The 69,847-nt window shown below is 49.4% G+C and overlaps 2 protein-coding genes and 1 pseudogene across 5 annotated transcripts; 2 read left to right on the top strand and 1 right to left on the bottom strand.

The window, feature by feature from the left end:
* Positions 1-14,084: 14,084 nt before the first annotated feature.
* On the top strand, positions 14,085-23,406 carry LOC116832118 (suppressor of cytokine signaling 2-like; annotated as a pseudogene).
* Positions 23,407-32,750: 9,344 nt separating this feature from the next.
* On the top strand, positions 32,751-42,885 carry SMIM29 (small integral membrane protein 29). The gene is made up of 5 exons (XM_075064918.1): positions 32,751-32,871; positions 35,458-35,646; positions 37,062-37,087; positions 37,908-38,013; positions 41,789-42,885. Exons 2-5 carry the CDS (start codon positions 35,536-35,538, stop codon positions 41,849-41,851), a joined length of 306 nt encoding a protein of 101 aa, XP_074921019.1. The 5' UTR covers positions 32,751-32,871; positions 35,458-35,535; the 3' UTR covers positions 41,852-42,885.
* A 2,960-nt stretch (positions 42,886-45,845) lies between these two features.
* On the bottom strand, positions 45,846-63,905 carry HMGA1 (high mobility group AT-hook 1). 4 transcript variants are annotated; one of them, XR_012655711.1, is made up of 6 exons: positions 63,646-63,904; positions 56,460-56,568; positions 53,790-53,873; positions 52,063-52,113; positions 49,433-49,573; positions 48,047-48,131 (listed from the first exon to the last, which is right to left on the bottom strand). XR_012655711.1 is itself a non-coding variant. In XM_032792627.2 (5 exons), exons 2-5 carry the CDS (start codon positions 56,559-56,561, stop codon positions 48,075-48,077), a joined length of 294 nt encoding a protein of 97 aa, XP_032648518.1. In that variant the 5' UTR covers positions 56,562-56,568; positions 63,646-63,902; the 3' UTR covers positions 45,846-48,074. The 4 variants fall into 4 exon arrangements, 3 of the variants coding, with proteins under 3 accessions (XP_032648518.1, XP_032648525.1, XP_032648526.1); XM_032792627.2 differs by lacking the exon at positions 49,433-49,573 and having other exon boundaries at positions 45,846-48,131; positions 63,646-63,902; XM_032792634.2 differs by lacking the exon at positions 49,433-49,573 and having other exon boundaries at positions 47,986-48,131; positions 53,790-53,870; positions 63,646-63,905.
* Positions 63,906-69,847: the final 5,942 nt, after the last annotated feature.

Genomic DNA, 69,847 nt, shown 5'->3' with positions numbered 1-69,847 from the left:
ATTTTCATGAGATGGATCTCTTTAGGTTCATTCTCCATACAGGGGATGTGAGCCTCAGTGATTGCTGTCATCAGTAACTTTTTAAAATCCCAAAGCAAATGTTTATATCTAGCACGTACTTTGAAAGAGATGGAAATGCTCATTTCTGCAGAGCTCCTTTATTTGGATTAGAAGAGGAAGTAAATGTTACATTTCAGGAGCTGGAGAACTGTTTTAGAACTAAAGTGCTGAGCAAGTTACAGCCCCTTGCACACAACTTGTGTCAATTAAAGAGAGGAAGTTAGAACAGATGAGTGGCAATAGCATGACCAAGAGAGGACAATCTAGTCCTTTAGTTCATGTGTACTGTCTTCTGTCATCTGATGCCTGCTCTACAAAGAAAACCCCACAGCACAGAGTCTGAGCACCTGTGGGGCTAAAAATAGCAGTGTTGATGTGCTAGGTTGGGGTCGAGCCCGGGCTGTGAGATCCTTCCTGCTCACTGTGTGTCAGAGCCCGAGCTCCAGGCTGAGCTGGAATTTTGCAGTTTTTAGCCCCACAGGTCTGAGATTTGGTGCCACAGTTCTGTTGTTGCAGTGCAGAGACACCTTTAGAAGGACTTTCACACTGCAGTAAACTTTGGGGCAGGCTGTGTTTAAAAAACACTTCTGCATAAAGCTATTCACATTAACAACTTTCTGCAATTCTCTTGCAGATAATGAGTTATTTTCCCCTCACAACTCAGCTGGCCCCTTCTGCTAACTAAACAGCATCATCTAGTGATTACAACAGAGGATTTGGGATTCAGGAGACCTTGCTTATACTCTGTTTGCCAAGGACTCACTTTTACTTGACACAACTCATTTCACCTCCCTGCGTCCCCATTTGCCCTCTGTAAAATGGGTTTAAAAACTCATCCACCTTTGTAGAGAGCTTTCAGATCCTCTGATGGAAGGTGGTATATAAATGTACGCTGATGTGTTAGCTATAGTGTCATAATACATTCCTCTAATCAAGGAAGAGGAGTAGATGGGCTGGGAGGGAACACTTTAACTAGATGAAGTACATTTATTAGCATGTTTTTTCACTTAGGTATATCTCCAATTATTACTTATCTCCTAGAACTGGAAGGGACCTTGAAAGGTCATCAAGTCCAGCCCCCTGCCTTCACTAGCAGGACCAACTACTGATTTTTGCCCCAGATCTGTAAATGGCCCCCTCAAGGATTGAACTCACAAGCCTGGGTTTAGCAGGCCAGTGCTCCCTCCCCCCCCCCCCCGAGCTATGCCTCCCCATGTGAAAAGACCTTCTTTTTGTGACTTTAGCTCAAAAGAGAGCTTTAGAGCTGTACTTTGGACATGATGGTATTTCCTCTGCTACCCAGATTCGAGAGGTATTCACTAAGCTTCCTGTGTGTTATAGTATATACTGTATTAGCGTTTGTAAAAAGCCAAAAATCTGCAGGCACTCCACCTTCCATTCTCTGCCTGGTCTTGTCACAAAAACACATCAGCAAAATCTTAAAATCTGTACCCCAGCATGGAGTACAGAATCCCAGATCTGATCAAAATTCTCTCTGAATGGGTATTAAAAAAAAGCAACGAGGGATCCTTTATAGTAAAACAGCAAAGTTTGACTTCAGTAAGTCTGATGAACACAACTTGCTATCATTCCTTACCTAATCTCGATACCTCAGGACCAAACAGGGTCACTATAACTCTACAAACATTACATTTATTCACTTGTGTTTGTGTGGCCTTGCCTGAGATGGGACATTTGAACTTATCCTTATGACCAAGGACAGGACTTTGTGAGGTCAGTCCAGGTTCTAACACTTTACCTCTTCTGCTGAGTACTTCTGCAATTGGCAAAACAAACTGAAACTGCCAGGAGAAGCTGTCTTTCTGGGAGCTGCAAGTAGTAGACACAGGAAGTCACTAGAAATGTGCTGGGAGGACAGCAAACAAGAACAGTAATGGTTTGTGTGATTGGTAATGCCTGCCATGTTGTAAACCCCCAAGTTTTCCTGCTAATGCTAGAAATGGATGTTCTTGACTGGAAAAATCAATGCTGGCTGTTCTGTTACTGCTGATGAGTAATTCAGTTTTCAAAGGAAGCTGTCAGATTAGTTTAATCAGTTTTCCCTCCTCCAAGCAAGCCAGTTTGTCAGAAGTGAAACTAAGGCTGGGTATTTTTCAAAGGAACTGAAAGGAGTTAAGTACCCAGTTCAGTGAATTTTCAATGGGATTTGGGCATCTAACTCCCTGAAGCTCTCCACCCCCATGTGCTGCTAACCCATTACTTTGTTTCTTTGATCTTTGAGTAAACTTGACACTTCTGTCTGTAATCGTCTCTGAAATCAAAATGGTTCTTAAAAATAAGAGGATTTTGGGGACACTTCCGAAATCTAGTATTTCAGCAGAGGTCCTGTTTTATTCATCGCTTGGCTTGCATTCTCTCATTTGTGACTTCTCTTGTTTTGTTCAAGGTATAATTTGTTGAATGGACAACCATGTTTTTCTTCAAGGGCCAGATCTTAGTTTAAGCCAGTGAATAATTCAGACACACACCTTTTTGTTCTTGTTCGCTCCAGGCTGGGCAGGTTCAGTAGATAGCTGGATAATTTTGGACTTTCATCCTTCACTGTTTCCAGAGACAAGGCACGGAGGAGTTTGCTCTACGTTCGTCAGTGGTACCATTACTAAATTCACTTTTTAAATAAATCCATGTATGGGTTGAGCCAGATCCTGAGCTGTTGTAAAGCAGCACCGCTTCACTGAAGTCCAGGGATGTAGATTGGCTTAAATCAGTTGATGATCTGGTCCCTGGCATCTAAGTGCTGTTCCTTTCCCTTTTTAAAAGATGTCTCTCAATTTGAGTGGTGTGTGAGGGGGAGGGCACCACTGTCTTTTAAAAAATGGTGAACACAAGTTTTGACGAGAGTGTAGGTTGTAATCTAGTGCCAACCAATAAACGCACCAGTATTTCACACAAACTGTGCTTACTGTGTGGTGCTTCTTCTTCCTAATGTTGTTCCCAGACACTGTGAACTTTAAACACATTATGGAAGGATGAAAAAGAAAAACCTGCTTGAAGGAACAAGTTGCCTCTGTGAATTTGCCAGGTAAGTTGGCAGTCAGGAGAAGGATGCTAAATTTAAGGGATACTACTATCTCAAAGGCCTTCATCTTGACTAAGGACTTGTCTATGTGGAGAAGCTATTCCAGAATAAGGTAGGGTGTGAATTTAAAGCGCGATAGCTATTGCAGAATGACTCCGCGTAGACACTTTTTTTCTAGTAGGAGTGTTTTTTTTATGATGTAACTTCATCAAACTTTGGATGTGGATTATGCTAAACTGGAAAAAGGCACTTTTATAATGGAAGAAGTGTGTCTACATGGGAAGCTATTCTGCAAAAGCTGTTTCAGTCAACTTTTCTCCATGTAGACAAGCCCTAAGAAAAGCCCTTTTCTGAATAGTATATCCTGAAATTGAACTGTCCCTCTGCTCCTTTGCTTGTGTGTAGGATCATTTGGATGCACCCAAGAGCAACACCACCACATGCCCAGCTCCACCCTCCTCCCTTTTCTCTCTGTGCAGATACTTGTGCTCTTGCCTCTTTTTGGTTTCAGATTTGCTGGTGGTGGTTTGTGTTTGTACTGTAATAGCACCGGACCAGGACCTCACCACTAAGTGTGCTGCAAAACATCCTTTTGCAAATGTTTTGGTGAGTGGGAAGAGCATGGAAATGAGCTCTTTCTAGAGTGGCACGAAGTGTCCCCAAACAGGAGAATAGTGAAGTAGCTTGCCAATAAATGCACAAAGTAAACACTTGAAAGTTGTTTCGTCTATTTTTTCTGCTGCAGTGATTTTTGTCAAGTAATGAAGTGGCCAGAGGAGAAGTGCGATAATTCAAGTGGATGGTGATCCGTTTTCACTGTGACAAATCACATGCTTGCAAGCTCCATTTTAAAAAACCAGACGTGTCACTGGTACATTGTAACGGCGTAAGACTCTTTACACTTGCACCTTTTCCACTCCCTGGAACTGCACCCTAAGCATCAGCGAACCGGGCTGAGGTAAAGGAGCAATGAAGAGTTCGCCAATCGCAGTTTGACTTCACCTACTGCAGAACTGCAATCTTCTCCTCATTCTGCATTTGGCAATTTTAATAATGAAAAGCAACCCTACAGTGTGGCAGGCAGCAAAGAATACCTTAAGCAGTCCAAACTGCTGGGGAAATTTAGCTGCACAGAATGCATTACTCAAGTTGGAACTGACTTAGGACTGTGAGGCCAAACTCCCCACCCCATGTTATCTTTAAAAAATGCCACAATCTATAATAAAGACAAGGTAGGTGAGGTAATATCTTCTTCGGGACAAACTTCAATCTAGAATAATCTCTAATCAGAAATGGCTTAAAACCTCAATTTGATTTAGGTCTCATCTGAAATATAGGAACTCCACAAGATCAGGCCCTGCCATTGGGTCTTTATTGACCCAGAAGAAAGAGTGCCATCTACTGAATTGTTAGTACAAATCTTTGCACTCCACTGCACTATCGCTGGAGATTCTCTCTGAATACTGACTATACCTGAGCCTGCTTAACTTACAAGATCGCACAGCCTGAGACTACCTGGCTTCGTACCCCACTGTAAAGAAACGAAACACCTTTTCCAGAAAAGAAGTTGCTTGCTGATCCAAATCCTGAGTGCCATCTTTCTCTAAAATAGAAAGCTGGCTCAGATACTCTATATAGAGGTATCAGTGTTACCAGTTGTTTTCCTTCCTTCACACTAATGCAGTGCTTGGGTGTGTGGCTAATCCTCCGCCTTCTCTAACCAGTGCTGTTAAAGCTTCTTATCCACAGACTTTACCAAAGCTGAGAATTAATAGAACTTAAAACTCACACTATAGGTTTAGAGATGATTTCAGAGCAATCTATCAGGAAAAGGGAACCCTGTCTGAATAATGTAAATTTTCTGGTGACAAAACAGCCTTAAGCTGGGGGTTAGACATGTTACAGCAGAGAGATCTATTTCACTGACGTGTGCCAAGCACTGTATGTGGCTGGATAAAAATAACCATTGCAGCACTTGTAGTACTTCATGCCTGGCAAAGTTGGTTACCTTTTATCCTGTGCTGCTGCATTAATTAATGGTTTCAATCTTTGTGCCATTTGATGGTGCTGCAGCCAGCAAAAGGATGGAAAAAGCTTTATGGAAATGGTCATTTAGATCCTGAAGGGAAAGAGCAAACGTGAAAGGCAAGGCTTGAAGGAGAATTGGCTTCGAGACAGGAGCACGAGTGTCAATTGGACTGCATGCCCCATGTGTAACTGTATCCCTCTGTTAGGCATGGGAAGAAGGGAGGGGTATGGCAGCCTCCTCTCAGGTGGCCCTGCTTTCCTAGAGTTCAGGCATTACATTTAATGTCAGGTTCCCTATCTCGGAATTTAGCTGTACCCGGGGAGCTGATAGAAGAAAACCCCCATTGTGCCTGCCTGCTTAATATCACAACCACTAACAGCATGATGGCACATCAGTAACCAGGTTGTAATTTAACATTGTGCTTACATATTGCCTTTTAGCAGAGGATCTCCGCAAGCACTTGTCACAGGTTTCAGGTAAGCGCACCTGTATCCACCCTCAGGTCTTAAGCCATTATATCTCTCTCTGGGCAGGGACCCTCATCCTACTCCCTTCTGCCTGAGGGCTTTAAAGCTGCCAAGCTCCCTGCCTTGTGCTGTGATATCCCCAGCAAACCAGGCTGCCTAAAGTATAATTACCACTTGTTTTTCTAAGCAAGCACATTTATTCTTAAGGTAAAATAATTACAGAGAAAACATCAAAACAATAGATTTTAAACATGCACTCAACATACCAGGAGTCACCACTAGTCTTAATGCCCTGATAGGCTAAAGTCTTTGCAACCCTTCCACAAGGGTTGGGGGTCACCCGTGAACAGAAGGCCCTGTCTGCTGGATCAGAAGCAAAGCCCTGAACCAGTTTAAACACAGCCTTTTTCTATCCAAAGCTCTTTCTTTTGTCTATCTGTTTCTGGAAAAGCTAGTTTGAACCAGTATCTGGAAGCCCCCTCGGGGTGTGGTGCCTCTCTGGAGGGGTTTACAAGCTGACTGAGTCCCCTTAATCACCTTCCACTGGTCTTAGTTCCTGGCCGAGTTGTGCTATCTCTGCCCCTGGTGCTACATGCAGTCTTGGGCCCATGGTGATATGGAAACCATTCGTAGACTGCCACGTGGCCCCCAAAGATATTGTAGGGGGTTGCAGTATCTGTCATGCTTTCCAAATATCAACTACCAGTAAGACGAGGATTATTCACACTCGTGCGTAGCACTGTGTGTGTGTGTGTGTGCGCGTGTGTGTAATGCATAATATGTATAATGAAGCTTGATCATCGCTTTGTTTAAGGATGGACTCTTCTGAGCACTCTAAAATCGGCCTGTTAACTCAGGTGGTCTTGACATTTGCTATGCCTCGATAGGGTGCTAGATAGTGGTCCACAATTTGGGTCATTCAAGTAAGGTCTTCTCAAGATCTAGCCTCCTTATATCTTACAAAATCTAAAATTCTTCTAATATTCTTTGCCCGCACCTAGGGCTCAAACTATGATTCGGATCCTCCCCAAACTCTTGAGTTGCTTGGGATTTGTCTCAGCCAGCGCATGGCACTGATTGTCGCTTGGAGAGGGAGGAATTATACCAGATAAATTATTTAAAGTTAGGTTAGGAAAGTAGCCAGCGTCAAACAGAATGAAACATGCATGTGCAGTGAGATTTGAGCTTTGTTGAAACAAGAGGTCACAGGCAGTCTGTTCTCACAGCAGCTTGTTGGCTCCAGAGGCAGGCTGTGGCTATAGAACTGATCTCTGCAATGTAAGTTCAAACCCTTTCCTTGGCAGGAATTGGAGTATCATCTGTAGGCATGTTGCACTATCCACTTCTGTCAAGGGGGTTTTAGACTTTTTGGAAATGTGCCCCGAGTAGTACAACTATTGTAGAAGGAGCTCTAATGGTTTGTTTGTTTGTTTTTGAAGGGGAGGGCTCTATGCCTCCCGTGTGAACTGGGATCTTGTGTCCTTACTGATGAATTGGTGATTGAATCAATTCACGCTAATTAATGTCTTAGGCTGCTGTGGGCCACAGCACCAAGAATGTTATCAGTATCATTAGAATAAGAGACTCTAGATGCCCATGAGAAACAATGTCAAATCATCACGTCCCTTTATTTAACACACCCACTAAGCACACAAACAATCCCACAAACACAGATACAGTACCAGATAGCGCAAATTACTGAGGGCTCTGACTGGCACCATGCACAACTGCTGGTGGTGGACCCTGGGGTGACTGTCCTTATCTTCCTCTGCCTCATCACTACCACCACCTGTAGTCTCAAAATTCCTGAGTATCTAGGCTCTTGTATGGTCCCACTCCCTGTAATATTTCAGTACCTGAATGGCCTAGAAGCTGGTTATCTGAGGACCCAGCTACAGATGACACTCAGGAAAGTTCAGACAAATCAGTTAAAGGAATGAAGTTAAAGTGCTCTCATTAAGGGATTAAGTGGCCTCAATTTGCTGTAGCTAAGCCCACTAGCTGGTAACTAAGGCCACTTTACTCCTGAACGAGAGTTCAGTTAATGTGCTTTAACTTACACCCTGGCATCTTCCCCGTGCATCTTATCTGGCTTGCCACTATAATTTTACCCTTTATTGCTACAAAGTTATCTTGTGGGCAAATAGTCATGCCAACCTATTTCAGTCTTAAGGGCTTGTGTGGCTAAACTGCATATCTTACAGGGCTGGGGCCTGTATGCCCTGTGTTAGAACAGTAATTAATACTTGTATTTCACCTCTATAGACTTAGTATCTTTTATTCTTGGCTACGGTCTGGAGGCACCAGGCATTAGTGGGTGACCTTGAACTCTGCACTAATGAAGTTTTGGGGGCCATTTAACATCTTTTGCAGGTTGTAGCCAGGAGAGGTGTGGAATGCAATCTCTTGCCCTTTTGAAAAGTTAATATCTGCCCTTGCGTGGTAGTTTTTATCCATTAGAGGACTCCAGATGCACATGCACTATCTCCCTTCTAGCAGAATGCAGAGGTAACATACGCCCAAGGGAAGGCTAAACATCCACCTTTAGCACATTATAGCAAAGCTTTCTCCTCTCCATCTCCCACCCCCGCCCCAGTGAGCTAGTTAGCAGGTATAAGTGGAAGGTACTTGTGACAGTACTTTATATCCATGCATGCCTAATGGCTGCAGAGCCCAACAAAACTGTCACTTTAAGGGCAGTAGACTATGTTCTCTGCTGGTGTTAATCAGTGTAGCTTTATTCATAGAATATCAGGATTGGAAGGGACCTCAGGAGGTCATCTAGTCCAACCCCCTGCCCAAAGCAGGACCAATCCCCAACTAAATCATTGGCTTCAGTAGAGCTATGTCAGTTTACACCTGCTGAAGAGATGGCCCAGAGGCTCATAAAAATGGTGACTTGGCCAGAAGACAGGAGCAAACCAGCTCCTACCACTGCAGAGTTATGCATCCCAACACTGGATCCTGGAGGCTCAAGTGGGAATGCAGCATTCAGGCTTGCCTGGAAGGATGTTTCGGAGACAGTCTGGGAAATATGGAACAGAGGCGACGGCCGTGATCCCTTACCCAAGCTATTCTGTGGGACAGGAAGCAATCTCTGTTCTTGTGGTAATCAAGGCTTTAAATGCCAAAAGTAAAAAATGTAAATTGCATGTGCTGAAAGGCAGTCACATGACCCTCCCACTGCTGCCAAACAGGTACCTGATTCCTTTAGTTAATGATGGTGCTGGATCACCAGTTCTTGTATTCCTTTACCCATCTTTTAAGGGATTATTAGGCAGGGCACATTTAATTTTAAATAGCCTCAAAATTCCTGAATATCTAGGCTTTTGTAAGGCCTCACTTCCCTGTAATATTTCAGCACCTGAATGGCCTGAAAGCTGGTTATCTGAGGACTCAGCTACAGGTGACACTCAGGAAAGTTCAGACAAATCAGTTAAAGGAGTGAAGTTAAGGTGCTCTCAGTCAGGGGTAAAGTGGCCTCAGTTTGCTGTAGCTAAGCCCACTAGCTGGTAACTAAGGCCACTTTACTCCTGAATGAGAGTTCGGTTAACTTACACACAAGAACTTCACATCTTTAGCTGATTTGTCTTATCTTTCCAGAGTGTCCCCCTGTAGACAAGCCCTGAGACAGCCTCTCATAAGATAAGAACGTCCATACTGGGTCAGACCAATTGTGCATATTGCTCAGTATCTTGTCTCTGAGAGTGGCTAATGACAGATGTGTCAGAGGGAATGAACAGAATGGAGCAATTTCAAGTGATTCATCCCCAGTTGTCCAGTCTCAGCTTCTGGCAGTCGGTGGTTTAGGGACACCCAAGTATGAGGTTATATCCCTGAGCACCTTAGCTAATAGCCGTTGATAGACCTGCCCTCCGGAAACTTACCTGATTCTTTTTTTTGGATTCTTCTCCCACTCCCGTTTGTGCAGCTGGCTGGGAGTGAGTGGCCAGAGGCAGGGCTTTCTTGGGTGTGGCCCATCCTCCTGCATTGTGGAAGTTGCACACTGTGATGGGGTGTTCAAACCCCATGCTAACCAGGCGAGGGCCAAAGAACCACTCTAGGCTCAAGTGGCCTTGCTCCCACCACCATCTAAGTCCGGTGAGGAGGGAGGGCATGAAAGAGAGAAGCCCAGCTCAGATGCTGGCAGGCCTGGGGACCTGAGCGGGGAGAGATTTCAGCTCTGGGGGAGGGCTTTGTGGAAGACAAGACATGCTCCAGCAACTACTGCTGGTCTGGGCTCCTTTGGAGGGAAAAGGAGGGCCCGGTGCTGAACCATTACTTTGGGGCTATTGCTAGAGACACAGCTGGGGGAGCTCCAGTCTGCCTGAGGCGCTCTGCCATGTTCTTGGGTCTATTTACACTGGTGGCCCCAGAAAGGGGGTGTGCCCAGAGGCTAAGTTGGAGGGAGGGCTGAGTCTCCTACCACCTCACTTGGGCTGCTGACTTCCTAGACATTGAAAACCAAAGTCTGGGTCAGGCTAGTGCTGTGTCATACCCCTAGGGCTTGCCCTAGGAGACTGATCCTGTAACACTCCCCTCAGTGGGTCATTATGGTCAGGGTCTAGCGTGTTTCAGGGCATATGCAAACCCTGTTTGTTTCCTGGGAGCTGGCTACTCTCTCTGACACTGTGGCAACTATTCACTCCTGCAAGCTGCAGCCATGGGTTTGATGAATGAGGGAGGCGATGAAGGTAAGTGATTCTTGTATGGGAAATGCCAACTCCCAAGAGGGGCTGAGTGCCTGCAGCTCTCACTTGTTAGCTACCTGTGGTGTTTGATCCAGTGTGATTGGCTCCAGAGTGCTAAATGGCCCTTCAGCAGTAGATGAGAGTGACTGCGCGGGGGGTCAGAGATCTGTTTTCGTGCCCAAGCACTGGGGCGGTGGAAGAGCAAACCTTCCTATGCAGAATTGCAAGATGCATTCGATGCAATGGTACAGCAACACTGGGTTGGCAATACCTAGTCCCCCTGTTACCCCAAGTTCAAATCCCAGTAGGGCTGCCTCAGCCTTTCATCATTCTCTGATCGATAAACTAAGCTGCAGGGAGTTGACACCTGTGGGAATGAGCCCTTAAATTATAAGGGCTTGTGCCGATATTAAGGCTTCTGTGAGCACTTTAAGTGGTTTCAGCCCTCAGCACTGACATATTGTACAGGGTTGGGTACTGCCCTCCACCCCAGAGCTGGCCACCATGTGGCATGTGGGGCTTGCAAAGTGACTTGGGATCTTTCTACTTTCATGCCAGGCAAAGGTGAGTTAGTTCTATTATGTTGATGAGAATGTGCTCTAGAGCCTAAGGCAGAGGGTTCTGCAGAGTGAGGTAGTAAAAACAGCAAAGCCCTTTCTTTCTGTGGCGTTGCTTGTACTTGTGGTGAAATACAGATCCTAGTTTTCCTAGGTCCGACAACACCCAGCCTGAAACTTATTTCAGCTACGGTTCCAAACTACCCTGAAGGCTGCTCCTATATAACAACAGATTCCCGGAAAAGCTCAAATGCCTCTTTCATGGGGGGATAATAAGCCAGAATGAGCCAGTTTCTTTTAGGCAGCAGCAAGACCCCTCTTCACCTCCAGGGGGCGCCCACTCTGTATGTATCTCTCTCTCTAAGGAAATTTCCTAGAAATTCTTGGTTTATTTTTAACTGCGCCATGGAAGGGGAGGGGGAACTACCCACCAGCTCCTGATTCTGCCCAGCATTTCTCATGCAGGAAGCAGAGACCAGCGAAGTGCGTGGTCAAAGGTTACACCATGCAAATATTCCATCTCCAGAGCTGTCAGCTAATGCCTTAGACAGGCTGGGGTGGATTTAGCCCGGGATTTTCCAAGCTGCCTGATAGAGTGAAGTGCCAAACTTCCACTGACTTTCAGGGGTGTGTGAGCATCTGGCTCCTTTGCCTTATATCCCATAGGGGGCAGGGTCCTCCCTATGCCAAATAGTCTGCAAGTGGAAAATTGCAACACACCCACCTAAGCCCTTCTTGTGACTGTTCTCCTGATTTGAACAGGTTAGATTGTTAGTGAGGAGCAAATCGCAAAACAAGGAACTTAAACGGGCTGCATTGTGCTACAAAGCCTTTCAACCTCTAATGCACAGTAGCCAAGCCACACAATCCCGTCACCCCCCCAACCCCTCTTTTTTTCTCTAAGAGTGGGTAGGAATGTGGGGGGGACACAAGTTACACCCAAAATTCTCTAGAAGGGCTGGTAATTTTGGGTGTCACCATTTCTGGGTGCAGGATGGTAGAGATGTAGGGTTGGATCTTTTTTGGAGCTGCTGAGTACCCATAAACCCATCTGTCTTCAGTATTAAGCACCTCAGAACAGGGGCCGCGTCTTCCTATGTCTCTCCAGCACAACGTGATCCTGGTCCTGAGTGGAGACCGAGTGCTCTGTGCTACAAGTAATAGTGACCAAGCGGATGAAATCTGTGCTGTATCTCAGTAGGGTGGCTTTGATCTTTCTGAGCAGGGGAGCCAGTGCTCTGGGTAGAGAACTTGCCTGAGGACAAGTGGATCATCCTCTCAGAGGCAGCTGCCTTCAAATCCAGGTCACCTCTGAGGTAACCAATGGATGGGGCAGAGATGGGCCCCGAAATTGTGACTTACAAAAAATGAATGGGGACAGTAGATAGAGCCTGAGGCTGGGAGTCAGGTCTCTGGGACTCTCTTCCTGGTTGTGCCAATGACTTGCCAACTAACTGTAGGCAAGTTGCTTTTATGCCTCTGTGCCTCAGTTTTCCCCAGTCTGGCAAATGGGACTTAGCACTCAGTCTCACCAGGGTGTTGTTTTTAGTTAAATGAATGTGTGTAACGTGCTGTGAGATCCTCCAATGCAAGGGGCTAGAGAAGGCCAAAGCACCTCAGCAAAGGCCATAGCTCCTCTGGCAGGGCTGCTGGGGAAGGCAGACTGTAGGAAGAAGAAAGGCGTCGGTGCAGAACTTGTGTTCAGCTCCAGGCATGGCTAACCTCACAGTGCTACATGATTCACTTTCCCTGGGCTCAAAGCTGATCTCCCCCGCCCTTTCCCCTTTTTTGCTGGATTTTGTGCCGTTGTTAACTCTTCATTCACTGGGATGAAAAAAGGAGATGGGGAGAGAGGGAGGAGGTGTGTGCAGGGTCTCTGCTTTTGAGAATGAACTAAAGATGGCTTTCAGATGCCCTTAAAATAGGCCTTGCTCCAGGGATACACAGCTAGCTGCAGCAGGAGGCTCTGGATGGCTTTTGGCTCTAACTAGCACCAGGAAAATCTAAGTTACCCTGACTTCTCCATCCATCCACCCATCCATCCAGGTTCTTATTCTGGGGTGAAGTTCAACCTTGCTCTGGGCCCAGGCCTGCAGTCACAGCAACTGTGGGTTTGCCCAGATCCCAGGCACAAGCTGTGATTGCCTTAGGGTTTGCTGGACAGGTCTAGCAGCAAACCCACTGCTGGGAAGAGCTAGGTATCAGTGTGTGGGGTGGGCGGGGAAGGAGTGAGATCATCTCTGCTGTAGCTCATTGGCTGGGGAGCCAGGGTCGGGGAGGGGAGATTTTCCTACAAAAAGTCCTGCAACGATACCCAGGTAGCCCGATCCCTGGCGAGGCTGCACTGACCTATTTCTAGCGGGCTCATCAGTGTGATGTTAGCTGGGAACGTGCTCACAACTGGGCCTGGTGGTGGGAGGGGATTGGGGAGACAGAAGTGATATCAAATCCCGGGCTGAGCTAGAGGTGCACGAAAGCAGGATCTGTCTCCTCTGTCTTTTTTACACTATAAGTCTAGGAAACGTGGGGCTTCTTCTGCAATACAGCGTGTGGCTGCGCCACCCAGGCCATGCAGCCCTATTAAAGGCTCTGCCCAGCGGGTGGGTGCCTGGGGCTGCTTGGGGGAAGGCGGGGGGCTTCAGCCCTGTTCATTACTGCGGGCAGGAATCCGCAGCGATCTGGCTGCCTGTCGGTTGATCCTGGTCGCTCCCCCAGGGACCATACACGTGTCTTGTGGTGTGTGTCCCCCGGCTCCCCTAAGACACTGCCTGGATCCCGCTCCGCTCCCGGGCGCCCCCCGCTACAGCCGGCAGGGGTGTGGCTGCACGAAACTCCTCTCCCAGTTCCCCGGGGAGGAGCCCCCTTCCTCTGCCAGGCACTCTCTGGAGCTGGCGGGGCGGGGCCTGGAGTCCCAACCCCAGGGGGGAGGCTGCAGCGAGCCCCCCCGCCCTCCCGTGCGGTGCGACTTGCCCGGATTCCTGCACGGTGCTTGAGGCGCCAGCCAGTGGCCCTTGGTGCATTTGGCACGGGCGGGGGGGCGTTACCTGCAGATTCCTTCCTCCAGCTGAGCAAGCAGGGGAGGGACTCGCCTTGTCTCCCCCAGCAGCTGGTGACCCCCCAGCCCTGCAGCGGAGCTCCCCGGGGCTGCTCGGCCGGGATTGTCACACCTGGGCGCGTTGAGCTCCGGCCAGAGGGTGCCTCCTGCGCTCACTCATCCCCGGCCCGGCGTCCTTGAGACGAGTACCGACCGCTCCTGCAGGCGAGCGCCCCGGGCGGGGAGGCGATGCCCAGGTGTGTGCCCGGGCTGCACCTGGGATGAGGGCGGGGACGGGTGGTGGTTTGGCTAAAGGACACGGGGGTCTTGCAGGGAGGTCCCCCCGCCCCCTCGCAGATTGGTTTGTGCCTCCCTTCGGATGAGTTTTGCGCAAAGGCTGGTGGGGTGGGGGTTGTGTCTGTGATCAGCAAACAAAGAGCAGCAGCTGGGCATTCCGCGATCCGTCCCCCCCGCACCCCCTTTTTGGGAAAGCTTCTTTTGTTCGGTGAGCAGAGCCCCCCGCCCCCAGCTCCGGGGTCTGTAATGCCGCCTGGGCGTTTCTTTCCCAGAGAAGGGGGAGTGAATTAGTGATCACTTATTACCAAACTCTCCTTCCCCTTCGCGCCCCTCCACTTAGTTGCCCCTTCCCCTAAAACAACCGCACAAGAGCGCCGTGTGTGGGGAGGAGGGGCGGGGGGGTTGGCGAGATGGAGGGGTGGGTGTCAGCAGTAGAGAGAGAGATTCTTTCCGAGGCTGCTGACCCTGCCTGGCTGCAGCGCATAGCAAAGTCTGCAGCAATGATTCCTGCTAAGCACAGCCCTGGGAGGGTGGGCAGTGGGTTATGTGGCCAGAGGGGCTGGAAGTAGGGGTGCTGCTACAGCCTCAGGCTTGAAGTAGTTTCCATCATATGCAGGGTTTACAGTCTAGTTCAATGACTCTCACCCCCCCCCCATGGTTGCAGCACCCATGGGTGCAGCACCCCTGTCTGTGGGCGCTCGGCAAACTAAGGGGACTAGGGAGCCTTTGTAAGTCAATCCTCACTACCAAGCTGTTTCTGCGGAGGTGCAGAGGAGTACATGCCCCTCTCTTTGTCTCTGGGCATTTGAGGTGGCAGGAGCCCAAACTTGGCTTAAAGCATTAGCCTATTGGACAACAGGGAGGCGGCCCTGGGAGAGGTGCAGTGGGGAAGGGAGGTGTTGGTTCATTGGCTTTCTGCTGAGTCCTGGCTCGCTGACTGGTCAGTGTAAGTTCTCTTGCTCCAGGAAGAGCCCGGAAGATAGGGTCTGGGTCATGATTCCAGTGTGGGTCGGTTGCCTGCAGGTTCTCCCCTCCCCTTACAAGTTCTTTTCTCCAGCATGACAGAAGAAACCCACCGAGGTGCAGTGTGACCCGAGCTGTTTTTAATAACCTTGGGCCGAGTCTCTAGTGTCACTCACTGATAGAGAGGAAAGCGGGACACATCTGACTGCAGACTTCCCCAGCCTAGCTGCCTAGGGGGGCTGCAGCCTCATGGTTTGATTGATAGGCATCTTGCTCTCACCCTCTCCCATGCTCCTTGGCCAGCTTTTATGCTGCACAGACCATTGGTGCATCATATTTGATGCTCCACATGAAGGCAAATGATGTGCGTAACCCGTTGTCCCAGGCGGTATATTCATAAGTGGAGTTCTTGATCTCCCTCGAGCAATCGGCTTAAGCCCTGTGCCAGGAGTGTCCATCACCTTTATCCTAGTGGGAATAGTCACATGCGTCTTCGTAAAACTGCCTATCAGAAAGGCTTAGGTTTGGGGAGCCATGGAGAGATGGTAACAGAGAACCTGTGAACAGATAGGGGGGCAGCAGGCTTAGAGCTGGGGAGAGCGTTAAACCATAGGATAGAGTGATGGTTCACAGGGAGAAATGACCAGAAGCTCCTTAAAACAGACTATACTAAAGGAGGGAGACAAATATTTGGAGGAAATGTAGCAAGCTTGCTCCCAATGGTTTAATCAAAAGAGCAACCTAGAGGAGTCTCCTTTCTAAAAACCTCCCTTTCCCGGTCATAGGCCATTGCCCATTCTGTGCCCACATGGCTAGGCTGGCCCGTGAGGTAGGGAGCGGAGTCACAAGAACATATTCAGACTTGGTGCCAGCCTGTGAAACTCTGCTGAAGTCAATCATGCTTTCATCTGCTTATGAACTGGGCCCCGCAGCCTCTTCTTGGCTGGGAAACGAGGTGGTGTCAGGACACATGTTGAGTCAAGTGATTGTAAATGTGTGAAGGAGGACATGTTGCCCTGGTTCACCGGGGTCCACTGACTCTGTCAAGCAGGACAGTCCTTTGGCCTGTGCTGAGTGCTAAGCTGTGTGTGACCTCCTGAGGGTTATCCCATGTTATTTCCAGTGTAGACCAAATGCCCGAATGCAGCGACTTCTCTGCCGTGCAGGTGATTGGAAATGGGTGGATGTGATTTCAAATAAATAAATAAAAAAGCCTAGAAGACATTGCAGCTGGAGGCATCTTCCACCTGCAGGAAGTTCATTTTCTTGAGCCGGGCTAACAAAAGAGATCACATCCACTTGAAAATGCAGGGAGAGGGGAGGGATTTGGCTGGGGACATGGCCTTTTAGCTCTCCGTTAATGTTTGATGATGATTGTGAAGTATGTTGCAATGTATGTCCTGGCAGTTTTTCAGCACTCCTTTAGGATGCAGGCATGTCAGTGTCACGAAGCAGCAAGCTCTGTTATTGTTTTAGTGTCCTGGGGAGATTATTTTCCAGCTGGAGAGGAAGGAATCTGACTTTCTAAGGCATCCTTCCTTCCTTCCTTCTATTATTTCTTTCTTTTTCCTCAAGATCAATTCTTTTTTTTTTTTTTTACAGTCTTTGGAGATGATCCAGAGAAGGTGAGTTTTCAGTATTTACATTCCATTCCTCAAGCCCCAGCATGTGGGATGGGCTGCCCTCCTCCAAGCAGATGTTATTTTCCACGTCAGCCAAACAATACAGTGTTTGTTGCTTTGCATCCTGATTGCCTTATGTATTTGAAAAGAGTGTAACTGAGACTCTGGGCCTCCAAGGACTTCACAGCTGTCGCTATGCCCACTGTGACACAAGTTCATGGGAACAGCAAGGACAGAGCTCGGATCCTTGTGCTCAGAGACACAGACCCCTGTTACATGAGCTGCAGGAGAATCTTAACTGGCTGTTAACACTATAGAGTCTATGACATGCAACTGAATAGTTAGAAGGCAGTGATGTACATTCTGCCAATTCTATTTAGCAATTGTCTCATTTTATTTTTAAAGTGCTCATGGGGCTGCATAAACCATTATACTACAGTCAGGGACTGAAAGGCTGGGGTTTTAAGGAGTAGCTTAAGCCAAAAATGGACCCTGCATAAAAGAGACCAAAGACACGGATACGGATCAGAACTCGAGTACGGCAGGACCCATATCATTTTGAAGGTCAGATATCATACTGGGGCTAGAAACCAGCGATGAACTCAAGGCATGGAGTTTAGACCTTGGCTGTCCCAAATTTGGATGGTGTTTTGAATAGGGCCCATTAGAGAGAGGTGCTCAAGCCAATGGATCCAGCACTCACTGGGGAGAGGGTTCTGGATCCAGCACTCAGTGTTCCGGTTATTTTTCCAGCTAAGGTGGGTTTTACAGACAATAAGTGAGGTAAATGGCAAACCATGGAGGGTGAAATGTTTTACCAGCAGGGTCAGAGCCTTAGTGCAGTGGGGGGTTATTTTAGCAGAGTCTGGGGAGAATATACTTGATCGGCACCTGCACCATTGTGTTTTGTACAAAGCTCTGACAATTCCTCCTTGTCAATTACAGGCAACACTGTTCCATCCTTTACCCAGAGCCTGGAACTGAGGTGCTCTAAAATGCCCACCAGAGAGGTAGCATGCTGCTAGATAAAAGCCTTCTAACCTTGTTATCTGATGTTCTGCCGGTGGGGGGTGGGGATAGAAACCTCATAGCCTTGAATCTTCTCTTGCTTCCAGCTTACTGACTACCTCTGTGAGACCTTGGGCAAATCAGTGACCCTCCCTTTGCCTCAGTTTCCCCATTTGAAATCCTTCAGGGACGTTATGTAGATTAAAGAGTGGACGTTAGTACAACTCCTTGAAGATGATGCACGTGTATGTGAGTGGGAGAAATGTTAGAACTGGGCTACATTTTTATTCATGGGATCCATGTAGGTGTTAGCTCTCTGAAGAGACCCTCACATTCAGATGGTGGAAATAATCCTGGTCAGAACAGAGGCTGAAGTTTTTGGTCCTGGGTACTGAAAGAAAAGCTCTTTAACTCATCATTAGGCTCTTTAATAGAAACATTCGCTATTTGGATTCTAGTAGCACCTAAGGGCCATGCTGTGCAGGGTGCTGTACAACACAGTAACACAGTAAGAGACAGTTCCTGCTCCAGAGAGCTTGATATCTGAATAGGCCACGCAGTGTGGGAGAGGGGAAGTGCACTGGGTGGCAGAGGTGCCAGGTCCCTGCAGCTCCTGTTGACTTCAGTGGAATTTTGGGGTGCTCAGCAAATCTGACCGAGTGAGGCTAGGTGAATTTAGGGAGCTAATTTTCGACACCCTAGGTTTGAAAACTTCAGTCAATCTCTCAAATCCACCATGGCAAAGGGGGTTGGAATTGGCCCTTGATCTCGGCATGGGGAAGTCTGGGAGTCTACCTGAGTTGAGCCTCAGCTCTGCACCCCGCTGATTTCTCCCCTTCCCCCCAAGTATCAGATCTCTGGCACATTTGTCTCTTTTACCAAGCGTCAGTTCATTCCTCAGATAGCAAATCCCTCTCTGTATAGCTCAATATAAATACACCCTCGTTAGGATTCCAGAGCAGCCCTCTCCTGGCAGCTGTCTGCCCCTGAAATGCTCTTGCCTGGACAAACAAACTCGCTTGACCCCTACCTGTCCCTGGCTTAGACAGGAATTAATTCACTTGGCCTGTGGGGAGCTCTGGCAGGCAGAGGGGAAGCAAAGGCTTTAATCATAGGGTGACCAGATGTCCCAATTTTATAGGGACAGTCCCGATATTTGGGGCTTTTTCTTATAGATATGTCTATTACTCCCAACTCCCTGTCCTGATTTTTCACCCTTGCTATCCGGTCACCCTACTTTAATCACCTTGGTGACGGTGGCAGCCAGCGTCCCAGAGACCTGCTCTCGTTAGAGGGTTATCCAAGGTGAGAGCTGCTGTCAGATGAGTTGAATGCAGCAGTTGGACGGAGGCTGGAGCCAAGGTGCAGGGGGAGGTGGATTTAATTAGCCAAACTTTGTGTTTGTTTTATGCTCCAGCACTGGGGGGACTGGCTGCACTGTGTGACCTATGTGTGGTGGAGTTGCTGCAGCAGCTCAGGTGGGGAGAGAGCTGGGGAGGGGGGTTGCAGGCAGGTACCTGCTGCAGGTGGCTCTAGTGCCAGACTGCACAAATCCACCATCATCATTAGTCTTATTCGCCTTCTCTTGTATGCAGGTCTTTTTCCTGCACCCATGTCCCCTTGCACTGTATCCTTCCTCCTTGTTTGTGCTTTCCAGTTTGCTGTGGCGGGGGGAGGACTTTCATAGGCACAGCTGGGAGTTAGGCACCAAATTCCCATTGGTTTCCCATGGGAGTTGGGTTCTGTCATGAGTGGAGGTGGATTGTCTGTTAAGGGAGATGAGCTTAGCTCCTTGTGGCTAATTATCTGTCTCCCTGGTGATGGGTCAGGGGCTGGGGATCAGGTGAGAGCCTGCAGATCATCTGGAAAGGGGCCAGGTGGCAGGACCTGGTTTGTCTGTCTAATGACTTATATGGGATTGTTTTAGTTTGGAGAAATAAACTCCTCCCTGAAGGCAGGGACTGAGATTCTGCCGATGGTGGGAGCTTTCTTCCCTGTCCTGGCCGATGAGTGCACCCTACCAGCTGGTGTGCTCTGAACTGCCCTTTGGGCCTTCTGAAAACATCTCCCCTTGAGAGCCTGTGAGCTGCATGGGGTGGGCTCAGTCCCACTCCTACCAAGCTTTGGGTGCTGTCACCTCCACCAGGAGAGGGCTGTTGCAGGGGCACTTCTAAGGCTTAAATTCAGGTCCCCGAAAGGTCATCAGGTTTGAAATACTAAGACTCATCAGTTCGCTTGCTGGCGGGGCTGATGGAGCGTTTCGCATGTTCAGAGCAGATAAACTCAGGAGTTAGCTGTCTCTTTAAACCAAGCTCCTCTCTGTTCGGCTTGGTGCTAGGCATCATGGTGCCATCTCTCAGCGTCTGGTGTTTGCCCAAGTGGCCTTGGCTGGTATTTGAGATGATGTGGCCTAGTAGTTAGAGCAGGAACTGTGTGGCAGGACTCTTGAGTTCTAATCCCGGCTTCAACAGTGACTTGCTGCATGACCTTGGGCAACTCACTTAATCTGTCCAGAAAAGGGTGGGGAGGTATCATGATACCTTGCTCCCCTAATGATTAGATGGGATAGAACCCAGGGCTTCCCTCTCATTCTAGGGTCCCCTCATCAGGGCTTCGCTCCTCCCAGGCTCAAGGGATCTCAAAACATGCTTAACGAAGCAAGGGTGTGAACCAGCATGGACGTTGCTTAATCCACTTCCGCCTTGAGCACCAAAAGTTAGAGTTGGCTATTGATTCATATTAATGGCACGGGTCATCACACCTCCCGGCCCCCAGGGAAATCTGGTTTGTTACCTGATACCTCAGTGAGGGTGGCAGGATACGGTCTATCCTTTCATTGCCTTTCATTTAAACAGGGCAAATAACATGGTGACGGAGGGCTTGGTGGGTTTCATCCTGTCCATCCCATTCTTAAGCTGGTCTTGTCTATCTGAAATGGTAGGAGACAGACATAAGAACCAACCATTAGCCTAGGATATGGTTTCCAGGGCTCTGTCTGCTCCCGGACGTTTCTACCACTTCCCCTGCAGAGATGGTTCCATGTTACGAACTCTTCCCAATATAACTCAGAAGCGGCTTCTGTATTTCCTCACATGTATAGAATTGAACAGAAATAAACATTCATGGCTTTTTGGGTTGGTTATTTTTTTTTGTTTACTTTTTCCTCCCCCTAAGTCCTGAAATTTCATTGAAACGCGATCTAGAACTGGTCAAATTTACAGATTGAATCCAAATTTTGTTTGGGTAGAATATTGAAATTTTGACCCCCAAAGTCCTTGGTTGAAAGCTGGATAATTTTGACCATAAGAGAATGGGGTAGAGCTGAAGTTGCAGCAGCCACCTTGTCTGCTCTTGTCCCTTCATGTTGTCTTTTTCTTTTCATCACTGTCGTTGGATTTGGTGCCTTCAGCATAGCAGTCTTGTAAGGAACGCCCTGCGGCAGTTGGTAGTATCGGTAGCGATAGTCTCTGGTGAAGCTAAGCTCCTGAGTGAATGGCTTTGTACAGGTTGGACCTCCTAGTGCTGGTTTCTCCTTTCTTTACTCTTCTGTGTTACCTTGTAGGTGTTGAGAAGCCAAATGAGATGCCCCCAGTGATGCTGGCAGCATTCCCTTCCCTGAGCGACCTCCCCTTGATCGCGCCTTGAGATGGTCTCTCTCAGCCCCCGTGGCCAACAGAACAACGCTGGACCATGAAGTCCCCCAATGCTGTGATCTGCAGGGAGAAGCTGGCTCTGAGCATTTACCCTTATGGCTCTGAATAGGATGGCTGGGAAGAGGCCGGGGATGAGGATGTGAACTCAGCCCAGATCAACTGCACCATAAGCCACCTGGAGCAAGCTGGTAAGGGAGAATGGATGTTGGTCCAAGAAGCTGAAACCTATTACTGAGACACTAGACATGGGCAAAGCTGTTAGATCCTCTAGCATCACCCCTCTCCAGGCCAAGGCTGTTCCCTAGAGACTATTCTCCAGGTCTCCATCCAGGCCAGGTCTTAGATATCCCTAGAAACAGCTTCCCTTGGTTCCGGTCATTTGGTTTCCAGCCAACCAGATCTCAAGCCAAAAGCAGCTAGTGATTTTTGGGTGTCCGGCTTGAGACACCTTAAATGTGTCTGATTTCCAGAGGACAGGTGCTCAGTGTTTCTCTAGGGATTCTAATGCAACCTCAGTCATGCTCTGAGAACTGCACACACACAACTTGTCAGTAGCCTCAGCAGACAGATCACTGACTGGCTGGGTTATGGAGACTTGAATTCCCTTCTCCTCCTTAGAAGCTTTCCTCTGGGTCAGAAAACACGGACTGGGCAGCATGGCCTCACCCTGGGTTAAACAGGGTCCATCAGCCTCCGAGGATGTCAGTCTGGTAACTCATTACTCTCACTAAATCCCGACGCGTCAGTTCACACCAGCAGGGATAGACCCCTAGAGCCGTCTTTGCTGCTGGAGAAATCTGCACCAGGGGATGGGGAAATAGGCCTCTGTTGTTTGAATCTTGTGATGGCCCTGGCCCTAGGGGTCAGGGCTCCACTGCACTCAGAGCCCTGAAGAGCTCTCAGACTATAGACAGCAGATGGAGAAAGCAAACAGCTGGGGGGAACACGAGGAAGCAACGAGGCAATACTGGTCAGCATGAAAATATCAGTCACAGCACACCAGCTGCCTACCCATTGGCCTTCTACCTCTGCCCCTTCTATTCCCTTGTCCCCCAGCTCCCCTAGAAATCTCTTGCCTGGGACAGCCAGCATGCTCCTTCCACCTTGGCTCTTCCCCTCTCTCTGTCCCAGAGGGCCAGCTTTGTTGGGTGAAGCGCTAGGGCTGACTTGCATGTGATGGTGCTTTCTCTCTTGGGCAGGTTGGTACTGGGGTCCCCTCACAGCAGCAGAGGCCAGACGCGTTCTCTGCCTTGCCCTGGAAGGCTCCTTCTTGATGCGTGACAGTTCCAGCCCAGACAACCTGCTCATCCTGTCGGTCAAAACCTCTGTTGGGCCCACCCACATCCGGATCTGCTACAGTGCCGGCCGCTTCAGCTTTGACTCATCCGTCTTGGCCAAGCCCAAGCTCCAGAGCTTCAAGGATGCCATGGCCTTGATCCAGTTCTACTCCCTGGCCTCACTGAAGCAAGTCGAGCGGCTGGGGCTGTCGGAGCAGGAGACTATGTCTGTGTCCAAGGATCCAGCCGTGCACGTGAAACTGATCAAGCCCCTGTATGTCTCTGTGCTGACTTTGCAGCACCTGTGCAGGCTCATTGTCAACGGGAGCACCCGGCAGGTCTCGGCCCTGCCCTTGCCTATCAGGATCAAGGACTACCTGCTGAAGTACCCATATGTGCTCTGAGAGACCCCCCCCACACATACCTTGCTCACCTTTCCATCCTACCCTGGCAAAACATGGTGCTCTCCCCACCACCCACTCTGCTCCGGCACCAGCACTGATGGACTCCGAAGGGTCCCTGGCATTGCTCAGCTGGAGTGCTGCAGTGCGTGGCCTCGGGGTCAGGTACAAGTGTGAGGGGCTGAGCGAAAGACAGGGATCTCCGGATCTCAGATGGAAGCAGGCCGGGGGCAGAAAGCATATTTTGGGGTTTTTTCAGGCTCTGTCGTCCCTAGCTAGAGATGCTAATAAAAAATTAATTGTACTATTTTTGTTCTCCCATTGCTACATCTGTGCATTGACTTCGGCTTGCTTCACGGCTTGCTTCACTTGGGCAGGGCTTCTGTTCTGGCTGTTAGGGGAGAGGGTGGGTTGCTTTGAGTAAGATTTGATGGTGTTTCTTTAATATAACTAAGTCCTGATATACATCTGGGGCTGTGATTTTCTTTTTTTTTCCAGAAGCAACTGATGATTTTTTAGGGCCCAACCTGAGATACCATAAAGGGGCCCGATAGAGGGTGGGTGCCTGGCGCTGCCTGGAAATCAGGCCCCTTTTAAGACATCTCCAGTTGTGCACCCAGAATCACTGGTCACTATAGGAAAATCTTGACCTGGGTTTTCCTAGGGCGGGACTAGATCTCCAGGCATCTCTATGGTGGAGGCATCTCTATGGTGGAGGCTAAAACACACTGAAGCTCGTCCTATGATGCTCTTTACACCCCAACAGTTGCTCCACTGGGAGTTTAAAAAGCTGACCTAGGACAGGATTGTTTGGCTGGCTTCTCTGGACATGCCCGAGTGAAACAGGCAGACTCTTTCCTCTAGCAGCATGTGGTTCTTTGTTCCCATGTTTTCCTAGTTGCATGAGGCCCAAGTAAAACCAAGCTCAACTGCTGCTGCTGCAGCTAACACAGGCTCCCATTCCCAGAAGCAGTTCTTGGTCTGTCTACAGTGCACAGTCAGATGTATACTGGTGCATTCGGGGAAAACCTTCCCCACTCCCATAAGGCCTTAGCTGTTCCTACCACAAGGAGGCTGGTGGGTGGCTTCTCCCCCACATGGTGCAATGTCCTTGGGAAGCAGGAGGACTGGTTCACCCTGTTCCACATACTCCATCAGCTCCTTCTCCAGAAGCCCTACGTTACAACCCTGACAGTTTTGAATCTCTGCTTCGAAACATGACTGAGCCGTGATTCCTATTCATGTGGGAGGGGTGGAGTGTATTACTTGTGCTGTATGTGGAATCTACCATGTTCCCAAGGCAGGATGAAATTCACCCCCATGCAGAGGGCCAGCACACAGGCTAAGTGCTCACGTATCCTGCAAAGGGCTGAACTTCCAGGTCAGTAACCTCTAGGTCCAGATGCATGGGCATAATCACTGCATTTGGGGTAAGCGTCCATGCGTTTTTACAGCTGGGTAGTTCTATTAAAAAAAGCAATTTGGGAGCAGTAGCTTAGATGGTCCCTACCGCAACCCTGCTGCCTTTCTCAGCTGGGGCTAGGGACAGTGTCTGTAAAGCACCAAACATTCTCCTGTTTCCTTTTAATCAAACCAGCGGTGCGAACATGGATTCACAACCTCATGGGGCTTGGGTGGTGTGTGTGTGTCTGTCCAAGCCTAGCCTGTGTGGGGTTTTAACAGCCTTTCCCTGTGCAAACCCTGAACCTCTGCAGGAGGGTTAGAGCCTCTAGCTGGCTTTTCTAGGAAAGCGTGATAACAGGCACATCTACTTATCGTTCTGCCAGCGAGAGAGGGGGAGAGCAAATATGTTAGCCCAGCGCAGTTCTTGGAAGCTGATGCATTTCAGTTGATTCTGTGCAGGGAGGATGAGCCGCCCTTTGGAACTGCCTGCTGTGGGTTTGCAGTCGCTGCATGTCAGGAGCAGCTTGGTGCTTCCTCTTTCAGAGCTCAGATTCTGGATTGGCTTCCCACGGAGCTGCTGAAAGAGTTGAATGAGGGGCCGCCCATGGCCATCACGCTCTCCCTCTCTGAGGGAGGCAGGTTGGTTTATTCCTCATCTTATGTTGGTGCCCCAGCAGCGCTAAATTCTTCAGGTCAGGGGATGGTTGTTTTGTTTTGTGGTTTGTACAGCACCAAGCACAATTGGGCTCTGCTCTAGGGGGAGGGATAGCTCAGTGGTTTGAGCATTGGCCTGCTAAACCCAGGGTTGTGAGTTCAATCCTTGAGGGGCCATTTAGGGTTCTGGGGCAAAAATCTTTGGACTAGATAACCTCCTGAAGTCCCTTCTAACCCTGATATTCTATGACTGGAACTTCTGGGTGCAAACCTGTCTTAAATAATAATGGTACTTAGGAGGAAACCTTGTCCCTCAAGCCTGTGCACTTAGTACCATGGGGAAAGGCAGAGGCTGGAGCCAGGAGAGCTGGGCTCTGTTCCCATCTCTGCCACAGACTCCCTGTGTGACCTTGGGCAAATCACTTAAACCCAGGTGTGCCCTTCTGCTTTCATGAGGGGACTGAGTTCCAGCCTGTCTCTTCTGGGAAGAGTAGAGAATGGGAGGAGAGGCTGGGTCCAGTGTCCTGCACCCTGGGACTCCATAGAAGCCCCTCTGCCAGGGCTCTGTAGGTGACTGGTTCCCTGGGCGACCCAGGGAGAGAGAGCCAGGGGATCAACCTGGCATGGTCCCCTGGCTCACCCCAAGGGTTTCCATTTGGAAATCCAAGCAGGAGTGACTTGGCAGCTGGGGGAGTAGGGCCAGTGCTGGGGTTTATTTGGTTTGCTGCCAGTTTGTCTGTTTTTAACCATGTGATCTCCAAGCTGTGGAGGATTTCAAATAAAATGCAAACACCCCCCTGCCCACATCTTGGAGCCAGGAGTTCAGGCTGCCTGAGGGCATGGGCTGGGGCCCTCACAGGGTAGAGCTCATACCTAAGGCTACTGGTTATGCATGCGCTACTTGCACAGCAACTGAGATGCTTCTAACACACAATACAGCCCCCTAGGCACAAAAGGAGGGGAAATTCTGCCCTACTACCCCCATACAGCTCCACTGAAAGGGAGTCTGAGATAGGACAGCTGGGTGCCCTTCCCAGCTCCCCCACAGACATTCTGCAAAGAGGGAGGAGCTCTGCAAAGAGGGAGGAGCTCTTCTGGTCACCTTGGCTCACGCAGGACGGCTGTAGGGGGAGGGCCTCAGAAGGCTAGTGGCTGAAGAGAGTTGGAAAGCTGAGTTCTAGTCCCACCTCTGCCAGGGCCTTGCCGTGCGGCCTTGCATAAGTCACTAAGGGCGAAGTTTTCAGAGATGGCAGCTGATTCTGGGTGCCTTGGCCCCCCACAGCCCACCCTGAGCTGAACTGCCACGAGGTCAGTGGGAGTCAGTGGGAACTGCAGCTGCCCAAAGCCTCTGGAAGATTGGGCCCAAGGGGCCGCCTATGCAGGGCACCCAAAATCAGGGGCCTGTTCTGAAAGGGTTAGCCTGAACCTCTGTGCCTCAGTTTCCCCATCTGTAAAATGGGGGTGATAGCAGCCTCCCTGCCAGGGTGTGGGCAAGCCCAGCATGCTAAAGTTTGCTCAGTGGCTCTGTGCGGTAGAAATCACTATAAATAGCCTAGGCAGGCAGGCGTAGCAGACGAGTGAATTTCTTACAGTGTCAATCGAACGGAGACGGGTTGTCGCGCTGGGTGCGCTGATATCTGCAGCCCCCTCCAGCGCATTCCCTGGCTTCTCCCAGGACCGTCCTGTAACCTGGGCCTTTCAACCCTTTTCAGCTCGCTCCCCCAAGCCCAACCACTCGCCTTCTCCCACTGCAGCCGTGGGCTTGCTGTAGCAGGGTTGCTGCCTGGCCCCCATTCTCATCGCAGGGTGGTAGCGATTCTCCTCCAGGCCAGCTCGGTTATTCCTTACTGGGCACGGGAGGTGCGCTTGTCTGGTCTCCCCAGTGCCCAGCTATTTCTTTGCAAGACCCCCCTGCTTTGAAATGCCTGCACTCTCTGGGGAGGGCTGGGTTCTCTCCTCCCTCGCCTTTCCCTCGAAAGCAGCCTGCGTGGCTCCCAGCATGCCCGCTGGCTTTCTGGGAATGGGATGCTGAGAGGCTTGTCAGCTGCCCCGGCCCCACCCACGTCAGCTGCAACAGCAGCCACCGCCCCCTCGCCTTTTGCTGGATGGATCCATTTCTCATTTGACCCAGTTAGCGGTGCCATCTGGTGCTTCTGTGCGTGCAAAGAGGATTATGCAGCAGCCAGCAGGAGGGAAGGGCACTGTGCAGAGGCTCGCCCTCCTCCTCTGGCTAAGCCGAGGTGGGGGCTGGGTGCAACGGGGAGGGTCCAGGCTTGGGCTCCCCTAGCCACGAGCGAGAAGGCGAAGATAATCAGCTGGCACGTTTTGTGCATCTCCGCAGCGCAGAGGGCTACCCAAACTCTGCCAGGCCAGTTGTAGAGAAACCCTGTGCCCTTCCCATCCGGCGTTCATTACCCAAGCTCGACCCCCACCCTGGGAGCTGGAGGAGTATCAGTTCCGCTAGCTCGGTTTTACAGGGGAAACTGAGGCACCGAGAGGTTGGTTTGTTTTAAGTGTCCTGCCCCAGATCACAGAGTGAGCCACTGAGTCCACTAGCCAACAATTCCTCCCTACAGATAGCTTGATTCACTACTTCAGCACAGCCACTAGTGTGGAAGGCAGTAGCTGTTTGACAGAGCATAGCAGCCGTGCAGAACAGGACAGGAAGTGGAGAATGCCAGAGCCAGTGGAACGGCAGGGGAATTTTAAGAAGGCAGAAGAGATGCACAGTCAGGACGCTTCGGCTCTTGCAAACAGTGCAGTTGCATTATGAATGCTCCCAGGCGAGCAGGGGCTTGGGTTTCTGTCTCCTTTGAAAGGTGGCACCTGGTAACAGAGTGGCTCTCCCTAATGACACGCACTGGGACCCTGGAGATGCGCTAGAGCAGCATGAAGTGGGGGGAGATACTCTCCGCGTGGTTCTGCTTGAACAATGCACTTTGGCGTTTGTCTGCTTTTGTGATTTTTTTTTTCGTGTCCTTCAGTGCTTAAGCTTTACTCGCGCGTGTGCAAGGAGATGACCCATCTGGACCTGTGTTTAAGGCACTGCACTTAGGAGACTCTTGATACTGACACTGCCACCGACTTTCTGGGTGACCTTGGGCACCTCTCTTTCTCTCTGTGTCTTAAGTAGGGGTAATGCTTCCTTGCTCCCTCCCTTCGCTTTGGAGGCAGAGATTCTCTCTTAGTATCTGTTTGTACAACACCTAGCACAGTACAGCCCTGATCTAAGCTCTAGGGTGGTAAGACAATGAATAATAATAAGATGCTCACAAAAGATGGATATACTGCTTGAATATTTGCCAGAGGCACATTGTAGATTCACTGTTAACATTTGCCCCTTATGTGCTGTTGGTCAGTTACATAAATCATCCGCTCCAGGAATGGAAACAGTGCCCCGTGTCATTCCGATCACTAACCAATGCAGTGCCAGGTGTGACTCTCTGCAGCAAGGCATTTGTGAGTAACAGGCAGTCCAAGTCCGAGTCCTTGAAGAAATTTGCAAATCACGGCGGTTAGCTAATGAATTTGAGACTCTCATGGACAACAGGTCAGGGCATTTAGCCAAAGTTTCTGATTAAATGATTCATTCTGACTTATTTGCCGTCATTGCCAACACCACCTCTGGCAGCACCTGAGCCTTCCCTGGAGGGCATCTGACTGCATCCTTGGCCCACGCTTGTGAAATCAAACAAGACTGGAGCTTGCGATGGAACAAGCTGAGATCTCTCCAGCTAGTCTTGTCCATTTCCCCCTTGGTTACCTGTGACGCTGCAGGAGCCAGGGAAAGGCTGCAAGGTTGGATGCGTGTTAAGGAATGCAACAGTTTGCAAGAACCATGCAAACTCAGCAGCTGCTGGTAGAAGCAGCCAGTCTCTGCAACGTGCCCTGAAGACAGCTGGAGGGAGGGCCTGAGGGCTGATGCAGAGTGCGACTTGTGTTGCACGGACAGTTTCCAGTAATGTTCAGAGCAGCTCAACAGCTCATCCAGTCTGCTCTCCTGTCCCTAGCAGCAGCATCTCCCAGATATTTCAAAGGAAGGTGTGTGTGTGTGTGGGGAAATAAACACAAGGCACCAGACCAGTGGTCCAATATACTGTATCCCAAAGGGAATCCTGACCCCAGCGGAGAACAGAAGGTTTGGTCATCTTGCCTATGGTGCCTGCAGATGCTGTTGTTATTCTAGTGCTGTTCATTCAGGCTAGTGGGAAGTGACTGAAAGGCACTAGCCAATCTGAATGGTAGCAGGGCAATGGAGAGTCAGGCTCCTTCTGCCTTATTTTTTTGTGTTCTTCTAAACCTTTTGCCTCTGTCATACCCTACAGCAGTGAGTTCCCCAGGGTAATGATGCAGTGTCTGAACTAGCTATATCTAAGCTTGGAAAGATTAGATTTTATTGATCAGTGTTGGCAAAGGTTGATTTCACCCTACACACACAAACCCATGAAACAATATTTTCATCCACCATAATCACAATGCACAGCGATGCAAAGTAAGGAAAATGCTGCTCGGGAACTTAGTAGGGGTTGATGTCAGGATATTCACTTGGTATATTTTGACCTGTGATGTTGATAATTCGTGCTTTAATTGTTATACAGCTTAACTTTGACTCACAGTGCCTATTGTCATTAAATAAATATTGCCTCTCCCCCCATAATTTCATGTAACTGTGAAAATGTAAATTGATAAGAAAATGCTTAAAAATAAACATCCATTGTATCTGTCGAAATTATAAGAAAATAAAAATCTAATTCTGCCAAGCCTAGGTATATGGTCCTTTTAGAGTCCTTTCCTAGCTGTTGCTCTTTTCATGTATAATGATAATTCTCTTCTTACTCTTAAACCCTCCTCCTCCATAACAGTGTGTCAGCATTTTCCACTTCCGCATCTTAAGTTTGAGACTGAATTTGGGTCCATGCATGTATTTAAATGTCAGTTATCATCCCATCCATACAGTACTTTAAGCTCATCAGGCCTGACAAAGCATGCGCCTCATTAACCTGTGGCCTTCCACGGGACTGGATTTATGCTGGCTGAGGGTCTGGCCTGGCGAATGAGAGAGGATGAAAAGAGCTCCAAAGAACAGAGACCCCTGCTGGTATGGACAGGTTTAAGCCACGGGTGCATAGGTTGTGGAGCATGCAGACTTTTCAAGGAGCCTGGGCCTCAGGCTGAATTCCCCATAGGTTGCACACAGCCCTGTGTGGGTGTCTGAGCTCATAAGCCCTGTTCGTGTGTGCCTGTGGGGATTGCTCCTGCTCTGAGCAGGAGGTTGGACTAGATGACCTCCTGAGGTCCCTTCCAACCCTGATAGTCTATGGTGGGTGCATGCTCCTCCATTTGAACCTGCTCGAGAAGACACGTGGCATTTCCATTCAGACCTATTGGTGCTGTGTTTGTCTTCTTGACAGGCACGTTCAGGTCAGAGTAATCAACTGACACGGTCCTGTCTACACTGTAATCTCTGTCTAGACTCTATAACACGGTAGTCCTCCACATGGATAAACTTGGTTTGCTCTGCAGAGTAGATAGGACTGAGACAGACTCTCAGACCATGCCGCCACCTTGGACACCCCAAAGCAAGGGAGGTATCATCCCCATTTAACACACAGGGAAACCGAGGCACAGCGATGTCGTGTCACACAGGCAGTCACTGGCAGAGCTAGGGAGGTGGAACCCAGGTGCCCTGACTTTAACTCACTTCTCCTGTGCATTAACTTTGAGACTAGGCTTCTTCCCATTCCACAATTGCTCTTCCTGTTTCTGTAGTGAGGAGGCTTAGAGGTGGGCACAGAGCACTGAGGTGATATGTGCTACCGGGCTTTGGAGACATGATACATGGAACCTCATGGAGTATTGGGCCATATGTGGCATGGGGCCTTACAGACCATTTGTTAGGACACAAGATGGGACCTCTGAGCCTGCTGGGGGTACCCTACTGCCCTATGGCCTTTGCCAGTTGACTGAGGATGGGGTGGAAGACCTGCAGTTGAGGGACTTTTAAAACTTCTCCATTATGTCTGCCCTGAAGTCTTTGTTGGATTCTACCCATCCTTCCCACAAACAGGAAAGTTCAGCTCCTCCCAGAAGATCCCTGGTTTTCTCCTCCATGTGGCCATGGAAATATCTCAGATGCCTTCCAGCTATTGCGGGATGAATTATCTCCCCTCATCCTTCCTGTGGAGAAGTCTCAGGATGCTGACCCGAGCTGGGTGGCAGTGGGGTGCCAGTGGACCTGCAGCAGTGTCTGAGCCTAAGTGCAGAAGCAAGGGTGTGGGAGCAAGACCTATCGACGTCTGCGGTGCAACCATTAGTGCCGGTGCCTACAGCACGCCCGTGGTCCTGGGTTCATGAGGTGGTGGATGCGACCTTTGGCCCGGGCTAGGCAGCAGCAGCCCTGGTGGAATGAGGGGCCAAACAGCACCCTCAATGCCCCCTGCCATGGCGGCAGGGCCAGCTGGCTGCTGCCAGGGCCCTGGGCAGAGAGTGCCTGTCCCACTGCCATAGCTACATGCTGCCCCTTCTCCCCATGGCAAGACCCCCCAACACCCCCAAAGAAGCAGCCGGCCTCTGGGAGGGCAGCACCTCTGCGGATGGGGTGCTCCCAGCTGGTGTGACCCTGACAGCACCTCCCCGGGGGGCTGCCCCACTGCAAACCCTTCCCATCCCCTGCAGGGCTACTGGGGTAACAGCCCCCCACCCGGGCCTTCATCCTTTCCCTCCTGCCCCTGCCCCAGCTCCCTCCGCCGCAGCGGGCCGGCTCGCCCTGGCCACGGATGCGAGCAGCTGCTGCCCCCTGCCGGCTCTCTGCTGCACCAGCAGCCCCCGCCTGGACGGGCCGGCACCGGCTCCGCCCCCTGCCGGCACCGCTGAGGCCCCGCCCCGCCGCAGCGGCTGTCAGTCACGCGCCTCTGGCCTTCCGAGTGGTGGGGCGAGGAGGGGGCTGCGGGCGGGCGGCAGGTAAGGGCCGGCGCTGCCCGGAGCTCGTGGCATGCAAAGTAGGGCGGGAGGGACAGCGGGGAGATGCAGCAGGGCAAAGACGGGACGGGCAGCAAATGGAGAGCGGCAGTTTGGGGAGGGGAATGCAGCAGGGCAAAGGGAGAAGGGTGCAGCGGGGAAAGGGGGTGCAGCGGGTAAGGGAGGGGGCGGGGGATGCAGAGGGGTAAAGGAGAGGAGGTCGGGTAGAGGGTTGCAGCGGGGGAAAGGAAGAGGGGTGCAGCAGGGTAAAGGGAGAGAGAGTTGGGGTGCAGTGGGGAAAAGGGGGGGTGGGAGGTGCAGCGGGATAAAGGGAGAGGGGGTGAGCGGTGTAGCGGGGTAAAGGGAGAGGGGGTGGGGGGTGTAGCGAGGTAAAGGGAGAGGGGGTGCTGTGCAGCAGGGTAAAGAAGAAGTGGAAGCTGGCAGGTGAGGTACTGGAAAGGGAAGGGTGGCCAGACTAGGGGAAGTCAGGAGTCTCTCTGGGGCCTGCAGCAGGACTGCAGGGGGATGGGTTAGGGGAAAGCATAGCAAGCCAAGCCCAGCAAGCTGCAGGGGTTGTACGCTGGCCCACAGGGTTTTCTTGCAGGGCTTGAGTTTGAGCTTGTGCTTGTCCTTCCTCAGGACCGAGCTGTAGGGCTTCGCAAAGCCTCCTTAGAGGGTGATGAACACGTCTTGGGAGTGACGCCTCACCAGCAGCAGCCATTGCACACACTGCCTAAGTGCTGTGGAGTTTTTGGTGGTGAGCAGGGCCATGCACTAACAATGGGGGACCTGGGAGGGGGTGTTATGTGTACGGGGATGGAGAACACTGCGGGTAAAGGGGGACACTGCCACCAGGTTAAAAACAATAAGTGTCTCTAGCAATAACCCTATAGATAACATGGTGCTAATTTCTCACTATGCTTGCAGGCCCTGATCCTGCAGTGGGCTCCCTGCAAGCAGATCTCTGCTACAGGGAGTCAATAGGCCGATACCTGTGCTGAGCCTGTTGCAGGATTTTAGAGCCTTATTTGTTGCATTTCTTTTCTGCTTGGACAATGCAGGCTGACTTCTATGAGTCTGGTGCGTAGATAAGATAGATGTTACAATATTAATTTTTTTTGGCCTTTGAGCACCATGCCTGTCTGCTACGGTGTCCGTTCCAGATGGGCTTTAAGGACGAGTCTGAGTGCTGTCCCTCATGCAGACTTTACATTCGTTCTTTCCTTGTTGGGCTTTCCCACCCCGAATCCAAAATAAGCCTTCAAGGTTTATGAGCCATCTGTGCTCTGTCTGGAGTATACAGACAGAACCACAGAAATGTAGGGATGGAAAGGCCCTCAAGAGGCTTCCTGTTCCATCCCCCCATGCTGGGGCAGGGATAAGTAAATCATGGATAGCAGGAGTAATGATGCCATGACCTAGACTAATGCTGTGGGGTTTGGGCTGCGGGTGGGGAATGTTTGCATCCAAGCACGACAGTATTTCTTAGGACCATTCTGCCTCCTTTCCCCCAAACTTGGCTCTCGACTGGCTGCCAGCATCCTTTCAAAGGAGGAGAGACCTGATGGTGGAGTGGAAGCTCTTTGGGTCACGGATCATTTTTGTTGATGTGTAACTCCTAACACAATGGGCTCGTGGGCCATCACGAGGTGCGATGGTAAATACAAACAGTAAACAGTGGTGGGGCCTGGGAAGAGTCCTGCACAGGACTCTGTCAAGCTGCTCCCTGTGGCTGTGGGTCTTTGGGTAATTCCCTGTAGCAGATAAAGGCCCACTGTGCTCATCTGAGATGCATCCTCCTGGCTAAGGGCTTCCAGGGCATTTCCTGACTCCAGAAAGCTCGGGGGTCTGCTCCTGAGCCAAGATCTGGCCTTTGCTGTTGATTTCAGTGTGTGTCTTTATCCATCTCAAGAGAGTTTTTGTATGTGCTGCGTATTGCAAACTCGTGCTCTGAGATACTTGTCTACGGCAGAGATTCTTTCATGGATTAAGCTGCTGGGGGAGGTCTCTGCGCCAGCGTCACGGAGGAGAGATTTGAGACAGAGCTGGGCTGTTTTTTCTCACATCCCCAAATGGCGCAATGTTAATTATTATTCGTGTTACCGCTGCACCCAGGGCTCATTGTGCTAGGGGCCGTGAGCCGTCTCTGAAGCAACGTCCTCATCTGGGCGTTTCTGTGGCAGCAATGTGGCCGTGAAGATGTGTTGGCATTTCCTTGAGCCTAGTGCTCTTATTGGTGTCAGGCTAATGTCTAGGGTTCCAGGTGAGATCAGGGCCCCGGTGTGCTCTGAGCTGTACGTGCATGTAGTGAGGAACGATGCTTACGATCTAAATCGGTGAGACAGACAAAGGGGAGGAGAAACAAAGCATTACCACCCCCATCTTATAGGTGGGGAATGGAGGCACACAAAGAGGGTGACTTTCCTAAGGTCATACAGGAGCTAGTGGCAAAACAGGGAACTGAATCCAGGTCCCGAAGGCCAGTGCCTAAACCACAGGCCCGTCTCTCTCTCTCTAGTAGATGCAACAACACGACAGGGCAGTGGCGAGGTGTGTGGGCTTTAATCCCTGCCCAGGTTGCAGGCAGGTATTACCTAGCACTGCAGGGGGCTGTATCCTTCTCTGGCACCTTTCATCTCAGCGCCTCACAAACATTACCAAGATGTCTGCCTCATGCCTGGGGACTTAGGAGGGTGAAGGGAGGTGCATCATCCCTGTTTTAACAGATGGGGAAACTGAGAGAGGGGACTGGCCCACATTTGCACTGGGGCCATGACTCTGTCTTGGGCAAATCGCTTCCCTCTTTTTTTGTGCTTCTGTTTTTCCCCATCTGTCAAAAATGAGGGTGAAGTTATTGATGCTTTGGGCTCTGTGGCTGGGCCGCACTGTCTGAGCGCAGCGATGCGATGGAAAGCAGATGCTCAGCGAGTGCCTAGTAGATGCACTCAGGCTCGTTTTTAAATGCGTAGTTTCCCTATGCAGCATGGGTAGCTTTTTAAAGTATCCCCCTCCTGAGTGCATTACCCATTATTCCTGCTCATAGGTTTAAACGTTAAGGATCCGATCCCTTACCTGTTACACCTTCCCTTGACCCTAATGGGCATTGGGTGGGGCCTGAAGCAGCCTGCTAGGCTACATACCAATGGCTTGAATATGTTTCTTCTTCTTTAATCGGATGTCACAGTCAGTCTCATGACTCACGTTATACGCCGTGGTACCAATTTGGGGGCTTCACATCCTTTCACTCCCCCCACCCCCCCCGGCTGGAATTTGGCAGCTGAATGGGAGAAACTGATTTGAATCTTAAATCTACGATCTTGTTCTGATTGTTTACGGCCGAGAGGGTTAGCCAAGACGTTGTCTTCCTGATGAAGATCGGAGCCACCCCTCTGTCTCCCCTCAAGCAGCTGCTTCCGACGCAATGAGTAACACGACTACTCCCACCTCCGCCGGGACCTCCAGCGACTCCTTAGTAGGGTACGTCCTGGTGCCCTTCTTCCTCATCACCATCATCGGCATCGTTGTGGTAGTGGTAAGAGACTTGTTTTTGTTTGGGAGCCCCCATGGTGCGATCCTCTAGGTCGCTGGTTCAAATCCAGGCATTGACCAAAAGCTGTAACCGCCTCGGTGGCTGCTGGTCCCAGTGCAGATCACGTTGGGAGCTCTGGCAGAGACCAAGGGCTGAATGGGCCCCGTGGAGACCACACTTCTGTCTCGCCCCTAGACGTGGTCCCTCCATGTTGGGGCTGACCTATGCCGGTGTGTGTTGAGCTGGAGTTGCCGTTACCTGGGCTGTCCCTGCTCTGTGGCTAGAGGATGTCAGTCCACCCGAGGGGTGGCCATGTGAGGCCTTTCCCCAGCACTGACGTCCCCAAAGAGTTGGGGAGAGTGCGATCCGGGAGGGTGCGGTTCTCTGCTGGCCTGGCAGAATCTGCACTGTTGGTACAGTGCCTGGTGGCTTCTTGTCTCTGACCTTTGGCTGATTGCACTCCTGCTGGGAGGGCACTGAGCATTTGAATACAACCACAGAAGTGCCTTGACTCTCTCTCTTAGTTGTTAGAGGCCTCCACAAACACCTGGCTACATCTGGCTCCTGAGAGCCGGGCTGGCCCAGGCAACTTGCTCAGTCAAAGAGCTCAGATCTAAAACCAAAACCCGAGAGACCTTCGCGCCCCAAACAGTTTTGTTCAAATCGAGGAGGGGAGACCTGCAGTGGGGTTGCATGTGAAGGGAGGATTCATTGTAAGTGGGCAATGATGGGCCAAAGCCCATCCCTGGGGTAGTGTCTTGTAGACTATAAATGGGGTGAGGGCATTGGATGACCTTTTAAAATTTTTTAAAGGAAGAGTGCTCTAGCTTGATCACAAGGCATGGACTCAATGCAGGAATGATTGGGTAAGGTTCTCTGGCCTGTCCTGTGCAGGAGGTCCTAGAGAGCAGATGGTTCTAATGGTCCTTCCTGGCCTATGGTGATGGGGTACAGAGCCTTTCGTCTCTGCCAGCTGGGTGGGTACTGCTTGCAGGCCACCCAGCAGCTGTCTGTGAAATGAACAGATTTATCCGCTTCCTGCTGAATGTGTGTCCGGATCACAAATCAGATGTCAGCGCTGGCAGCTTGATGGCAGTGGTATGGACTAAACTTCTTTGGAACAGGCTCTTCCCAGGTGGCCAACTCCTCACCAACACCTAGGGCCAGTGTCTCCAAAGAGCTCAGCCTCCAGCATGTGGAGCTGTCCTAAAAATCCGGCGTCAGGTGTCTGGAGATCTCCGGCCAGGCCCATTGACAGGGGATGCTATGGGGGGAAAGATAGTCCTGTCGCCATCCAAATGGAAGTCTCCAGGTCTGGCCAGCCCCTTTCATTAGCGCCAAACTTACTTTAAATACGATAACGCCAACCCATGGGCTGTGTGGTTGCTCACTACATGCTTTTTCCCCCCTCATTGCAGATGATGTACATTCAGAAGAAGAGGAGGTAAGTGGCTAAGTCTGGGGGCTGCTGGTATGTTAGGGAGAGGAAGTCTGTTTTTGCTTGGCTGGAGAAGAGGGGTGGTCATACGGCATCTGCAGCACTGGCCTAGCTGGAGATGACAGAGTAGATCCAGACTCACTTGGGGGAGCCACGGGGGCCTTTGTGTGTCTGGGAGAGAACTCACTGGCTGTACTCACTTGGTCCCTTTAGATTTAGGGCCTTCCACTAAGATCAGGAATGGTGCTAAGGGAAGGGAGGGTGTACAGTGGGAATTAACCTCTATCCCCTGGGTCTGTCCTCGTCCACCTTCTGCGGCAATGAACACCTTCCACCTGACTTGGATTCTCGGCTCTGTGATGCCAGATCCTTTGTGTGCGGCTGTGACCTGTGGTGGCAATAGCTGTGGGCTCAAATGCTGCAGTCCTTGCACGAGCCAAACTCCCACTGACTCATCGTTGTGCTCGGTCCCAGTGTGCTAGGCACTCCGCTGCCCCGAGGAGCTTTGACCTGAGTGTAAGAGGAGCCAGCAGGTAGATTGAACAAAGATGGAGGAGTGTGAGATGGTAGCTTTGAATGAGGAAGGAGTGCTAGCTTTGGCCCATCGGCTCTAGACCTGGGGTGAGATTTTCAAAGCTGTTTAGACATTCAAATTAAGGCAAGGAATGTGTTTGCGTCCCCTAGGCGGCTCTGGAAATCTCAGCCCCCGTGACAGTCCCTCCCTCTCTGCTGGCCATGTGATCCTATTGTCAGCGTCACCCTTGGGTCATTGGCGGGGCTGCGGGTTCCCAGAGCAGCATCACAATCCCGTCTCTGCGTGTGTCAGGTTTGACAGGTTACGTCACCACCTTTTACCGATGTACAGCTACGACCCCGCAGAGGACCTGCATGAGGCTGAACAGGAGCTGCTGGGGGATCCAGACGACACCAAGGTGAGCTGCTCAGGTCCAGAGGCCACGCGCGAGGGTGGCTGTGGGCGGGCGGCATGAGTGGGCATGATGCCACTTGGAGCTGGTCGTCCTGGTGCCGGTCAAGTTTGGTTTTGGGTAACGTGCTTGCCAGAGAGGAATGTGGGGAGGCACTTTACCGAGCATCCAGGCTGCTCCGGCCAATGTTCCTCATCCTAAATTATCTGCTGTAGATCTGCCCAGGAGAGCACTGTGTATTTAGCAGTATTGTACAAGAGACACGGGGGATGGGGTCTGAGCACAGGACCAGGATCAGTACTTGAGTGGCTAGTTATGTGGGCAAGTAACAACCTTTCGGTGCCATTGTTGGCCTGTAATCACAGGGTGATTCAGGTTTCTGTATAGTCTCCCAGGGGGTTTGCTCCTGGAGGTGAAGTCCTAAGGGCTGTTGTAAATGCTATGTTTAAAAGGGTCACCGTCAACATGGCAAACTGCATTTTTGGTCTGGAAACTTTGTATCTAGTATTGTTAATGGTAACGGTGAAGATCACTATCACCAGCATGTTAGGAGCACAAGTTGGGGGTTGTGGTGGAGAATCAGCTCGACATGAGTGACACTGTGGCCAAAAGGGTTAATGCGATCTTGGGATGCAGAAATGGGAATTTTGAGTAGGAGCAGAGAGGTTGTTTTACCTCTGTATTTGGCACTGGTATGATCATTGCTTAAATACTGTGTCCAGTTCTAGTGCCCACAATTTAAGAAGGAGTTGATCAATTGGAGAGGGTTCAGACGGCCATGAGAATGATCAAAGGATCAGAAAACCTGCGTTATAGTCATAGGCTCAAGAAGCTCAGTCTATTTAGCTCAACAAAGAGAAGGTCAAGGAATCACTGACTTGATTACAGTCTATCAGTACCTACAGAAGGAACAAATAGTTAGCAATGAGCTCTTCACTCTAGCAGATAAAGGTTTAACATGATCCAAGGGCTAGAAGTTGACGCTAGACAAATTCAGACTGGAAATAAAGTGTAAATTTTTAACCGTGAGAGTCATTAACCAGTGGAACTATTTCCCAAGGGTCATGGGGGATTCTCTGGCACTGATCATTCTTCAGTGAAGCTGGGATGTTCTTCTACAAGATCTGCTCTAGGAATTATTCTGGGGAAGTTCTCTGGCCTGTGTTACACAGGAGGCGATAATCATCATGGCCTCTCTTTGCTTTGGAACCTATGAATATATGAAATGAACAGTCGTTTCTCTGGCAGCTCATTCTGTGTAGTCAGTTCTAAGGATTTCCTTGCTATTGTCAGGCTCCAGCCTTGCAAATGTTTTACCATATAACTCATTGGGTCTATTCCCAGGTATAGTTACCTTTGTGTTTGCAGCATTGGTATTGCCTCTGCTGAAAAGAGCCCTAAAGTTTAACGAGAGAGCAGAAAAACCTTTTCATTTGCTTTTGAAAGGATTTTAACCTGATATTCTTTTAAAGGGGCTCCGTCAGAAACAAGACTTTTTTTTTTTTAAATGGACCAAGTGCCAAAAAACAAAGAGAAATTCACATTGACCGTTTTCCTTTAAATATCACTGTTGTTACTCCACAGGAACCATTGAATAGAAATGGAGGAATATTTTTAAAACTGGCATCAGAAAAAAAATACTAAGAAATACCCACTTGCCTCTCAAAAATGTGGTTTTGAAAACTTCATCTGCTGTAACTAGAGCTTTGACCCGTAATACTTCAATTACCAGGATCAGTAAAAATCTGTACAAGATTTTCCCCCTTCCTCATATTGATCATCCTGTCCTTTAAAATATGCCTGTAGTGACATGACCCCTGGGTGAAAGGAGGCTGCACAGCTGAGGGAATAAGGCATTGAATTGTGGGTCAGGAAAGCTGAGTTCTGTTCTCAGCTCTGTAACTGACCTGCCTGGGTGTCCTTTGCTTCGCTTTGTTTCCCCATCTGTGAAATGGGGATAATATCAGGCTTTGTAATGTGCTTTGAGATCTATGGTTTAAAAACCCTATATAAGAATTAAGCATTTATTATTATTATGCACTTGAAATATGTAGAACATTCTGAATCTGTAACTATTTAATGTAAAGCTCTCCAGAATAAAATGGGCATATACTGTTAAAAATCACATCTTAAATTAAATGAATAATACTATAGATTACAAAAACTGTACAAAAGTTCAGATCTGACTTTCCACCATTTGTACTGCTTTGCATTTCATTGCACATGGATAATGAAAACAGAGCAGTTTCCCATTGTAGTTCTCATGTGTTAGCCCAAGGCTGCAGTGTTTGGGTTGCAAATACAGCAGGGGAATTTTTAACTTTAATTATATTGAATTTTTTTTAAAAAAACCCTGACTTTCACAAAACCTAAATGTGTGGCCTCACGCTCTAATTTAAAGGGTGTGATGGACGGGGAGTTGAGAAGAGGCCAAGCGCTGTAGATAAACATCGGCCGTGTGGAAATTAGGTCAGTGACTCAGGCTGAGTGTGGTGTGGCTGATTGCTGGGGCCGTGTTAGCACTGAGATGATCACCGACAAAGCTGCTTGATCTTGTTCAGGCCAGCGGTCCTAGGCATGAACCTAATGCACTAGATCAGAACTAGAGGGAAATTTAGATCAAAAGGGTTTAATCCTTGCCTGTTTCTACTTGCCTTCTTAGTAAGTCAGTCAGTCTACACTAAAACATTGTCAAGCCAGCTATGTCGCTAAGGGGTGTGGCAAATCCACATGCTGCATGACGCGGTAAGCTGATCTATCTCCTGGTGTACACAGCACTAGGTGGACGGAAGAATTCTACACTGGGGTTTAGGTTGGCTTAATTATGCTCACGCCTCTGAGTGATGTAACTAGATTGACCTAACTTCATAATGTAAACCAGCCTATAGCACTTTTCTGAGCTAGATTGCTGATTCAAATCCCGCCTGGTTCAGCAGCAAGCTGTGCATTTGCTCTCTGGAAGCACTATGGTGCCCCCTGGTGAAATGAAGTGGTTTAGACTCAGTTCCATTCCAAGTGGGCTAGTGCACGTGCTGCACAAACTTGTGCTGAAAGTGGTGCTAATTTAGGGCAAGCAGACTCTGCAGAGGCCATGATTTGACTGGCTCAGAGAGACTGAATCCTTTGGCCAGGGGAAGGTGCTGGGGACATTTCCCCTGTGCTTGCCCATGTTCTGCCTGTTCTGGGCACAAACCGAAGGGTTGGGTCTGCACGGTTGTGTAGGTTTTACAGAGTGGTGGAAACGAATTCATGAAAATAACTGGTTTGGGCAGGCAACGGGGCCTGTGATATTGGACTTCAACTGAACATTAATGCATGTTCCATGAGAGAAACTGACTACTCCAGCTGATCTGGCTTCTCCAGCATCTCAAGAGCTGCCTCTTATTACATGCAGTTGAGGAATGCTGTTTGCCGCTATCTCCTTGCTAGCCAGACAGCATCCAGAGTTTCTCCTCTGTGGCTGTGGACTGATGCATGGGATTTCCAGTGCATCAGCTCATTTTCAGGTCATGACGTGGGGGCAGGGGGGAAGGAAAACCAGCCCCTCATGATGCAGACTGCATTTGTTTCTTTTCACCACCTCAGTGGACACTGGGAATTCCCGAGTTCTAATCCTGACGCCTTCCACGCATCTGGCAAATCGCTTAATCTCTGTGCCTTGGTTTCCTTATCTGACCGAGAGGTTAACCCTGACCTTGCTTTTGTGTCCACAGGAGGTTGAAAGGGTGTGGGGGGGTGCCTGGCACTTTGAAGGCAAATAAGCATGTATTGTTTGTTGCAGGTGATGCGAGGCTGGGGTGGATACCAGCCCCATCGGACTCTGCTCATGGACATGAAAGCGTAACGCAGCTCGGCAGCCAGTGTCCAGGCGATGTTCTAACCACCTCCACCCCTCTCCCTTCTTGTCGATTTCTGTGCTAACGTCAAGTCCTCCCACATGGAGTTAATTGTTTAAAGCTCCACCCTCCGTTTTGCTCGACTTCTGCCCCCGTCTTCCCGTTCTGCCCTTTACAAGGTACGGCGGGTGGGAGTAGTCCTTGCTGGCTTTAGCTTCCGAGCACTGTCAGCCCGTGCTGCCCTTGAGCGTTCCCACCGGCGAAGCACTGAAGGCATGGGCTGAGTCTTGGGTTTGCACGTTTTGACCAGGAACAGCTCTTTCCTCCTCTTGGTTGCAGATATAAAACCCTCTGAGCCTTTTCACGCGGGCCCAGAAGAGAGGCTGTTGATCCTGAGAGTGTGTTGGTGAAACTCCATCGCTGGGTGGCTCAGAGACTCAGCCCCAGGAAACCCAGTTTATTGCAGCCTCCCCTTCGGTATAAGCCATTTAAAACCAACGCAGTTGTGGTATTGCAGATGCATCTGCTGACTGCACAGAGAACAAATCTCCTGCCATGCTGCCTATCTATTGAAGCACATGCTGAGCGTGTTACTTTGCATGGGGCAGTCCCATGCACAAATCTGATTACTGTATCTCTTGCTCGCTCTGTATGGGGACCTAGTTTAATGGAGCCTTTGCTGTGATCTCGAAATAGCTGACAGCAAGCATGTTTACTTCAGCCCTGCAAAAGGGCATTCAGATGCGTGCATTTGAAACAGTCCTTTGATTCCAGTCACCCCAGGGCAGGGATGGGTTCAGTTTGGCTATGCAGTAAAACCAAGGTGAGTTTAGCAGAGCAAAACTGTCTGTCTTTGCATTCAGCCAAGAGGCCTTATGTATTTGCCCAGGAGGAGAAGTCTTCCTGGCACAAAAGCTACTGGACAGTAAAACAACCGAACTCTGTAATAGTTCAGCAAGGTGGATCTTTCTGCGTGGATGATTTTTGTATTCAATAGTAGCTTATCTCTATATTTTGTAAATAAAAAGGCACCGTGAATGTGTATGTGTCTGGCAAGATCTCATCTTTTTTTTTTTTTTTGGTAATCTGCAGTTCCTGTCTTTCCGCTTAGAGCAGTCAAAACCCATGTGAAGTGCAGCTTGTGTTGTGTTAACCCTTTGTCAACTGCAGAGCTGGGCCTGGGATGTCCTGACTGAAAAGGTACTGTGTCCTCCGAGCAGAACAGAAACCTCACCACCACTTGCCTTGTAGTCAGGTCCACTGATCTCTCCAGACTATGGCATGGAGTGTGTGTGTGGGAAGGCTGGGCCTTGGCTCAGTCCTGTCTGCTTGCTCTTTAGAGAATCCCTTACGTCCAGGACTCTCCTCACACTCTACTATCCCTGCACTGAATGCAGTAGAGATGGGTGCTGATGCTGAGTGCTTCATGCAAGCAGGTTGCATGTGGCTGTGACCCAGTGAGAAATCATCTTCTACACCAGGAGCTCCTGGAGTAAAAAGGCTGTTTTTGTTTGCTTCCTTCCAACTGGGTGACAGAGAGCTTAGGGAAAAAAAAAATCTACATAGCATAGCTCTTGACAGCTAAAACCAATCGTGGTTACAATGATGCTGAAGTTACAGGCATACATTAGTCGTTCAAATGCATGGTAACCATTCCAGAACATTAATTTAATTTTAAAAAATCCCTCAAATGTTAGAAAGCCAGAAAATGCAGAGTTAGGGCTGCACACTCCTCAACTAAAGTGCCGATATCATCTTAACTCTGACCCTTTAGATGCCTCCTCACCATCTTGTGTTTGAAAACTGGCTTCGCGGTTTGTTCCGGTTGATAGGTGTCTATGAAGATGCTGCCTCATTCCTACAGTAGTCTTTGCTGTTTTCATGGCGGTTCTCTGTCGTGATTAGTGCCTGTGAGGCCTGTCTGGAGACACGATAGAAACAGGGGTGCCATATGGAACTGTAGTGCTCAATCCTGTGAAAGTGCTGAGCACCTGGGAAGAGATTTCAGCCCCTGGTAGGATCGGGCTCATGGAGGAATGGGGGATGATAACCTAGCAAAATTGGTTTATAGGGCATGTGTAACGTGAGTGTGCGCGCTTCGAGTGACCATAACGCAAAGTGGACAGCAGCCCATGAGCTAAGCAGTTGAGAGGAGCACACAGCATTTGTGGCCATTGACCAAATGAACTTGTAAGGGCGGCAAGTTTCTAACCTTCTATGCAGCTCTGTGCGTGCAGACTTGCAGTTCTTTACTTGCTGAGGTGCTCGCACTGTGTTGATGGGCATGAATAAAAATCTAGATGATGGGTGTGGTTTTGGGTTCCTTGTTGGAGAAGGGCAGCTTTTACTCTGCAACATCTGGGTTTCTAGCCTGGGAATTCAGTGGGCTGGGTTGACTTGTCTTGTCTTTTACCTTGGGACAAACTGCCTCCAAATCGACTTTGACTTGAAGGTCCCACTGCTTCCATCGGGTGTATTTCTGGAATCCCAAGGTCAGTGCACAGAACATGCCCTGTGTGGAGTTGTACGTGACCTGCAACCTTAGCCAAAAACTATACCAACGATCTGTTTGCTGCCAGAAATCCTATTATGCTTGCACCATTGTTGCCTGAGCCAACAGACGAGGGGGAAGTGTCAGATGTTCTCCCTGCCCCAAGGAGAGGTCTGTAAGAAATATCCCTAGGTGCTGGGGATATAGCCAGGGACACTCTTTACCTCAGGAGTGAACCATTATTGCAGAGAGTAGGAGCTGCTGCTCTCACTCTTGTCCCCCTTGTGGCTCCGGGCTAGAAGAGGGACTTTGTGTCCGGTGCTGTTCTCACCCGAGTTCTCTGAGGTTTTGGTGGAAGGTGAGTAGTCACCAGCAGCCCTCTGCTGTGCTGTGTCTGTATGTGGATTGAAAGGCAGAGGTCTGCCTGCCAGGGAGAGAGTTGGTTGTTCTGTGGCAGGGGCTGGGTGCTGCTCTAAAACCAACTCACCAGGTGGGAGCGACAGGGAGGCTGGAAACATCCATAAAATGTTTTATTCAAGTAACTGCAATTAGGAAACCAAAAGGTCTTTAACAATGGGCCAAAACCTCCCCCCCCCCCTTCTTGCCAACTGTCAGCCACCTGCCTGCTTTTTCCAGCCGCGGCTTACACTCATGTGGTCCCCCCAGCCCTGATGGACAGGTGACTTGAACATCCAGTGAAAACTCTCACCATAAAACCCAAAACTGCTTTCACCCCTTTGGCCTTCCCCATAGTAATAACCTCCAGCTCCGCTGCAGTTGGTCATAGCTAAGGGATGGTGTGGTGTGGCGAAGGGATCTCTGGCCCGTAGCTCATTGGAGGCAGACGCTCCCGCTGTGTACTTTCCTGCTGAGTCTAATCCCCCAGCCTGAGGCATGGTGCATGGGAAAAGTATCTCGTGTGGATTAATGAGCAAACAATATCTCGCCCCTGCCCCTCCTTTGGCTGCCGCACGCAGCGCTGTTGTGCTGAGGTGCCTTCCCGCGAGCTTGCTGAGTCACCTCACGAACATCGTCCCCTCCAGAGGCAGGTGGGGAAACAGACGCTGGGGCTGCCTCTGCCGTTGTTCAGGCTCAGTCCAGTGCCCGACCCGGGCTCCTTCTCTCTCTAGAGAGCAACATCTCCAGTTCAGTGATGTCATGCAGTCGGGGAATGTTTCCAGGCCACAGCAGTGGAGAGCTAATCCCAAGGGGGCAGAGGGACAGAAGGGGTCTTGTCCCCACCTGTGAGCGCTAAGGGCTGGTAGGGAATAGGTCATGGGTTGCTGCTGTACCATTTTCTCTCGTTTTACTAACATTGGCTGGAAAGTCCAGGGGAGAGGGTTGATGGGACGCCTTCACCACACCCCTTTGAAAGACTCTGTCCCTTTTTATAGTAACAGTCTAATGCTTGAAAATACCACCCCCCCAATTCACCCGACTTTGGCTCTCTACCATAAATGAATCGTTCCCAGAGAAGGGGGGAGGGAGGAATAAAAACCAGAAAGACCACATTGGAATAATAAATGTTGTAACCAGTACAGCAGCAGTAACAGCAGCAGCATATCTATGGTTAAGAGAATGGAACTTAAATTATCCAGAGGTAGTTGTGAATGGAGGAGGAAAAAACAAACCAACAAAAATAAACCTAAAAAAAAAAAAAATCCACTAAAATCTGGCCTGGAAGTACATGTGTCACTAAAAAGCCCACTATGCTATTCCTGATGGAGAACTCCGCAGAGCTGATGGGAAAGACAAAGAATCAGCAACATTGCCTGTGAAAGGCAAATTCCCCTTTGAATGGCAGACACCCTCTGGGGCTGATCCCCCAGTCCTCCTGCAATCAGAGGGCTGGGATGGCCTTGTGAGCCTTACACACAGGGTTGGGGGGATCTGAAGTGAAAAGGCAGCTAACGGTGCAGTGTTACGTCTATTGTGTGTTGTGGGGGGTTTGGTCTTCTGCCGAGAGGGAAGTCTGCTGTTATAAGGTGGAAGGAGGAATGCAAAAAGCATTAGTGCTTTTGTAATAAGAGCAAAAGGGATGGCTGGACTTTGTAACTTAAAACAAAAGGGCAATTGTTCTTGAGCACTGAGTCTTAAAGGTTCTCTCAAGATGGCAGCAGGTCAGTTTTAATCTCTGCCCCAGAGTAATGCAGACAAATCTGGCTGTGCCCTGCTTTCAGGCTTGCGATTGTGCACTGGTCACCTGTGGGGGCTGGGTGGATCTGACTGCCAGCTGGCCCCTGTACTCTGTGTCTGCTCTGTGCTCCAACATCAAGCCCCAGCTGTGCCACCCCTCTGACTGCAAGGAGGGGACTGCTCTATCACCAGTAGGATGCGCTGTAGGCATGTCCAGGAGGCCTTCAAAATGCATGTGATGGTAACACCTAGCTCTTGCCTAGCACTTTGCATCTGTAGCTCTCCCAGCACTTTTCAAAGGCAGTTGGTATCATTATCCCCCTTTTACAGATGGGGAAAACTGAGGCACACAGGTGATGTGACTTGCTGTGGATCAGCCAGCAGGCCAGCGGCAGAGTCAGGAATAGAACTCAGGTCTCCTGAATCCCTGGCCATTCCTCTAGAGCCCTATCTTGTGGCATATTCCCACAGTGGGGCTCTGCATGCTAGGTGTGATCACACATCAGTCCTAACAGAACATACCTTGGCTGAACTGAAACAAACTGTTAACACATAGCTGCGGCTCAGAGTCCCTCATGCAGCCAGCCATGGAAGCGCTACCACTGGCCTACCCCCAAAGTGATTGTAATGCATAGTTCTGCTCTGCTGCTGGGCCCAAAGGGGAAAATGACAAGGGTGATGGTTTCCCTAGGTCAGCATGGGGCTTTGGGGAGCTCGGCCGGAGCTGGATCTGAACAGGAGAGGGAGCTCCCTTCAAGCTCTCTCAATTAGGGGATCTAAGAGCCCGAAGAGCAGCCTTGAGGCCTCCACCTTCAAATCTTCCCTGCAAGGCCAGGAGCTGAGGAGGGTGGGCCAGAACATCAGAGCCGAGGGAAATGGGAGGAAGCTGGGGAAGCATCAGGCAGTTCTGCGGCTGTGAGTGACAAAGGAGTTTGAGATGATTGGAGGGAGTGGTGCTCAACCAGCCTTGTCAGATTAACCTCCCCATGGACCTTGGCTCCCCTCTCAGGGCTGCAGGGAGAAGCCCCTCTCAATTGCATGCTGGCGGCAGCTTCTGTGCAAAGTGGAGATGAAGGGTGCAGCAGGAAAAATGGGGGTGTGGGGGGGGGCTTTGACAGATCTGTCCTCAACTACTGTAGTTTAGTTTAAAAAAGAAATCTAAAATATAGACAGCCATAAGCAGCCCTCTCCCCTCCTTTCCCTACCAAGAAGTGTGTTTGGAAAAAAAAAATATATAAAACATTAACGCAACTGTTCTACAGGAGCCTTCCCTCAGTAAATTTCACTAGGAACAAAAGAAACTACACAAACCAGTAGGCTAAATTTTAACCCTGTCCACTAAGAAAGAGAAACAACAGAGCCCATTCTCCCTCTTTGAGTTAACAGCGTCCGTCAGCGAGTGCGACGGCCGCTCCGTCGGTTTGATCAGTATTCCAGTGCCGCTGCTGTTTTGAGTGTGAGAAAGTTGTGCAGGGGGGGCGGAGGAGAAAAAAAAACCCACCAAGGATTTTTTTGTTTTGTTTTGTTTCGTTCCTTCCTCAGTCCAAGAACTTGACGAGAAATTGGTAAGTTGAATGATGAGGTAGTGCCAGGTTCAAGCGTTTTCACTGCTCCTCTTCGGATGACTCCTGCGAAACATTCACCTCCTCTTCGTCCTTCTGCTGTAAGAGAAGGGAGGAGTGAGGTAGCTCCACGTCAGCGTACGAACCTACGCCATGTCTAGTGCACCATTAAAGAGACAGCCCTCTTTAAACATGCCCCTTGATGACTATGTTTAAAATACTCACACTCAACGGTCTTTGAGTGGAGCCTTAACCAGATTTAACTTCAGATCAAGTTCCCAAGCACCGCCAGGCCCAGCCGGCACTTGGAACTCTCTCCACTCCAAGGCACAGATCCAAACTAGTCCCAGCATTGCCACAGTGACTTTGGAGAAGTCACTCCGCCTCTTCGCCCGGGTTGCCATACCTGGGAAATGGGGATAAGGGAACTTGCCCGACTTTGGAAAGTGCTTTGACAGCTACAGATTAAAAAGTGAGTTAGTGACAGAGTCGTGCCATACTTGGCGGTGGCTAGCAACTGAACATGGAAGAAGCCTGATTCTCGGCACCCTGCTCTTAGCAGTGGACCGTAGCGCCTCTGCCAAGGAGACATCCCAAATCTGTGCCTCCAACAGGCTCGTAATGGATTCTGGTTCCTGTCCTCAGGGAGAAGCAGCTGCGCTGGCTAATGGTGGCAGGGCCAGTCTCAGATATTAATGTGGTAGTGTGCACCCTGGGGCCCTGGTCCTAAGTAGGTCTTTAGTCTCGGCCATGGCAGAAATACTCAACACTAGTAACTTTCATGGACGTGAATAGCCCAACAAAAACCAAATCCAGCGGCTAGATGCAGTGCTTCCCAGAGGCCACAAGAGGGGACCACAGTAGCAGCTGGAATCTCAACATGCCTGGTAAGACCAACTGTGCTCTTCCTCCCCCTTTTGCAATGGACCTCTGTTCGCCCACTCGGGAGTGCAGCACCCTCCCTTACTCACCCCACCTCCCAAACTTGCAAGACAGGGGGCAGGTGTCAGCACTGCTGGCAGGAACCCCTGGGCTGAGTGCCACAGCGATGGCATGAACCGGAGCGAAGACATTCCTTGAAACGCACTCCTCCGCCTGGCTCTCTTTAAAGAGACACGCACGCTCTCAAAACAGTCTGAGTCACCCTCACACTCAGCCGTGAGTCAGCAACCTCCACTTCCTCGCGTTTCATTCATAAAAAAATAAACCATTGAAGCCGGCACGGAAAGCGGCTGCCAATTCCATACAAAGTGTTCCAGTGACACAGACCTTCTCACTTAGCGAAGGAAGGAAGTGAGGGATGGGCCCTGGTTAACCCTTCTCCGCTCCTGGGAAGCGGATTGTGGTTAACCAGCATTCCAGGACAACCCAGAATAGAAAAAGGGGTTTGGCAGCCCCACCTGGGGAGTGAGGAAGCCGGCTAGAAAATCCTGCAGCTGTACGAACCCAAGGCCCTGCTTGCAGGCCAAGTTGTTTTCAGTTTAGACATTGGTTTCGCTTGGAGAATTTCAGGTGTTTAGGTAACAGCTCCCCAGGAGAGCCTGCAAAGGAATTTGCAGATTTCAAAGCCAAAGACACTGTAAAAATAATTTGAGGTGAGCTTGGTGGATCACTTGACGATTACCAGTTCTGTTCCTTCCCTCTGAAGCACCTGGCACTGGAAAACAGGATCCTGGACCTTTGGTCTGACCCAGTGTGGCCATTCTTATGTTTGTTCTAGAACAGCAGTGAATGAGGGCTTGTGCAAGTTTCAGCAATGCAGCTTTGCACTAGACTCCTGCAGTGCCAGTCCAGCCCCCAGCTGCTCATGCTAGGGCAAAGCACCCCAATCCCCTCCCTTCACCACACAGGAATGCTGGCGACACTTGTGTTCTGCGTTGTGCAGGAGCCCAGACTAGATCGTAACAGTCCCTTGTGGTTTTTATGAATGCACTTCACTCTAGATCTTTGCTGTTCCCATCTCTGGCCTCATTCAGCCAGGGATGGGTCTAGAATTTGACAAGACAGGCATTTTTCTACCAGTCAGGTCTAGAGCAAGTCTTCCCCTCTTGCTGTCCAAGCTGGGATTTGAACCTACGTCTTGAAGAGCGAGCGGCCAAGTGCACTGTGCACCATATATGTTGTTATCCCTTGTCTGAGTTTCCAGACAAACTCCCTTCAAAGCTGCATTTAGGAGACCCCTCCAAATCTGGTGGCAAGTGGCAGCATCTCGCAGCATTGGTGCAGGATATTGGAAACCAACTATCCAGGCTCCCTCCCCTTCTTTGGATGTGGGGTCATTACAGCCAACCAGCAGCGGGTGAGCATGGCATGTTTAGCAAAGATGCTTTTGCCAAGGGCTGAGGTTGCAACATGGTGAGCCTGAGGTGGGTTGGAGGTCTGCTATGCAATATGACCCTGACAGCAACGTAATGCTTAGCTTGAATGGAATTACACCAGGGAGGAATTTAGCGGGTGTACAAAGAAAGTAAAACTGAAGGTGGCGGCTGGAGACAGCAAAGACTGAAATCCTCAGGGGGCTGGTGGGATGCAGAGGAACCCATGGGGCAGTTAGGGGAAGGTGGGAGGAATCCAAGTACTGTTTACAGAGTGCCCCAAGTTGCCAGGCTATCCAAGCTGGCTGTACAAGGGGATCCAGCGGAAGAGGCAGGCAGTGCCGCCTTAACCTGGAGAGAAGCAAGAAAACCATGGTTCTGCAGAGCTCGGGGAGCCAGCAGAGAGCTCCCTAGGGCAGCAGATAGCAGCTTACAGCAGGGGAAGGGTGGGGCGGCTGCAGTAGCTTATCGCTGCTGAGGTGGGGCGGGGTGCTGCTGGGGGAAGCTCAGACTGCCAGGCACTGCAGGAGGGTCTGTGACAGCCAGAGAACCTCAGTGGCTGGGAAAGGGAAGCAAGAGGAGCAATGTATGGGGGCAGAGGGAATTTGCTGCACACTCACTCTGCAGGAATGCCACCCTGGTAACACACCACAAAGCCTTGGGCAGGCCTGTGCCAGCTAGCTGAAGAGAACAAGCCACTTCCTGTTAGTCACTCCGGGGAGCAGGGAAAGAACACTGAGCTAATTACAGCCATTTAGAGTTGTCATGGACCACAGAGAGGCAGATTGCCACCTACTGTATTACAATTTACCCACCAGGAACCCCTCTGACACTGACACCCGTCCCCTTGCTGTACTCCCCTGCGTGTCACCTGGCACCGGGATGTGACTGTGTCCTCTCAACCACAGTACATTGCATCACACTCCTAAGGTGTATCACAGTGTGGTTTCCAAAGACATCTGGCATGGATGTAGGACTGCAACCCTGCTACTTCAATGGCGCAGCCTTAGGAACCTCCAGCCCCTAGATTTGGTTGCATCCCCCATGCTATATTTTAGCACAGGTCCTGAGGAGCTTCCAGTACCAAGACACAACCGCATGCCCACTGCTCGATCAGAGCACGGCGCGTGCTGCCAATGTCCAGCACAGAGATGCAGCTCCTTGCACCTCAGCCCCTTCCACTCTCTGTGGTGCTGCTGTGGTTGCAAAGTAGTCAAACAAGGGTGGGACCACATCGAACCGCATGGTTCTCATTGAAATTCACAAGGACAGAAGAGACAGATCTCAGGCCCAGCTTTCGGTGCAAAGGGAGAATTCCCATCAGCAGTACAAGGGCTATGGCATGGAGTGCAGCAGTTTGTGAGCACTGATATCCATGCAGACTAGCCAGGGTCAGTACGTTCATTAGCCTGCCACCAGCTGGAAAGCCCCAAGAACAGAGACCAGCTCTTATTGCAGTGCAGAGATTGCAGTCACTGTGATTCCTCCAGGACACAAGAGGCTCAGCTGAGTTTCATGCTACGCCTCTTGATCCCACCCCTCTCGAGACTGGCTTCCTCCCTGCAAGAAGCAGGCCTCTTTCCTCACCTTGCATTTGTGCAAGAGCCTGATCCTGTGGGGTGCTGCATGCTCTCCATTCACTGGGAGCAGAGGGGGCTTAGCACCTGGCAGAATTGGGCCCCGGAGAACAATTAGGATAGGAAGGTTCCACTTACTGATTTTTTGGGCCGGCCTCGAGGTTTCCTCCCAGGTGTTACTGCAGCTTTCTAAACACAGAGAGAACTTTTAAATCCACAGAGGGGACTGAAGAAACACCCCCTTGTTGCCTCCTTCCCTGGAAATCTTTGATTTCTATTGTCTTCTAGCTCAGGGGTCTTATTGCTCACCTTGTCAAACTCATCACACAAGTGGCAGTTCCCAGGCTGCCCTTTGGCTGCTGGACACAAAGATGGCCCCACGGGGCTAAATCCCTCCCCCTCTGCATCCTCCCCCCCACATCAGAGTTATTTTCCAGCATTCGATGGCCAGGCCCCAGCCCCATGACTCAGAAATTTGCAGGATATGAGTCGCATGTTTTCAAAACAGCTTTAAAACACAAACACACACACATATCACACGAACCCTCTGTATATCTCTACCCCTCCCTTCCCAGCGATGTCTCATACTCTGTCATTTATACAGTCTGTCCTCAAAGACTTCCTGGGGGGCCTGAAGGGAGCTGGAAACCTCATCCCCCTCCCTAACACACACGTGACCCTGGGAGAACCAGAACACTGCTGCTAGGTCACTGCTGCCACAGATTCCTCCTCAAGTATCACCTTACCTATAAGACTTTATCCTTCTATGAAGCAAGGATCTCAAAACTGTCCACCCACCTCCCGCCAGTCCTGTGTTATTCCCATCTTACAGGTGGGCAAACTGAGGCACAGGAGAAAGTGACTTGTCCAAGGTCCCACACAGCAGGAATAGAACCCAGGTGTCCCAACTCTCGCCTCCCCCTTCCAATGTAACCTTCCCATTTACTGGGGGAAAATATCGCTCTGGAACCACTCCCCTCTTGAACTCCTTCCCTATCAGGGGCTGAGAGCCAGGGAGCACATGCACAGCAACAGCCGGGAGCAAGCACATTACTGACCGCAGCTACAGAGTCTGGGTCTGGATGGATGTGCTCAGAAAGGAGCCTCCTTCTATTCTACAGGGAGCCCCACCACAGAACTGACAATTCCTTTGGGGCCCATCCACCATTTGCAGCTGGCTAGAATAATGGTGGGATGCTCAAGGCTGCCGTTAAACAGAAGATGAGGTGTGAGCCCTCCCTTCGTCCAGCTGATCGCAGCCCAGATTCTATGGTAAGAGCTTTCCCTACTCTACTTCCATTTTCCTCCCTGCAGAAGGTCCTAATCTTTCCCTGCCCATCCTCAGCCATCCAAACCCCAGCTGTCTCGATGCTGCTCACGCCAACACCGAGAAACAAAACGTCACCAGCTGTCCCACTTGGATGCAAATGGCTTCATGTGATGAGTCCAAGGGACCCTCATGTTCCTCCACCCGCTACCTCTCCACACAAGCATCAGTGATCATTGACTTCCTTTAATGAGGAGTTCCTGGGGTCTGCATTGGTGGTGATGGCAGGGGTGGAGGAGAGGCAACCTGCAAAAATCTGGATGCCCATTTGTCTGGTCCAAACCCTGTCTGTCTGCACAGCTGGGCTAGAAATCTCACCACTGAGCCCACTGCGTGCAGGAAGTTCTGTCACCTCCAGCTGCCCAGAACAGAAATCCTGTGGATGCCAAGAAATCCAAGGGAGAGGGACATCTTGTGACGAGACACCCCCAGGCTCCCAGTGCCCAAATGCCAAGGAGTCACTTCAATCTTAAACGGCCATTAAGAAGCAGTGGATGGGGAAGGTTATGTGGTTTTCCTTCTCCCACCCCATACCTACCCTGCCTTTAGAAGTGGCCTTGTTCTTGCTCCCCTTTGGTCTGCCACGTGGTCTCTTGGGGGTTGGTGCCTCGCTGGGTTCCTGCTGGAGACAAAGGACAGGACTTGTCAGCAGACACCCAGATCTGCAGTGATCAGCGCCGAGAGGCAGGGCTGGGGTGAGCACAGTCCGTTCACAGCCCACTTGCCCATCCAAGTGGGATCCCGCTGCACCCAAGAGCAGGAAGGAATCCCAGCAAAACAAAATAAATCAGAGTCCCGGCATTGGAGAAGCATGCATACCATAGGGCCTCTGTTATGGAAATGCCCACAGCACGGCACTGCACCCGCCCCCCTCAATCTTAATACACAGATGCCAACCAAAACACCTGGCTAGTGTTTGCATTGCAGCAGAGGCAGATCAAGAGAGCAAACAATGCATGCTGGGACCTGTAGTTTCCAAGGGCTGTGGGAATTCAAAACGAACCAATGGCCACAGAGGGCCTGCACTTAGACTAGCTCTGCTTTCAGGTGATGCACTCTGCTGTGGACAGAATGCACCTGTCACGCTGCACCCAGGAGGGATGTGGGCAGACGGGGGCTACCTGGACTTCTGATGGAACAGGCCATTGGTGAGGGTGGGGAGGAAAGGCATGAACCTTCCGAGAAGAGGCTGCTTTTCCTCCCAGATTTGGAGAGTATGGGAGAACGCCATGGGGCTGATTTTTGGAGTGGGCCCTGGGATGTCTCCCTTTAACAATAAAACAGTTATCCCAAGAGCCCAAAGCCCAGGAGAGAGTACCCTGAAATTCCAACACCTGGAGACTCATACAAAAAACAATCTTGTGAATTATGCATTATTCCGGTGTCACTGCTACAGTTTCTAATACCCAGGCACTTTCCCTTTATAGCTGCAGCTATTAGCAAACCAGTAATCCAACACCCGCAGCCCTGCCCCCACCTCCACCGAGTGACTGCCTCCCCCCACCAATCCGAGCCCTGCTAGGCAGATATTCCACCAGCCGGAAGAGGAAGGAGGTGGGATCAGCTGGCTCCTGGCAGTTAAAAGATTGATACCAAGGGCCAGTTGCTGATCTTGGTTAGGCTGGTATGAATGTGGAGAAGCTGTAATGGCTGAGAGCAGAGTTAAGCTCCCAAATGAGATGTGCTCACAATTTCCTGTGCTTCCCCAGCTCCCTGGGTTTACGCTTAAGGTAATAATGCAACAATAAAGGGAACAGAGGAATGACACTCTCCAGTAGTTAGAACACTAAGTGGGAATTGGGACACCTAGATTCCCTTCCTAGCTTTGCCACTGACTTGCTGTATGCCCTGTGGTTGCCACTGTAACATGCCTGCTTAGCAAAATGATTTGAGAGCCTCATCTGCATAAGCACTAGATCATCCTCAGCTGAACCCAATTAGTCTTAAAGTTTGAGGGGATCCTAGATTGCTAGTTAACTGCTGCAGTTCCAGGTGATGGGCAGGGGAATTTTCCCTTCCCTGCAGGTGTAGCCCGTTATCTTTCAGGTTCTGCTATGAGTTATAAATAGTTGGCTAACTAAGTGTATTGGCTGCATGACAGTGAGCAGAGAAATCAGAGTTAGTGCCTAGGCCTTACATGACAGAAACTTATACAAACAAAATTCCCACTGGTTCAGCAGGACTGACCACTGCAGACAAGGCACCTTTGGTGTTTTTCAGTCAATGAAACCTGCTTTTCAGCAGGTTTAACTACCATGATCATAAAACTTGGTTCAGCTGCAGAAATCTTGTCTATATTAGGACTCCCCTCAGTTCAACTGAACTAGAGGCAGAACTGGTGGAATTCTTTATTTTTTTGGTAAGTTTCCCTGCTATAATTAAAGCCTCTAAGGTCATCTTGTTACCATAGCCTTTACTTAGCTGGAGTTTCCTGAGGACCTTTGGGCATAGCAAGGAGAAGACCATGATGTTTATATAACTAAGTTACTCCACAACTACACCTCCAGAAATGCAGCCACCACTGGGGCAGAGGAGAGCAGCTGAGAAGGAGGATATTTTGGCAAACTCATACTCTCTAAGAAGTTCTAGGGGGTCTCTGCTGTTCACGTTTAGCAAAGAGTCACGGTTTATAAGTTTATATCAGGAGACAAGCTATGCATGTCTTTGCTTCCATGGTGGTGAGCCTAATGTCTAGAAATTGGACATATGGCATGATTCCTAATGTCAGTAAGTACCTTATGTGGAACCTCATTTGTTTTGTTATGTTCTGTTCATCCCTAGGGTAAAGGTTACTCTTCACTGAAAGTGCCTTCTGTTTGTGCCTTCCTGTTGCCTTTTGACCTTGCCTCCTAAATCCTTCTGGCCCAGCTTGGAAGCCAGAATTTAATCTTACCTATTGCTTTGCCCCATGCTAGATCTTGGGATGAAATCTCAATAAGCATAGATTCCGCCCTCTCTGATGAGTAGCCTCATTTTGCAGATCACAAGTTAAGAAACTTGCCCCAGGCTGCCAACATTGTAAGGCAGTGGTGGAGCTGGGAGAGAACCCAGGAGCCCTGACTCCCAGTTCTTTGCTGTAACCACCAGAGGGTGCTAGATGGGTGATGCCTCCCAGGTGGCAAGTCAGTCATGGAGATGCCTCATTTTTTCCTTTCCTCCCCACAGACCTCCTGTCTGATGGAACATGGAAGAAAGCAATTCTCCATACCTGAGGCTTCTTCCTGGGTCGTCCCCGTCCTCTCTTCTCAGACACGTCCTCCTCCTGTTTGGAAGCCAAGGGCTGGCTGGATTTTGCACTAGATTCACTCATTGTCTTTCTTCTAGAGGACAAAAGAAGAAGAAAGGGTAAGTACAGAACACTTGTCTAGATGACCTCTGTTATATAGGTCATGATCAGCCCCATGATACTGATGGGGAAATGGGAGCACAAAGAAGGGAAGAGTTATGTGTGGTTGATTTAGTTGGTGTTGGCCCTGCTTTGAGCAGGTGGTGGGACTAGATGACCTCCTGAGGTCCCTTCCAACCCTGATATTCTATGGTATCCTAGGGAAAGCCACCCAGGTCCTGGCAGTCAGAATTACAAACTGAGGGAGATCATTGGTCAGTGCATCTGCCATGTCCAATCAGAATCTTGCACTCCCCTCCGCTAGTTCTCACCCTTCTTTCCCCACAATGACCTGTGTTGGATCTGTCAGCAATAAGTTTCTTGGGGTGCAACAGTGCAAGAAGTCTTGGTGTTTCCTTCAGAACATGAAGGTTTTTGTGTCTCGCCCTTTGCCCACCTCTCTGCAAGTACCCAAAATCAGAGGCCCCTTTTGAAAGCCTGGGCCCTCGTTGCATGTAGTTGTCGACACACCCCACTGCTCAGGTCAGGGTGGGGTGGAATGGCAGGGGTGTCAGGAGTGCTCAATGAAGGAGGGAGTGAATTATCTACAGTCGTTTCCTGCTATGCCTGGTGCTAACCAGCAACCCTTCACTGCATGCACCCTCTGGTTATTTACACAGGTAGAGGAGTGTAAAGGCACACTTGGACAGAGCTACCAGGAAACGAGCAAGATGCATGACGGCTATGGAATGGTCTCCCCATGGAAAGTGGCAGGAGCCCCATTGCCTAGGGAACTTAAAAGTAGCTGCACAGAGTACTCCACCAGGGAATAATCCTGCTTTGGTAGGAGATGGTCAAGTAGGACCTCAAAGTGCTTTTCTAGCTACCAGTTCTGTCTTCCAGGCTGATCCTCTTCCTATCGGGTTTTTAACCCATGGTCTGTACAGTGCTTCCCTTTCATGTCTTGGGAACACTTCCCTAAGGCTGCTGGAGAAGATACTCCAGTGGGCATTTATGCTTCTGTTGTCTGTATTGATGAGTTCCGGGTCCCCACTGTCCTGGGTGTTTTACATGTGCAATAGCAAGAGAGAGTCCCTGCCCTGCCTTGTCTTACAGCCAAAGACAAGATGGAGAAAAGGAGGATTATTTACCCCTGCTTGGCAGATGGGCAACTGAGGTGTAGAAAGATAAGGAAGCTTGCCCTGGATTGCACACTGAGTAGTCAGGGATCAAATTTTCTAAATCCCAGCCCAGCACCTTTGCTATAAGCCTTGCCTTTAGCTCCAGTGTATCTCATGCTGATCCCAAGAATACCCCAACAGGATCCACACCTTGACCCAGTCAGAGTGCCTGGCTCTTTTGATGCTATCCCACAGCTTTGTACTGTCCCTCTCAAAGTCACAGGCAGATCTTACGCATACAGAGCAAAATGCATCCTGCACTATCCATTGTCACATCCTGCCAGGCTGAGACATGGATGGAAGGGGGAGCACGTTCCAACCTGACATTGTGCTAGGTGCTGTACAGAGACTGTCTTTGTCCCAAAATATTTAGTCTGAATTAATTCCCTGCAGCACTGGAGCCAAACTGTACCGTCTGTGGAGAAGCCGTGGGTGGGAGAAGTGGTGCAAAGGTCACCTTGGGGCAGCTATTAAAGCCAGTCAGAAGGAAGTGCCCTTGGGCACCCCCAGCTGGCTCCCTTGTTGAGTTCTCATGCTCCTTGTCTCCAGCTGTGACTCCTAGCACTGGGGGTGGAGCTGGGATTCCCCTGCCCTCCACAGCTGCTGCTCCCCTGAATTCCTTCCCCCCAGCCGTGCAGTGCCCTTCACACATATTGCATGCACCAGGGACTCCCTGCAACTCTAAATTCTCTGTGTGCCCCCAACCACACTCAACAAAAGAAGTCCATTTTTCTAGCAGTTAAGCCACTAGCCACCAGTGCTCAGAATAACATCTCCTCCAAGTCAGCAGTGACTAGAATGGGTCCAATTCCAAAAGGATCAGCAACATTCAGGAAACAAAACCCACACCCAGCAAAATGCCTTCAGGTTCACTAAAACAAGTGACACCAGCATCTAAATTAGTTTGTCTCAATAAATCTGTGGCAGAGCAGTCGGCAAACTCATCCCCAACTGATCACAAAGGAAGCCTTAACGTAGCCATGCGAGACCATCTAGAGTTAATGGACTCCCATTCAGCTCAAGGAAGCTAACACCTTGGTAAAGGTTAATCTAGATACTTTAGAGTAGTAAAAAAGTTTCAAGGACCCTCCTCCCATCTATAAAGAAGGGGTGTTTGCAGCCCCCTGAAACGTGTTCACAATCCCCCAATGGAGAACCCATGTCCTAGGAAAACAGGTGCTTAATGATATTAGTTGTCAGCAACTGGATCCCATTCAAATGACATTGAAAGTTGTGTTCGGAGAGGACAAATCTCTATCCAACAAGCAATGGTCAGTTCCATCTACCCTCCCAGCTGTAGCAACCGAACAAGGTCCCCTTTGCAGACAATTGCCCTCAGCAACAGCTGGTTTGCTCAAATTCACGCCAACAGTTTTTGTCCCACGGTGATGGGCATGTAGCCGTCCTCAGCAGGGCTTCACTGCTATGGCCTGAAATGGCCAAGCTGGGAAGTTCAGATTTCTAAACAAGTTGCATAGTGTGATGAAAGCCCAAGGAAACCACACACACATCCTGAATGCACAGATCTTCTAGGTTTTTAAAACAGTACATATGGGCTCATGTTCAGTTGTGGAAGTGACTCACAAGTAAGTAAACCTCAGAAGCCACAGCCTCATGTAAACACCCCTATGTATTACTCATTACAGCCAAAAGCCCTTCAAGGATTCTCTCCCTTAGAAACATGGTCCCAATGTTTCGGGTTGGGTTTGTTTTTAAGTAAAATTCTTGGCCACTTGGGTATCCAGTTAAGAAGTCAGGACGCTTGTCAAATGTGATACATCCTCTGAGCACCCCCTTCCATCTCTAACAACCTGGGCATGCAGGTGTGGGGAGTGCTTGACCCACAACATAGTTCCCTCCACCCTCTGGAAAAGCCCCTCATCTGGGGCTGCATGGGGCAGGGCTCAGCCCTGTAGCAAATAGCCCACTGTGCTAACTCGGGGTTCCTGGTCCCCATTCTGACCCTGTAGCGAGGTTTTTGGCAGAGCTGTGTTGCCATGGAGGCAGGGGCGGCTCTAGATGTTTCGCCGCCCCAAGCACGGTGGCATGCTGCGGTGGGTGGTCGCCTGTCCTGCAGCTCTGGTGGACCTCCCGCAGGCATGCCTGCGGAGGGTCTGCTGGTCCCGCGGCTCCACCGAAGCCGCGGGACCGGCGGACCCTCCAGCGAGGTTTTTGGCAGAGCTGTGTTGCCATGGAGGCAGGGGCGGCTCTAGATGTTTCGCCGCCCCAAGCACGGTGGCATGCTGCGGTGGGTGGTCGCCTGTCCTGCAGCTCTGGTGGACCTCCCGCAGGCATGCTGACGAAGGCTGCCTGCCTGCCTGCCGCCCTCCTGGCGACCGGCATGCCGCCCCAAGCACGCGCTTGGCATGCTGGGGCCTGGAGACACCCCTGCACGGAGGGAAGAACCATTTCCCATGTAAGCTGCAACTTCAGCCTGACTAGCCAGCCCTAAACAACCTCCCCTGTCAGTGGGGGAAGGGAGAGTTGTCTGCTGGTCCCGCGGCTCCACCGAAGCCGCGGGACCGGCGGACCCTCCGCAGGCATGCTGACGAAGGCTGCCTGCCTGCCTGCCGCCCTCCTGGCGACCGGCATGCCGCCCCAAGCACGCGCTTGGCATGCTGGGGCCTGGAGACACCCCTGCACGGAGGGAAGAGAGCCAGGAAGTATCCTAGAGACACAAACCTCTCAGTAGATGGCCCTACGCTCCAATGGACCCCTTCAAGAGCTGCATGGACCTGTGCGGAGGAGATTTGCAGGTTCTCTGGGCTGAACCCCCTGCCAGTTTTTGCAGGGGCCCTAACAGGCAACCTCATTGCAGGATTATGCTGCATTGGGAAATGGCCCTATATCTGGGCAGGGATGTGGCAGGTCTCTTCCCTGTCTAAGGCAGAGTCTACACTACAGCCATGTCACTGTAGTGATGTAGAGTAGATGTTGCCTATGTCAACGGAAGAGTTTTTCCCATCAGCATGGTTCATCCACCTCTCCAAGAGGCAGTAGCTAGGTTGAGGGATGAATCCTGTCTACATCCATATCCCCACCAGGGAGTAAGTTAACCTAACTACATACAGTGCTCTGGGCACACAGTTTTTCACAGCCCTGAGTGAAATAGGTCGACCTAAGTTTTAGGTGCAGACCAGGCCTCAAGCTTATGAAGAGAAGACTTCAGGGGTGTGGGAGGATCTAGTCAGATCACCTGGTTGTCTCTCTGTCCTAAACCTCAGCAGCCAGGAAAGCAGGAAGTTAAAGCACAGCAGATACACACAACTGGCTGGCACCTGAGGAAGGGACATCGCATTCGTAAGAAGAGCCAGACTGGGTCAGTATCCTGTCGTCTGACAGTGGCCAGTGCCAGGTGTCCCAAAGGGAATGAACAGAACAGGTAAATCATCAAGTGATCCATCCCCTGTCGCCCATTCCCAGCTTCTGACAAACAGAGAGTAGGGACACCATCCCTGCCCATCCTGGCTAATAGCCATGGGTGGACCTATCCTCCATGAACTTATCAGTTTTTTTGAACCCTGTTATAGTCTTGGCCTTCACAGCATCCTCTGGAAAGGAGTTCCACAGGTTGACTGTGGGTTATGTGAAAAAATACTCCCTTGTTTGTTTTAAACCTGCTGCCTATTAATTTCATTTGGTGGCAGCTAGTTCTTGTGTTATCAAAAGGAGTAAATAACACATCCTTATTTACTTTCTCCAGACCAGTCATGATTTTTTAGACCTCTATCATATCTCCTTTTAGTCCTCTTTTCTAAGCTGAAAAGTCCCAGTTTTATTAATATCTCATTTGGAAGCTGTTCCATACCCTTAATGTTTGCTTCACTCCCCAATCTCCACACTTAAGATTGATTTCATAGTTCCTTTGCACCAGCCACTAGCCCCACCAATCCAAGCCCAGTCACCACCTCACAGATTAACAACAAAAGAAAAGCAATATCCACAGGGGACAATCTCTTGCTTAGATCTCAGTCGCCACACGCCCAAGAAGTTTTGTCAGAGCAGTGTCACAGGGACACCACCCAGAAGACAGAGCAGGGCAGTCCCAACAGCAAAGGGACAAAATAAATAAAAACCGGTTTTATTGACGAGCACAGGAGGGGCTCAGGACAAGAGGTGCATGCAATTCCCTCCCTGTTAACTTTACTAACATTCCAAGGGGCTGCTTTGAAGACCCCTGCTCTATTAGAGCAGCCGTCCCTTAAAACAAGCATGATAAAAAGCGGGGGACCCCTGGAAGGGACAACACCATAAACCCTTTAAAAATCTCTGTGTCTTAGAGGTTACAATTAAAACCACCACAGCGAGAATGGCTTGACTTCAGGAGTAGGGTCTAGACCCCTCCTCAGGAGGAAGGAGTGGGAGTGGAAAGAAACCTTGTAAGGTTTACTGTGGGGAAGGCCATGGTGTATCTCCCCCGCCCCATCATCACACCTTTGGATTGCAACTGAGTCTAGCCTGAGCCTAAGCGGGATAGAAGGAAAGACCAAGAGATCTCTTCCTTTCCGGACCTGTAATGAAACGAAGCCCTGGCCCGCAGCTGGAAGGGAAGTTTGGGAGCCAGGGAGAGCCCACAGCTGCTGGAACTGGGGTGCTGCTGCACCCCCTGGCTTGAAGTGGTTTCCATCACATACAGGTTTACAGTTTGGTTCAATAGCTCTCAGCACCCCCACTATACAAATTGTTACTGGTAGAGACACTTCCCCTCCCCCCCTCCCCAAAAAAGCACCTCTATGGAGAGAGAGAGAGACACCTTAGCTTCTCCCTGCCTGCTCTCTATTTCCCCCTGAACAAGCCCCTACCCACCCCAGATGGGCAAATCAAAGAGCACCAGCCTTGCAGAAATAAAAAGCCCCCCCCCGCCCCCCCTTGCCGTATGATCAGCCCACCACAGCATGCCGGGAACATTGCACACTGGCCCAGCACCCAAAGCACACAAGCATACAAGCAACCCCTTTACGTAACGAACAGCACAGAACCACAGGAAAGCGTCCGCCCCCGCCCCAGCACCCCCAAAACACAGCAGTGGATTTACCACAGTCTCTTCTTGGTTGGAGAGGGGGAGACATGGCTCTGGGATCTGCCCCTTTAAAGGGCCGGGAGGAGGCGGGGTTTCTTGCGAGCCCAATGCACTACCTGCTCTTTGCAAAATAAAAGAAGGGGGGAAACCCACCCCAGCTCTGCCTGGCTATTGGCAGAAATGCAATGCAAAAAAAATGAATAAGTGGAGGAAAGTGCTGTCGCGCGATTTGAAAATGAAACCGGCTCGGAGTGTGCGTATTTGCAAAGATCGCAAGGGGGGAGGCGGGGACAGGGCAACCAGGAGCAGCACCATCACCCAAGCCCTGCAAGAGCGAACTCCGCTAGCAACCCAGAGCCGATTGCGAGCTCTGAGCTCTCTGGCAGGGCACCCCCAGTCGCTGCTGCTCTTCCTCCTCCCCAGCGCTCAGCTGTTGTCTCCGGAGGGGCTTCCATCCATCAGCTCGGAGACCTGCTGAAGAAATAGCAGTCCCCTCCACCTCCCAAATCAGGTGCTTTAATAATAATTAAAAAAAAAAAATAAAGAAGGGGAGGGAAGGTAGCATTGCAGATTGTGCCCACCCCAAGCTCAGCAAAAGCCCTCCCCACTTCCATTCTGCAATGCATGGTGAGAAGGCAAGCAAAGGGCATATTTATTCCGCATGCCTTGCTTGCTTCTCTCTGCACATTCGAAAAACCAGGCTTCATTATTATTATTTGCAATTTGAAAATGATTTTTTGCCCCCCCAAAGGTGCCCATTCGACTACAAAATAATCATCAAAATAAATAAAACACCAACTTACTAACCCGCCCCCCCACCTCCACCCAAAACAAAACGGAAAAAAAAAAAAAAAAGCCAGACACTCACAATTGCTCCCGATCTCGGATCTGTGTGGTGTGTGTGTTTTTTTCCTTGTGTGTCTGTGTTGTGATCAAATTAAACCAAAACCCCCCCTTCTGGTTGCTGCTGATTGCAAATGCGGATCTGAAACAAGAAGGCAGGCAAAGAGAGACTCACTCACATACACATACAGACCAGCCAGGGCTCTCTTATTTATATAAATAAAAAAAATTGTTCCAAGAGGAAGGAAGCTGGGTCAAAATCATTTGCACGGGGAGGGGGGGTGGGGAGGGGGAAATAGGAAAGAGACCAAACCCCCCCCCCCCAAAAACCACCCTCCAAGCCTTACTGGAGGGAATCCAGCTGCTAAAAATAGCAAAATCACACTCCAAATTAAATAAGGGCAGGCAGGCTAAGCTAAAGGGAGCTTTAAGCCCTTCCAGTTGAGGGGTGGAGCCCAGCAGAGGCTACGCTACGCCATCACCAGTGGGTGGGGAAGATGCAAAGAAGGGGAAGGGAAGGGTGATTTAAAAGGACTGCTGTGGTTAAAGCGAATGTTGGAAAGTGGGTAAGAGAAAAAAAACAGCAGTAGCAAAAAAGCAGCAAGAACCGCCTCCTCCTCTCCCCCCCCTTAACAAAACAAACCTGGTCAGATGGAGGAGACAAGAAGAGAACTATTTCTCAGAGCTGTCATTTATACATGTAAATATTAAAAGAGGGTAGAACCCCCCCCATTGTTCTTTTGTTGAAAGGAGAAACAATTCCTGTGTAGTTACTGTTGGGGGAAAGGTAGCGTGGGAACCTGGTCGTTCTGAGACCCTGGTGCTGTTTATTATTTTTTAGAGAGATGCTCGCAGGTAGCTTTGAGCCCTCAGTTTTAAAAACACATTTCCTGTTTTTTTTCAAATATACGAAATTGCTTTGATCGTGAACTGGGGCAGGACCTGGTTTTGTTACCTGCTTGTGCAGCACAGTTGGGACTGATCCTTGATTGGCGTTCCTAGGCTCTGCTGTAATAGAAATAAATAATTATGAAAGGCATACAGTCAACTTCAACTTGCTAGGGATGTGACTATGATCCCTTACTGCAGTTACTCCTGATTTGCACCAGTGTACATGAACGAAGAATCAGGGCAATATACTATAATGTAGGGAACTCGTTCACAGCATGGACTGCATATCAATAGATGGTCTTGTGGCCATCTTCTCTTCTATCTAATTGTTCAGGCCCACCTCTGACCCAGGTTCGCCACTTCATGACATTCTTGAAGTAGCTACGGCAATTGCTTATGTGGTACAGTAAGAGTGTATTTAATGAATTTTTAGCTTATTTTAATGTGATTTAATGGCTGGAAATAATGAAAAGCCAGCGCCATGTGACCAGCCCTGACCACAAGCCCCCCACTTTTTTTCCCAGAACCATTGTTGTAAACAACACCCATTTCTTTACCTAGGTTATTATAGCATTAGTCTATTAAAAGTGAAAGAATTTTTAAAATCCAATTCACTTGTCCCTCTTTATGGACTCTTTGTTTTCTCCCAGCTTGGATAATGAAAATGAATTGAATCGGTTTCTCGTTTTCTGAGGGTCATTTTCCCATCCAGGCTCTTACTCCATCTTTGGGTTTCAAATTCTGCAGTTAGTTTTAAAGTTATTTCGTTGTCCTGTTATTTTGAAATGGCAGAGCTATTTCTGAGAACCAAAGTTTTCAAATCTGCATGCCTACGGTTAAGTTCCTAAATAAAGATTTAGGAACCTAAATTGAAGTAGCTGGATTTTCAGACGTGCTGAGTAGCTGCAGCTCTCACCAGGTCTGAGCCTGCAATGAGCTCAGTGTGGCTGCAGAGGTTCACCTATGCAGAATTCAGTGCAGGATTTGGGCTATGGATCTGGATGGGAGCTGTATCTCTGGAAATCAGGCCACTCTTATAGGAGGGATAGGATTTTTGGCCAGCACCTAGCACAGTGGACTAGGGCTCCTAAGAACTAATGGAATACAACTACGACTACTAGTAGTACTTATCAAAAGTGCATAAACCCTTTAGGAACACAGAGCAGGTTTTTTTTTTTAAAAAAAAACCTAAAGGAGTTAGGTACTGAGCTCCCGTTGCAATTAAATGGGAGTTGGGTGCTTAACGCTCTGACTCCTTTGAAAATTCCAATCACAGGTCACACTGCACGTCAGTAATGCTCGTTTCTCAGTTCGTCACCCTTAGAGCCCTGAATGTAAATTTAGGCACCTAACTTTAGGCACGGACGTCTGACATTTTTTAATCTGAGTAGTATGTTTTTAATAAGAGCTTTTTCCCCCCAATACAAAATTTAACACGTTATGCCAAATTGTAAATTGCTCTTATCTTCTGAATAGTATATTTTTCATGACCTTAAGAAAACAAATACATATATGTAATGAAAACAAGCATATCCTGACTTTTCAGTTTTGATTTAAAAAATCCCTTGCAAATTCCCCTATATGTTCCTAATTTAAACACACAATATTGTTCTTGGCTGCTGGAAAGTGAAACAGACTAAAAATGAAAGGGACACTGATTAGTCTATTTTTAATGTTTAGAAAAATGCAGGGAAAAAATTAAACAAATGGGAAAAAGTAAATATTGGGGTGATTCTCCTCTCAGACCAGTTTTACACTAGGTAACTCCACTGAGTTCAGTGGGTTACCCCTGATTTACACTGATTTGAGAGAAGAATCAAGCCCATATAATGGAGTTTATCTCAATTTACACCAATGCAGATGAGACGAGAAGCAAGCCCACTCTGATGTGCTTTTTGTTTTAAATCTACTTTTTAATAATATAAAGCTTTAGTAACACAGGTAAGGAACTTAAAAAAAATACACCTGGTGCTATGCAATAGTAAATAATATCACAATAGAAGTACCAGCTCTGATTCTCTGTTGTTTTGCAATTTGTGTTATCATTTACACCTGTGCAAAGTGAGTTTAAAATTCTGCCATTCTGACTGGAGATTTGTTTTTAAAAAATGTGTCCTTTCAGGGCCTCTTTTTAGATCCAGGAATGTGATTTTGTGTGTGTGTGTGTGAGATGATTTTTTACTCACCTCTATAGTCCCTCAATGAATTCATCAAATGGAGACTGCTCAGTAATGCATCATGCAGTGTTTTTCTATATATGTTTTTAATTATAGTGATGTCCTGTGGAAAATACAGGATCATGGACGAATTCATAGGTCCAAGAGACCTGTAGATTATACGTGACAATGTCAACTACTTAACACAATGTTAAAAAATTCTCTATATTGACAACATCCATATGGAAGATTGAAAATAAAAAAGCTATATCTTGCTGTCTGGTTTTAAGCAGAACTCCTTGCTAGAACCAAAGGTTAAAAGCCAAAGCATTGTATAGCCCAAAATATATTTTTCACTATTATTTTTGCCATCTGGTTTTTCCTCTTTCCTGAGCTAAAACCAAAAAGACACTGCGTTGATAGGCTGTAGGTGTAAGATTTATAAGGAGAAACAGAAGAGCTTACAAAACCTGATTATAACAAAAATGAGCTCTTTGGAGAACCTGGCTCCATAAAGCAACATTTACAAATATGGATTTAAAACATTTACTTCAAGAGTTTCCAGTCCTTAAATTGAAGCCCTGGGCTATTGCAAAACCAGGAAGTGAAGCTGCCTAGAAACAAAAATGAAAGTGACCCACTTTTCCATAGTCCCAGCTGAGCGAAAGGCAGAAAGTAACTGAGCAGCATACATTATTAAAGGTATTTTTTTTAAAAAAACCTTCTTTGTTTTAATAATTTCTAGGTACTCCTACTAATGCAGGTAAGGAACTGTTTGTTAGGCAATATTTTTAACCTGATTGTGTCCCTGACTATGTAGCAGAGGTGAAATTGCAAGGGGATTCTTTCATAAAGAGCTTCAGATGACACACTGTGACTCATCATGCCAAAGCACTCTGGTTCATGTGCCTCATCAGTCACCATGACAGTAGAAGAAGTTTTTGTCAGAGAGTATGATTTATTAATTATTTGTATTGCAGCATCCAGAGGCCCCAGGGGCAGAGATCAGGGCCCCACTGTGCTGAGCACTGTCTGCTGCCATGGGAGAAGACGATCCTGCACTACAGAGTTTACAATCTAAATAGGCAAGACTGACAAAGGAAGGATTAGTACCCTCATTTTACAGATGCGGAACAGAGGCTCAGAGAGATTGGCTCAGGGTCGCATGGAAAGGAATTTCTACTTTGCAGCCAACGGGGAAGAACAGAATTTTGTTTTTCAGTGGGTCCTACAAAATAGTAGCTATGTTTTGAAACTGATGATTAAAAAAAAAATATTCAAGGGGAAATTCTGTTCTTGGATAAACTGGTGGCAGTCTGGAGTCATTCTGATGGAGCTACTTGAGTGTGAATGAGCAGAACTTGGCTTTAAGAATCTAGCAGATTTCCCCCCCTGTTGGTTTATTAAAGTAGGTGAAGATTTTAGTTGCTCTTTAAAGCTGGCAATGTTATGTAGCCTTACATAATGGAATGGAAACTGGAGGTGATGCATTTTATGTGAGTGTTCCATACTTTGATTCAACTTTAGTATCAAACACTGTAGCTAATGAGTGGATGTGGGCATAGACACAGAGCAATCCTGATCATTTTCCTATTCCATTTATCCCCAACAGAAGAGGGGGAAAAGGCTGGTGCTCCAAGATAGGCAAAAGTGAGAGTTAGACCTGGGAGGCAGAGGACCCTTCAAGGGCCCTGTTTAAATGGACAGTTTTAAGGAGGTCTTTCACCACTGTGCTAACAGTGTAACTCAACTGGTTCTAATGCCAGGGGAAGCGTTAGACCGAATGCTAGCAATTTTATATGACTGTGTTGTCTAGAAGGTCTACTCTGAGCAGACAAGGCATGGTGGTAAAAATGACTTAGCCCTGTGCATACCAGCACGCCACACTGTAGATCCCGCTGGTGGAATGGCACCGACACTAGTGCAACAGTGGGAGATTGCTCTAAAATTGTCAGGTAGATGCAATATAGGAGGGTTTGTGGGGTATGCTGTCAAGATGACAGGGCTGTCTGCCCTTCTGTCCCCTTCCTGGTCTCTCTGAGTGCATACCTTTGGGTATCAGTCCTTGTGCCATTCTCTCTCCTGGGGTGGAACATCACAGTTTTCCCACTCGTAGACCGAGCGTTGGGTTACAACACTCAGTGTATCGACCGGGCTTACCCACCAGGTCCGACTGTGTTTGGCACCTGTGGTTCTTCCCTTCGGGAGCCTGTGACCGGTAGTGACCAACGTATTGTTGAATTTCAACAGTAGGAACACAGCATTTAGAGAAACAGGATTTTAAAACAACACACCGTCTACACGCACATCTATCTCACTTAAAACCCTGCCATCCTGTGATGCTGACCTAAGCAAGCCTAGCTTCTCTGGACACCCACCAGGTGTCTGTGAGTCTGAACAGCTTCCCAACAACTGCCTCCCCTGGGAAAGAGAGTTCTTCTCCAGCGACAGTCCCATCTTCTGGTTATCACCCCTGGCTCCGCACGGCAAAACAAGTTTTGCAACTTGGCTAGAAGCAGGAGATAGAATCAAATAGCTTGGGTATCGTCTCTTAACAACACCAAAGTGTCCACCAGGAGTGGAGGTGGCTTCCCTTGATCATTGTTTTCCTTTCTACAGTAAACTTCCCAATAACCTGGCCAACTCCCAGTATTCCTAAACCTTTATGGAGCAACTCCTCTTCCATTGCAACTGACAAAGCTGTTGTTCATTTATTACTAATAATATTGTATTTTTATATAGCACTAATGGGGATCTGTGTGTGTGTGTTTATAGACCCAGGTTAGCTAGCTGGCTATCATTTATGAAAGATTTTCCAAACTAACTCGTGATTTGGAGTGCCCAGCCTGAGACATTAAAGGAGCCTAGTTTTCAGAGGGGCAGGTGCTCTGCAGTTTCTAAAAAACTAGTTGGTTTTAAAAATCTTAGCTGCGTATATTCCAGTGGATATACTGTGTCGATATACAGTGGATCATTCATCCAGCATTAAAACGCAGCCGCCTCTGGGTTGGAATGTGGCAGCTGCTCTGGGTCTGCAACATGAAACAAAAATGAAGAATGTACCGTAGTCAGTTGAGATGACGGAGAAGAATTTAGGGAGGCAGAATTGTTGCAATCCTGTTGAGCATCGCTTGGAAGACTACAACTCCACTCTCCCCTTCTTGGTAATTAAGGCAGATA

This window comes from Chelonoidis abingdonii, chromosome 4 (genome assembly GCF_003597395.2).
Source record: "Chelonoidis abingdonii isolate Lonesome George chromosome 4, CheloAbing_2.0, whole genome shotgun sequence".
Lineage (NCBI taxonomy): Eukaryota > Metazoa > Chordata > Testudines > Testudinidae > Chelonoidis > Chelonoidis abingdonii.
This window is presented reverse-complemented; position numbering and strand designations above follow the sequence as displayed.

Excerpts from the sequence above, each read along its gene's own strand:
- HMGA1 (XM_032792627.2), bottom strand. The coding sequence starts at position 56,561 with ATGAGTGAATCTAGTGCAAAATCCAGCCAGCCCTTGGCTTCCAAACAG. Across the intron at positions 52,114-53,789 it reads AGGCCACTTCTAAAGGCAGG|AAAGCTGCAGTAACACCTGG; the intron begins GTAGGTATGGGG and ends CTCTGTGTTTAG. Across the intron at positions 48,132-52,062 it reads GAGGCCGGCCCAAAAAATCA|CAGAAGGACGAAGAGGAGGT; the intron begins GTAAGTGGAACC and ends CTTCTCTTACAG.
- SMIM29 (XM_075064918.1), top strand. The coding sequence starts at position 35,536 with ATGAGTAACACGACTACTCCCACCTCCGCCGGGACCTCCAGCGACTCC. Across the intron at positions 35,647-37,061 it reads TCGGCATCGTTGTGGTAGTG|ATGATGTACATTCAGAAGAA; the intron begins GTAAGAGACTTG and ends CCCTCATTGCAG. Across the intron at positions 38,014-41,788 it reads GGGATCCAGACGACACCAAG|GTGATGCGAGGCTGGGGTGG; the intron begins GTGAGCTGCTCA and ends TGTTTGTTGCAG.